The 72,089-nt window shown below is 33.9% G+C and overlaps 2 protein-coding genes across 2 annotated transcripts in view; one reads left to right on the top strand and one right to left on the bottom strand.

The window, feature by feature from the left end:
• LOC128237007 (pyrokinin-1 receptor-like) overlaps positions 1-19,181 on the top strand; it is a 19,331-nt gene extending 150 nt beyond the window's left edge. Inside the window, exons 1-4 of the mRNA XM_052952176.1 lie at positions 1-148; positions 16,747-17,325; positions 17,891-18,016; positions 18,522-19,181. The exon at positions 1-148 is cut by the window's left edge and continues 150 nt beyond it. Of these exons, the coding sequence (XP_052808136.1) occupies positions 1-148; positions 16,747-17,325; positions 17,891-18,016; positions 18,522-19,129 (1,461 nt within the window). The 3' untranslated portion in view covers positions 19,130-19,181. The remainder of the gene's footprint in view (positions 149-16,746; positions 17,326-17,890; positions 18,017-18,521) is intronic.
• Positions 19,182-34,384: 15,203 nt separating this feature from the next.
• LOC128237004 (protein bassoon-like) lies at positions 34,385-69,670 on the bottom strand. Its single transcript, XM_052952175.1, has 2 exons — positions 69,602-69,670; positions 34,385-35,305 (listed from the first exon to the last, which is right to left on the bottom strand). The coding sequence occupies exons 1-2, from the start codon at positions 69,668-69,670 to the stop codon at positions 34,385-34,387; spliced, it is 990 nt and encodes a 329-aa protein (XP_052808135.1).
• Positions 69,671-72,089: the final 2,419 nt, after the last annotated feature.

Genomic DNA, 72,089 nt, shown 5'->3' with positions numbered 1-72,089 from the left:
CTGTCTGTGTACGGTCTTATGTTCATTTCCGGCGTCCTTGGGAACGTTTGCACGTGTGTGGTTATTTTAAGGAACGCTAACCTGCGTACTTCCACGAACTACTACCTTTTGAGCCTTGCAATTTCCGATGTGCTGATTCTTATAACAGGTATGTTTAAAAAACACAATATTCATCAAATAATGCAAATGAGTAAAGTTACATAGCATTATAAATGACAATATTTTGTCAATTCTGTGTCAAGTATTTTTTTATAGGTTTTCCGGTTAGCGGAATATGTCGGATTCGTCCGGTTACTCAGCTTTTTTTAAATATTCTGTAACGCATCATCGTGCTTAGGCCCAAAACAAGTTTAGTAAGGACAAAGTCTTTTTCAAAAACAGGCAGAATAGGTAGGCTTTTAACATTTAGTAAGTTTAGTTTTTATTAGGCTTTATTTGAAAACGTTATTGTCATCATTGCAGAAAAAAAGCGTTCTGTATAAATCTGATTTTAATCGTCGAAACGTCGAATATTATCAATTTAATTGGATCGCACTATCGAAATAAATAATGAAGTCATAACTCCTTGCGTGTTTTTCAATGTGAAAGTCAAGCTCTATCCTTATAAAATATTAGGCAAATGCGAATATGATTATATCAATCTTATCACCAATGTCATCGCAGATTGATACTACGATATGTATGGTGATACTCTATTACTATTTGGTCCTTGAATATGAAGGTGTTAATGGCTCTTAAAAATAAAATAACTATGCTAGAGAGATTTCAAAGTGTTGCACTTTCAATATCTGCCAACGAACATCTTCAAGAAGAGAGGAAATTAAATTGAGACTGCTGTTTTCATGCTTTTCACCCATATTGTGATTCTGGTGAGTATATATTCCAGAATTAACAGGTTGTACGGTTAGCGCAGTGGTTAGAGCACGCGCTTTTCACCAAGGCGACCCGAGTTCGATTCCTTGCCTGTGCGTATGTGAGTTTGGTTGGTGGTCACCAAGCCAGACAAGTGGGTTTTCTCCGGGTTCTACGGTTTCCCCCGAAACTACAAGACCACACTCTCACGCAACATCGTGCCAACGAGCGTGTCTTAGTATAAGCTATCATAGCTTTCTTCACAATCGTTGTAAAATATATAAGGTCTAAACTGATTAACATGTAATAGTACTACATTTTGATCCAGCGTTTTATTCAACTTGAGTATGCCCTACTGTACACTCCAAGGGTCTTTTTTACAAAGAATACGGGTTATCAATACTGCATTTGCATCCGAAAGGCTGCACACGAATCAAGGCTTTTTCTTTGATCTCTACAAGATTTTTATTTCCAGAGTGTACTGGTTATTAGTACTGTATTTTGATAAGGAACGTTGAATTCCCTAATTGCTTCCATTGTTTCTTCTCCAAGGTTTTTGTTCCAGAATATTCCGGTTATATGTACTGTATTTTGATCCGGAAGGATGTATTCAGCTCCAGTGTTTGCTCTCCGAATGTCTCCTTTCGAAAAACGACATTGTTTCGAGAATATACCACTCCAATGAGTTATGTTGCACACACATGAAAAGTACAAACCAATTAAGTTTTTAACGAAAATAAAACAAATAAAAAAAACTCACATGCATTATATTATTAAATTGCACGACAATTCAAGCATATTGTATTAATGCAAAATCGATGAAGTATTATGAATCATTTCGGTTCCTCTCTACGGCATGCCCTGAGTCGTCTTACTAAAGACTAGAAAAGAAAGTTAACGTGTGTAAAAATATCAATAATGATAAATACTCGTTATTATTGAAATATTTCCCATAAACACTATTTTATTTATTTCGTACAAAATAGTCCAAACAATTGATCTTATAATGTACCATAATGTAACACTATGAGTACTGACAGTATATATATATAATACTTAAAACAAATATTTTGCTGCATTTTCGTGTAAAACTCATTTTACATGAATTATTTACCCCCCCCCCCCCCCGAAAAAAAAATAGTATTTAGGTACAAATTAAAAATATCAACTTTATAAATGTGTATTTTAATTAATAGCTACGTAACAACAACTTTAACGGTACAAAAAAGCGCCAAAATAATGCTGATATTTTTATCTGTACCTAAATTGTATGCCTTTTTGCATTATGTATCGACCTTAAAAAATATCAACCGAAATTGTGCGCCTTTATTCAATGAAATCGTTTTTTTTAAAGTTTTTCATATGCGTTTAGTTCCTAACACAAATTAAAGTGCAAATGCACTTCGCCAAATAAAAAAACCTTTGAGATTGAATGAAGGCAGTGTTCGCAAATATGCTTTTATTTGAATTTTATTATAATTATCTTTAAACTGAATGCTATTTTAGCATGTTGTATTGAAATTTTACTTTTTTCGCTTGTAATTATCAATACTTATACGTTTTACAAATGACATCAATACGAATATGTTTTTCAAATGACATTACTCTTATAAAGAAATACTTGTAATGCAATATTTTGGGCTGGAGGTCTTAAACAACAGTTAAAGGAAAAGTTTATTGTATTGTATTTTATATAGCTTTGTTGAAACCAAATTTATTTCTTTATATGACGTTCGATATTCTGGGATTTTATTCTGAAGATATATCAAACATCAAACATAATAAATTGTTGCTCCAAGTTGTTACACAAACAAGACTTAATGAACTCCGGAAATATTGTGCGTCATGGAGGAAGGATGGCACTATCAAATAGCTACAGGCGACCCGGTGTCTAATGACCAGTTCATATGCTCCTCCAGTCCAATCGCTGTCAGAGCCTTTTTCATGTCCATTAATGTGAAATAATTTGTTTACGTTTAGACAGCAGAGAAATGTAAACATGATTTAATTAAGAAAGATCACACGATCCTCATTGGGTTGCAAATGATTTAGCTCTTGGCGCGATTTCCTACAATTGCTGCTGATTTTTTTTGAGATTTTAACGCCATATTGTATTGCAATAAGTCTCTAACTTTAAACATGAAACATTCTTTTGACGATATAGCCTTCAAACAAATGGCAATATGACAATAAAGGTCAATGCAAAATGAATATTTGCAACTATTTCTTCTCAAAAATAGCTTAAATGATGATGGTTTTAATATGATATAATTATCCGTATATAATCGATTAGGAATACCAATACAGCATGTGAATTCATTCTGATGGGCTTTTGTTGATACATGTCTACCTGTATTGAATGTCAATTAATTAACATGGATGCAGTGACACGAAGAATACTTCAGATTGACTGCTGTTATTCAATCCTTCCTCACGATCTTTTGACTCACGAACCGTGCACTGATCAAATGTGTTCATTTAAGAAACGAATTGCGTGATTGCTGTTATTATCGGGGATATGAACACAGATGGGCGTGTTCAAGCACGCATAAGGTCCTAAAATGGTTGATCAGATTTTCAATTGTCGAAGTGAAGTTTAACTTTACTTCATTTGAGGAACTGAAAGCATATGAATAAAGTAATAAAACATATAAATGGAATTTCATATCCCCGATAATGACATCATGCACGTAATGCATTACTTATATTTACATTTGTACTTATAATAGTTCATTAATTCTTTCCAGATTTGTTAAAAATACTTCCGTTTGTTTAAAAATACCTTACTGTAATTCTTTCTAACCCATTCTGTAAATATAAAAACTTAAACGTCACCTCAAACTGTTATTATATGACGTCATTAAATAGCGGGAAAATTAAAACACTTCATATTTGATACTGAACTTCTTAACGTAAAATTGAAACGCTAAGCAATTCATTACAATTAAAAAAATCATACATTTATATTCGCGATCCGAACATATCCGAAGATGATCCGTTAATCGTAAAATATTCTCAATTGCTGAATTGCCGTTTGATTTAGGAGTGGAAATCGAGGTGTTAATATCCAACAGTTAACCGCAATACTGCATCTAATCTCTTAAAAGTATGATGATTTAACTATTTGCAACTGCTGCCTGTCTGTATTTCTCACTTGGTCAAAGGCATACCTCATCAAAGGCTTCAACTGAGTTAATATTTATGCAAAAAGCTACAGAAACAAGCTCAGTAGCACAAAGTTTAAACAAAAACCCGGTTTTATGTCACTGGGTAAACACCAAAGACATAGCACATATAATCACAAACAAGAAACATAGAAGAACAGCACAAAACTCCACCAACAGCACAGTGCATACATACCATATATAAAAAAACTAGGTATGTTTATCAAGAATTGTTAGGTACCACCTTGGAACGGTCAGTAAAATGTAAATTTACTGGGGGTTTAAACCAGTTTGTGTGCACAACTTCACTCTTATCCCAACAATCCCGAATAAAGTAAAACGTAAATGGTAATCTTATAAAAGTATACCTTAGCCAAAGACATATAATACAAAAAACAAACAATCACAAACCAGACACATGGAACAACACAGAACTCCACAAACTCAGTTCACATATACTATTTAAAATAAAACAACAAACTAGGGGTGTTATCAAGGATTGTTAGGTACCGCCTTGGAACGGTCAGTAAAAAGTATATTTACTGGGGACTTAAACCAGTTTATGTGCACAAACCTCAATCTTATCCCAACCATCCTTAATAAAGATAAAACGCAAAAGGTAAATCTTATTAAAGTATGCATTAACTTAAAGAAACTTATCAATAAAACAAATAATAATAAACGTTTAGGTAAACCCCAAGTACTTCTATGATTAGAGATCCCAACTTTATCTGCAGACGGAGGAATACAATTTAGAGCACCTAATGCAAAAACTTTTCAAAGATACGATGCAGTCATTGTTTGAAACTATTAGTCAATTATATTCCTTTTCGGCATGTAGATAAAGTTGATATGGAATATATATATGTAAGTTGAATTTTAAGAAGCCCTACAGAGACATGTCATATGATTCTTATTTGTTTTCAATTATCTATATACAAAATAAACTAAAGTTCAAACACTGAATATATGTGTTATGACACACGTATTCTACCAATTAAAGTGAATATATTTTGTGACACACATACGTGACGAACTGTAAGGTATAGTTAAATTGGATTTTCGAATGTACGAAACGACGTTATTTTTCTGCATAAGTCGATGATCTATTCTACTGCTACTTTAGGAGTGACGTCACCATTACGTCATATGTACTTCCGTTGTGTGGAAAATTCTCAATAAAAAAAAATGTTCTTATGATTGATAGACATGTTTTCACATGCTCAATACACTGTAAATCAAAACTATCATTATTCCTGAAACTTTTATACCTTAAGTATCTAAGTATTAAGTATCTTGCTTGATTTATCATTTAGAGTAGAGATTAAAGCATAAACCGCTGCCCTATAGTTGAAAGGTCATTTTGGAAGATCTGCCATGGCGGACGGTGCAATTTTTAGAGTTTGTTTTTCAAGTGGAGTGATTTTTCTTAGGAATAACTTGACACCCCTTTTTTATTGTCTTAAAAGGTAATTTAAAGCCTGTACTTTAAGAATACATGTGGTTATCATAGCCTGCATTCGCTCGAAATGCCTTTAAATGTTGTCTAAAAATTATAATTTTACATTGAATTATATAGGGAATAACAATGGTGGTGTGTAACCTTTACGTAAGGCTGTCCAAACTAAGTCTGTGCTTCTATAAATAAAGTGGGACGGAGTTAAATCTATCAACTCTTTGCATTCGGTCTAGTGGGGCGGAACAAAATCACACGGGAAACGACTCCGTCTCAACCTATAAACAGCTGTGTCGCAGAAGCTTCTTGAAGGCAAAAGTAAGAAGGATTCCGTAGTTGACTCCCTTGATTGTGTGTAACTGAGGTAAAATTGTTTTATGAATAATTGAGTTTGTATTAATATGTCCTTTTAAAGAAATATAATATGCCTTGATAGCACACTCTGTTATCTGTTAACAAGACGACACAAATGGTAAATCACACATGTTTGAAATGGGACGTTTTCAGCATTTCACATTAATCGTTTTGCATATACCAATTCAATTTTGAATAAGTTAAAACGTATCAAAAGAAATAAAATGATTTTACTATTTTTTTGTACTTTATTCTCGGCGATTCCTGGAGTAAATAAAAAAGTATCTACACCGGTAGATCAGACATAACCAATGGCTAAGAAAATGCCACGATGAATCATATTCACTATGAATTGGGAAAGTCCTTAACGAAAACTTATTTAAACTTAATATATATTAAATAGCACCAAACAGTTAATATATAGTGGACATCATTGCTGACATACCTGTCTGTTTCTGATACGATATGAACAGATCGTGTCTATGGTATTGCTTAATAGGCTTACTAGTGAAGTACTGCCTTTAATGACTGAGTATATATTGGAATACAAACAGCAAAGATTTCCAACTGTTAGACCAAAATCCAATACGTTGACAAAGAAATCATTTGTAACGCAATTGGTAGCAGAGGAGGTCGGGGATGTTAGTGTCATTAGTAGCAACGAAACGATTTCACACTGAGAGGGATGAAATACGAAATAAAATGTTTGCAGTGGAATTACGTTAATAATGTGTTTGAAATACGTTTTTGATATGCTTCAACATTTGTATCCACATCAACATTAGCAACGTAGGAACTTTAAAGTCAGAGGAAATTAATAGGAAATTAAATTATATTCTAAAAGATGGCGCACATATGTGTCAGAAATAGTTCACCAGATAAACATGAACAATACGGTCCTAACGCTTGACTTGTGAAATGTTATGAATACTTCGACTTCAACGTTTTTTCTTTTGCAAGAAGGTGTACACATAAAATATTTCATTGCATAGTAATCACAGGACCGTTTCTTACGCATGTCGGGTGTCGTTACATTAAATATGTCGACCATATTATTGTTAAACGATTCAGTGAGTATTTCCGAGGAGTCGAAAATATTGTTACAAAATCTTGGCCCTCAACAAAGAGATTTACCTGTGGTGGCTGTGCTGCTGTTAATTTATGCAACTATCTTTGTGACCGGAGTGATAGGAAATATAGTGACATGTATTGTTATATCGCGTACAAGCTTTATGAGAACCACAACGAATTACTATCTCCTCAGCCTTGCAATTTCCGATCTGCTGTTATTAGTTATAGGTAAGAACTTTGTTTTGCACAATTTATCACAGTGTTTTAATGTTAGGAATAAAATATATAAACAGCGAACATATCATATGCGTTTTCCCGTACGGAATTATATTTCATAAAGATTAAATAAGCGGTGTACATTATTTATTTAAGTGATTTCATCGCAATGAAAATTAGACATAAACTCTTCTCATTGAACTGCCTATGATATATACAGTTATACTTAAAATATGCATGATCGCATTAAAGAGTTTCAGTTCATGAATCATGGTTAAGCTTTCTAATACTGTGTTTCACTTAATATATATTACAACATTAATTACATATATATATTATTTATGTATACAAAAATAAAAAGGCAATGCAATTATGTTTATACCATGTAAAAATAAAGATAAACCTCCTGTTTCCTAACGTTTCGTGTTAAACACAAATCTATAGTCCACTTAATTTTGTTCCCTTATATTTATATTGGTTGACTAATTTGCACGCGACAAAACACTGATGAAGACACTTAACAATGCCATTAAAAGCATGAAAATGTATCAAGATGGAATACTTCACTACAAAACAAAAATCAGGCCTTACTGAGTCCGCGTGGTGTAGGTCGTGACGGTTCTCCATCTTTAGGTGGATGCGATGCTCCGCATTGAATGTCTTGACGAAGAACATTTTTATGTCGGCCCGAGCAGCAGAGTTTATGTCGGCGTCGTTGTCATTATGGATGGACATGACCTGTCCACAATGTCATTATTGGATACAAACCGATGTTCTCCTTGTATTCAAAGTTGTCCGACAAATAAAGTCTGGCGGTTTTTCTGCGAATATGAGTTGCAACGGCACCAACCTCCTGCTTATAAGCACCGTTGTCAGCATAATTGCATGATTTTTGTGTTTTTAATTTAAAAATTGAAACCTCGAATTTAAGTACTCAATGACATGTTCATTTTCGGAAAAGCGCGAAATTTTATGCCGACAAGTACATACGATTTCTCAATGTGTGCACTAGCTTTGGGTAACATTTTTGTCTAACATTCAAAATGTGATACAATGTATTTGACAGAGATATTTAGTGCTTTAAAAGGTATGTGTTTAATTGTTTTCATTAACTCCACAAAGTGATTCGTGCCGATTACTGTTTTCGTTAAGTTGTAGCAACCATGCTTACTTTTGGTAATCTACAAGAAATAAAACGACTTTTAAAATCCGGAATTTACAATGGTTTGAGGACAGTGTCATGCAAACGTTGCAATGGGTATGACATATTTCATAGTTAAAGTACATGTTTCTGTTGCGTTATTGTGCTAGTAAATTAAATACATCAAGCTCCTTATTTCAAATTTAAACTATTCTCTTAATTAAATTTTAAATGTCCTTTAAAAAGTGAAAATGAACGTTTAATATGTCTTTAATTGTCAGAACCAGTGAATGTTCCTGTAAATAATAATTGTAATTCAAGAATGCAATATCACGCGTCTATCGTCGTTTTACACTTTAGAAAAAGTACATACTCATTCAACGTCCCATATTTGACTACAAACGTTTCATTCCGAAAGGTTCACCAATACGGAAAGTAGTTGATTCTGACATCTTGAATCGTTTGTGTCTCGTTAAATGTGATCATTGAAATGATTGCTATTAAAACAAACTCCTTAAAACTGTGGCATGAATGGTAACATACAAAGCTGAAGCTTGGAATTGAACTTAATTAAGCAATGTCGTCTCTGAAATAACAGTGGCGATGCAACTATTGCATAATTATTCATTAGGATGCATACTCATTGCATTGTTATTTTTCCGATCCATTGTCGCTCCCTTAAGCCAATTACGAACGTGTTAACTGTTCGACATTTCCTGAATGCATACATTGATCAGAAATGCCCGTAATCTTCCGCAAGTTTATCAACGCTAAATGAAAAACAATGTAATGGCTAATTTTGTATTTCCCGCACTTAAAAGACTGAAAATACATACACATTTAGAGGTTTCTACAGTATCAAAGTATTTCAATTGCGTTTAAAAAAGGTAATATTTTGCGATTGTCGCAGGAGTAATTCCAGTTAATGTGGTTAAAAAAATATCGAAGGCCTCGACAGGACCAGTCACTTATTAAATATTGACCTGGTTGGTGCTCTAAACATGTCTGCTAAGATCTACATGAGCATACATATTACATTTAAATGCCTGCTTAAGAGAAGCCTATAATGCAATTTATCGCAACAAGCGGGGTTTTCACTACAATCAGCAGCATTCTATGCAAGTATGCATTTTGCGTAAGCCATGTAAGAATTGTGCGTAGTCAAAGAAGTAAAAATTATCAGCAGAAAGAAGCACTATAAACGCGGAAGCAAATATACTGTTGTAGGCCTGATGAATCCCGTGCCCCCGTAGAACAACATTATTTGCATGAAGTTAAGGAATGATTCTAAAGTTTTGTTGATGCTCCAAGAATTTCTTTTTCCAAAGATGCTTATAATTCAAGATGAATTTTTATGACTTTAGATTAAATTAAAGCTATTAAGTATATTTTCTACAAATAAATCAACTTAAAACATATAATTGACCAACGTTTCACAAAAACCTGGAGCGAAAGTGGTTTAGGGATCTTTTTTATTTAAATTTAGTTGTTTCTGATTCGAACACAAATGAAAGGTATGTTAATATCATAAGTACTCGAAATTGATTTTCACTCACAATATAGCTTAAGGTAATAATATCATAGTACATTAATCATATATAAAGATTGTGTTGAGCTCATTCAAACATTTGGCGTAATTTTGCTTATAAAGTTTAATGGAATTACTACTTATTTCCTTTTAACAAAAATGAGTACGTAAGAAGTGATAAATTACTATAAACATTCCTCTATTTATATGTTATATTGTTCCATTCTACACTTAGGGCCTTTATTAATTGACTGATGTTGAGTTGATAAAAGGTTTTTTTAAAATAAATATCTGAAGATGACTACATTGACCATTTTTTACTTAAAACACATGCTATCATTTATTAACGAAAACAAATTCGGCGTTAAAATGTGGATTGTCACATACACTGTCACCGCTTACTGCTGGAACGATATATAATACTATGTTGGCAAGTGTGCAAAACAGGTATTTTAAGCTTTTTTATTCTGTATTTCTACATTATTTTATTCCAGGAAATGATTTTAATTACATCTATCAAACCCAAAATTGTTCACAACTTTATTGTATCTGAACTATAGAAGCCGGTATATTGAAAAATGTTGTGTTTTTCAATTAACACACATTTATTTCTCTTGTTTTAACTTAAGCATTATTTAAGTGTCTTAATGTTTTCTAATTGTAAATATGATTAGTTTTAAACTTGTATACATGCAAATAAACAGTTTGTATTAATTTGAAAGGTCTCCATCGGTAACAGCTATTTTCCATTTAATTTATTAATGAATTAGTGCATTTGATTTCCAAAATGAAACTGATTTGTCCTGGAAAAGGAACACTAATACAATCAATAGGTTTTTTTACACAGATTAGTAATTTTTCCTGAAATAAAACTTACATTTTATAAATTGATGGTTCTTATGCTTTTCATTTTTGCAGGGAAATTTAATGTCCAGTTATGTCAACATCAAAAAAGAAGAAACTTACAAATAAAACCTTTTATACCTGAACATTGTATAATTTTGCATAATGATACAATTTTTTGTCCATGGATCGTTCACTCATTTTTGATATATTTTAACTATAAGCTGACTGTAATTTTGACATTCTAATAGTGATAAAATGTTGTTTGAACTATTAAATTGTCCTATGCGTATGGAAAATATTTGTAGAAAAATACTGTCAACAACAAATTCAGGGTTAGGAACAATGATGTTACAGAAACATGCAAGTCTTTGCAAGTGTTTCTAAATTAAACTGAAAAACAGTCTTTGGAACTAATGCACACAAGTATACTAGACACACTAATGATTAACTTTCAGGAAAATTTCGGACAATGATATTGCCAAACATTCCCTTCCCGCAATCTATACATACAAGAGTTACAGAGAAATGGTTTTACCAGTTCTTAATCCAGAGCAGACGAACTGAAAAAGAAACTTACCCTGTTTCCAGTGGGAACTCAATCAATGTTACAGTTAGAGATAAACATTGTTGGAGTTTCTATGCCTTCTGTTTATGGCCACCGAGAGTAGGAAATAAGCACAGCGCAAAGTATATTCCATTTGTAAGGAATATCTGTTACCCGTAGTGGTCTTTCATTGCATATTATTATGATTGTGTCTCTTACATCTATTCAAAGAGTGATAAAGTCTTTATTTAGAATGATGGTCTTAACTTAATAGTTTATAACATTTGAATAGAATAGTAATTTTCACACGCCCACGAACACGAACACGCACGCACGCACGCACGCACGCACGCACGCACGCACGCACGCACGCACACACACACACACACACACACACACACACACATATATGTATATATACAAAATTACTGAGTTAGTCTCAACAACGATTCATACGCACCTTCTTCAAGTTAAATAACATTTGCGATAATTCGGTGTTAGCTGTAACGGATAATAACGAATAAAGTTATTTAATACAATCAGTCCTCTCGTTTTCAAGTGCCCTCCGAAACATAAAACAAAAAAATTGGTTTAAATCAAACTTCTGATATTGCGTTTAACAAAACGAGACATCTGCTTGGCAATCAATTCTGCGCTTTTTTCTATTGAATATCATGATAGCCTGTTCAAAGAAATTTCCGCTTCTCATGTCAATACACATGAGAATATAAATTGCCTTATTTGTCAAAAGCTTGTTTTCTGCTCGTCATATATTAAATGTAATGATCAATGTTGTCTTTCTGATGTTTCAAGATTACACTGGTTGATGTTCTTGAAATTATTCTTATACTTACTTAGGATACTGCATATATGTAATATAAACAAACCAAAATATGAATGTCGGCCGAATTTAATGAAACTTTGAACAAACAATCGTCAATGACTCTACTTTAACGTGGTGTATTTATTTATTTTTTAAATTCCGTTGTTTGTTGATTTACAGCGCCACCTAGCGGACACGTGCTATTTGGCGCAAACGTTGCTGAAACCGTAAAAAAATATAATTTTACGGCTTTTTTTACAAAAAAAATAATCGGAATATAACTTATTGTATGCTGAATAAATAATCCTATAATTTTAGTACTAGTATTTAAGTTTTTTTAAATTAATTTTAAGTTTTATGACGAAAAGCCTGTTATAAGGAATCGCCAAAAATAGATAATCATCGGTGAATGTGACGTATTTAATTCGAAAACGAACTCGGGTAGGGTATGTTTTTATTATTTCATAGGAAATGGAATAGAATAATGAATATAATTATGTAAAAACAAAAAAAAATTGACGGTGAGGTAAATTGCTGAAAGATATAAGTATTATAAGAAAATTGAAAGAGTAAGCGTGATTTCTACGCCACCGTCAACATCAATATAAAACACGTCAAGTTAATGACGCCATGGGTTTGTTTGATGCATGAGAATAGTTGTGGAGTGAAACGTTATATTCGTCCATAAATGGTGGAATATGTATCTTTTTTTTGTAAAATCTAATATTTGCCAGTATCAGAACTAAGTAGAATATCGGAAAATAGTAAGAAAAATAGTAAGAAAATCAAATTCTTGCTACCTGAAAAATACCTACAGAATTGAAACAATAATTTACGGCTTGTATGGAATGGTTCATCAAAAGCGATGGAACCCTTTCTTTCTTCTACCAGTTTACAGGAAGTGAAACAAAGGGGTTGAACATGGAACGGTTAACAATGGACGGGGGTGCAACCACTTGTACTCGCGTCAAGCCGTCTTTATTTCCAGATCTAAAAAATCAAATGATAAAAATCATATTGTCAAAAATTTCGGAAATTGTATAAACTGAAATCAAAACACAAATCATTATCAAACAATAACAGTGCCCATATTCAGAAATGCTTTTCATTTGGAATAAGTCAAAATAAGGCAACACACATGGAATAAAGACCAGTTTAAACGCCCTGTCCGCCCACATGCTCAATAAACACTCCTCATGCAGTCCAACCTGGTGAAAGTCTCTAAGTACGAGAATTACCGGCAGGCGCACATACTGCAGGGTACTGAATTGAAAAAAGATTTCCAGAACGTGATGCACGGGTACGCACTATAAATGTCTTACATATTTTACACGTATTGTTCATTTTTGTAGCAGGGGTCATAGTTATAATGATAATCAGTTTCGTAAAACGAAGTTTATTTAAACCTGAAATGTTTTATTTTAATTTTAGCCATCAAGACTCGTGAAAAAAGATTTATATTTTCAATCGACAGTATTTAATCTAATAATTAAAGTGACTCGCTCAAATATCGTCTTTGAAGACCACAGTTTTCATTAGCGTTAATAACGCGATTGAAAAATTATCACGGCTGTGGTGTTGCGTGATTGACACTTTGTCAAGTGATGTTATCAATGTATCCTTAACAGGTCAACATATCCACCATTTGTTAAAGTTCCGGTGGCCGTGTGGACTAAGCGTATGTTTTCTATTTTCTTCTTGACTAATCTGGCGTGGGTTCAAACTCCACTAAACCAAAATACTTTTTTATGCTATAACTATAATTTCTGCAATACCGATATCATAGAGTAAAATAATGTTAACAAAAGTGTTTTCAGATGCTATATCGGGAAAACTATTTTTTGGTAAAAAAAACGAGCTAGTCACTTAAAGTCGCATTGATGACTAAATGTCAAATTACAATATGCCTGCAATGATTAAATTTTTAGGTACACAAATGAGTGTATGCTGGAAAATCTAGCACAATTGCAAAGTACTAACGCAAACGAGAACATGAATCACATGGTTGCAAGGAATGCGCCAAAATATTTCACGTAGTTAGAGTAAGAGAGCCTCGACTTCCGGGTGTCCGTTGCGGTAGCGCAGAAAAAGGTTATAATAACTGTATTGGCACTTCTATTGGATGCATATCCGGTGCCCGCCCCCAAATCCCACCATGTCAACATGTTGTAAAGATGATGCAAATAATTACAACACAACCGCTGATTCAGGTGGCGGGGGGGGGGGGCACCCGTCGACCCCCCCCCCCTTTCCCCAAACTCAAACTTTTATGTCAATATTGGAGAGAACAAGTAATGACATGTTCAAGAGGAAGTACCACAAAACACCGCTGCCACACTTAAAACAAAACAAAGTCGATTATGAGAGAGGGGCGCAATTCAAAAGGTTACACCCCCAGTTACACCTCTTACGTGTAATCCCTGGAGCCGCTCCTGCAACATTTCAAAATAATTTCAGCAAAACTGCATGGATGTTAGAAGCAGTCTGTAATTTATACCGCAATTTTTGTCTTAGCTTGCAAATTAAATATAATTTATCTATTTTAAAGCATGCAAACATGCCTGCTCTTCTAAAACAATGATATATTTGCTGTTTTATTCATAAATTATCAATTTGAAGCAATTTTCAACATTTTTTCAAAAAAGTCGATCAAGCGATTCAGCGGCCTAGCGGCCTAGCTGATTTCACGCCGCTATAGCGCTAACTTCACGCTGCTATGCCGCTAACTTCACGCCGCTAGGCCACTAACCTCACGCCGCTAGGCCGCTAACTTCAGGCCGTTAGGCCACTAACTTCACGCCGCTAGGCCGCTAACTTCAGGCCGTTAGGCCACTTACTTCACGCCGCTAGGCCACTAACTTCAGGCCGCTAGACCCCTAACTTCACGCCGCTAGGCCCCTAACTTCAGGCCGCTAGGCCCCTAACTTCAGGCCGTTAGGCCACTAACTTCAGGCTGCTAGGCCCCTAACTTCAGGCCGTTAGGCCACTAACTTCACGCCGCTAGACCCCTATCTTCAGGCCGTTAGAACACTAACTTCACGCCGCTAGGCCCCTAACTTCACGCCACTAGGCCGCTAACTTCACGCCGCTAGGCCGCTAACTTCACGCCGCTAGGCCGCTAACTTCAGGCCGTTAGGCGGCTAGGGCGCTAACTTCACGCCGCTAGGCCGCTAACTCCACGTACATCATTATAAGCCGTGCTTTCGTTTAATCCGTTTCAATTTCCCCCCGATCGTGTATACAATAAGATAATCTGATATCTTGATGTTTGATATATCTGTTGAATAAAATGTATGTAAACTAATACATTTGATATGAATGTGAGAATAATAGGCTCAAACAATACTGAAATAGTCAATCTCATTTCTACAATAAAATTAATTTCAATTCAGACGCCAGATTTGTTTTGTGACGTTCTCTTTTTTTAGCGAGGATATAATTAATTTAACTAAGAATCGATCATGGCTTATGATTTTATCCAGTTTTAATAGGTTCATACAAGCCGTAAACTAGTGTTTCAATTCTGTAGATATTTTTCAGGTAGCAAGAATTTGATAATCTTACTATTTTCTGATATTCTACTTAGTTCTGATACTGGCAAATATTAGATTAAACAATAAAAATATACTTATTCCATCAATTATGGACGAATATAACGTTTCACTCCACAACTATTCTCATGCATCAAACAAACCCATGGCGTCACTTACTTGACGTGTTTTTTATTGACGTTGACGGTGGCGTAGAAATCACGCTAACTCTATCAATTTTCTTATAATACTTATATCTTTCAGCAATTTACCTCACCGTCAAATTATTTTTTTTTACATAATTATATTCATTATTCTATTCCATTTCCTATGAAATAATAAAAACATACCCTACCCGAGTTCGTTTTCGAAATAAATACGTCACATTCACCGATGGGTATCTATTTTTGGCGATTCCTTATAAAAGACTTTACGTCATAAAACTTAAAATTAAAAATTTTCTTCTTAAATACTAGTACTAAAATTAAAGGATTATTTATTCAGCATACAATTAATTATATTCCGATTTTTTGTTTATAAAAAAAGCCGTAGAATTATATTCTTTACGGTTTCATCAACGTTTGCGCCAAATAGCACATGTCCGCTAGGTGGCGCTGTAAATCAACACACAACGGAATTTAAAAAAATAATTATATACACCTCGTTTAAGTAGAGTCATTGACGATTATTTGTTCCAAGTTTCATTAAAATCGGCCGACATTCATATTTTTCGGAGGAACGTGGTCATGTACCTTAAAATATGGCACAATATCGTTTAGTAAATATCGAAATAATTGTTGAAATTAAGTCATTTAATTCGTGTTCGTGTCTATTTTGTCATTAGCAATGTTGACGTTTGTAATTTTAAAACGTAACTTAGACTTTTCCACAATAATGTTCATGTTTCATCGAATAGGTGACGAAACTATATATTTAATGATAATCTGATTAATTTTTGAAAGTGGTTTTAGTCCCTTACAGTTCTGCTGCAATAAAAGTTTATATCGATCTGGTATGAAAGCTTTCTAAAATTTAGATCGAATTTGATATCTGACTCCAATAGATTCATGTTATTCACATTATTGTGTGCTTCAATTTGCGACGATATTACTCAATATAAGAACGCCTGGATACTCTTTAGGAGTAATATTTCCATTTGAAAGGGCAGTAGGATTTGGCTTGTCTCGTAAGCTTATTTGCATACCATTTATGTATTTTCAGGTCTCCCTCCCGAGGCATATTCAATCTGGGAAAGTTACCCTTGGAGGTTTGGGAAGGCATTTTGTATCATCAAGGCGCTATTTGCAGAAATGACATCCTACGCCTCCGTACTGACGATAACGGCATTCACTATCGAGCGCTATATAGCGATTTGTAAGCCTCTCGAATCCCATAAAATCGTAGCATTTTCCCGTTGTGTTAAAATCATCATTGCCATTTGGATAATATCCCTCTGTTGTGCATTACCGTATCCAATCCACACTGACGTATTTTACTACGTGTCTGACAGCAATGGTACTCCCATTCTTGATTCACTACAATGTAACATTCCGCATCAGTATTCAGAAAGGATGAGACACGTCTTTCAACTGTCCACATTTGTTTTCTTCGTTTTCCCGTTAACTGTAATCATAGTGCTGTACAGTTTAATTGGACTTACACTGCGGAGAGCGGAAATGCGACGAGAGACGACTGAGCAATGCCACCAGAGTGGCAGTCGCAGCAGCAGTAATAGAAATCAAGCACACCGAGAGAGGGGACCCACGTTCATCGCCAGACGTAGCGTTCTCAAAGTACTTGGTACGTTAAAGGAACATTCTCGGCGTATACGAGTTCATTTGCTCATATTAAGCAATCCAAATTGAATGACGGGAAGAATAAGGCCTCTTGGAAGCTCTCATTACCCATTTACCTTTTTTATATTTTTTTTTAAGTATATGCCGACGACCCACAGTAGTTTTAAAATAATAACAATACACATTCAAATATTGATCACTTTCGGTTCAATGTTGTCAGCTTTAAACTTGTGTTTATATCTTTAACAAAACGGGCAGAGTATCTGTGTAATGAAAGGAATATGCCCTCCGACTGCAGACCAAGAATAGCCGGGTACGAATCCTGTTTCAGGAATGTTTTTGTATAATTATATTTGTGAAACTATGTTGATGTCTTACATGTTCTCATTAGTGTACTTTTAAGGTATTTTACCAAACTCAAATATATATTTGGGACTTAATAGTTCAGCTGTTATACGCAGGTAACTGGACCTTTTGCAGTTAAATGCATGCGTTTTCTTCTACAGACACTATGATACATAACTGGGTTATAATGCATGTAAAGTATACAGCATTAAGTAATATTTCAGTTGCTGTCGTGGTGGCATTTTTCGTTTGCTGGGCGCCGTTCCATGCTCAGAGACTTTTAACGGTGTATAATACTGATTGGACACCACGGCTACTAGACTTCCAAAGTTCTCTTTTCTATGTGTCAGGTAAACATGCCGTTTATATAAATACATGGAGATTGTTATGCAACTTGCACACTTTCATAAGAATTTTAAATAGTGTGTAACAGCTACATTGCAGTAAACTTCGTATTTTATCTTTGAGTATCATTTTTTTTATAAATCACATGTTTTATCCATTTACAATAGCGTATATTCTAATGAATTTTACGTCAAAAGATATAGTCATTTATATAATGTTGCACCAGTTCAAAGCTGTGTATACAAATGTCGTACTAAATATGCCGATGTTTTCAATTCAATTCACGTTTCGACTTTTAAGTTAATGTAGTGGTTAAGTTGTCATTTGATTAAAATCCCAGTAATATTACAATGGTATTTGTCATGTATGCTTTAGCCACGGAAGCGAACAACAAAACGCTCTTTATCCGTCACAACATTTATAAATCTAAATGTATCCGACAAGTGAGAGCTAATGAAAGTAAGGTTCAATCTGCCATTCAGATATTGATATCCACTTAATTATTTTCAGGCGTCCTGTATTTCATCGGGTCGACAGTCAATCCAATATTATACAATGTAATGTCCAGGCGATACAGACTGGCATTCCTAGAAACGATTTGCCACAGCAAAACAAGACGCAGTATTGGCTCATATAAGCAGACGAACGGGTATTCTGGAAAACTCAGGAGCACGAAACTTTCACTAAAGGAAAACATAAAAAGCCCTGCTAACTTGGATAACCACGGTGATCATTTCTTTGCTCACAACCAAAATGCCCAAGACCCTTTCGGTCCAACAAACTTAATAGCAGCTGAGAATAACCATCTAAAGCATTGTTTAGAAATCAATGCGGACTCTAACGGAGGTCAGGAGACAAAGTACAAGTCTACCTCTGATATATTTCCTTCAGCCAATCAGAACTTATCATGTGCGTATAGTGCTACGATAAGGAGCAAGCCCAGCAGATCCCATGTCCATTGGCAGTGTAGTGATCAGGCGAATGGGAACACCGCTCCGACGGACTCAAAGAAAAGCACTTACAACATTCAGTACCCTGATGGTAGTAAGGTGTGTATGTCATCCAAATCTGCTGAGTTCTATGACCAAATTTTCAAAGATCAGGGTGATTTTGTGTAACTGTTTGTTTCAATATCTTTCAACAACGAAATGTTGATAACACCTCATCTGTGTATGCTCCAAAAACCGACTCAGCGGACATGTTAAAACGATTAAACTGTGCTTAACATATGTATGGTTTTCTGCCATAATTTAAAACAAAAATGTTGATTTTATGCTGTGTCTAATCAATTGTTTTCTGTTGTATTATGAAAATGTATAATGTATGTATTTGTCTAAAGTCCGTCGTAATACATCTTTATAAATATAAGATATTGTTCTAATATTGTGTGTGGAATTTAAATGAACATGTTCACTTCAATAAAACAAGTTTATTGATAATAACATTATTAAATATATTGTATAAATGTGTTTTGTATTATCGAATGGTCCATATACACATTGAAAGCCAATGAAATGTTCAGAAGTAGTACATGTCTTTGCAGATGATGGCCGTATATTGTTGTCGAGAACCATTCAATGCTTATGAATGGTTTGACCTTCAAAGAGATGCTGATATGTTTAATTGTGCAATTAGTGTTAAATGTTTGGACAAGTGTATGATTGTGTACACATAACTTAGTTTAAACCCTGTTACGACCTAGAGACATACAGAGAAAGAAACACTAGCAACAAACCATGCAATTAATTCACAAACAGTTAACAGAAAAATTTCTAATTATTGAGTGTGACGATTTAAAATTCCTGGATAAAGAAGTACACTCATTTGACAATGACATTTTATTTTCAATAAATTTGAGTTCACAAAATATCTTGATTGATGTTTCATTATCTACAACATTTTATACGTATGTAATTTACGACTACTATTTAACTCCAACAATAGGTTTAGAACTATTCCAACAAAATATTGATATGTTACATTCACAAAAAATGAATAACAGCCAAGTAAGTTAGTTTTCTAATTAATATGCATAATGTCTTATGCTATCTTAAACAAAAACAAATTAACTGTTCGGCTTTCAAGTATTTTGTGTCGGTTTTTAAAACGAAATGTAAAAAAGTATTACCTAATAGAAAAAGGCAAAATTTGTCATTTCATGTGACACTGATAGAACACTCGGATAGTTAGTTTTACCAAGATCGAATGGGATAAATAATAAAGCCCGGGGCTCAAATTCACCAAGAACCTTAGTGAACAGACTCAACTTTTGACATTTGACAACGATTATTTTAAATCCCCATTACTTTTCGTCAAAGGTATTCATATGAATTCATTGTTCAGACCATTGTCTTACATTTCTTATTGTTGTTATAAATATTTTGTGTATTCATTTTCTTGCTTAAAGATTCAAATAAAATATCTCTATGAATACGGCCCCAGTTGCCAACATTTAGTGGTTTACACTGTTGGGATACGCCAGCTTAAAGGTCTAACCTTATAGAATATCATAAACATGAAACTGAAGGAACATGTTATCTTATTATGAGCTCCGGGGTGCTAGGTATTTAAAATATATAAATATACATAAGTAGGAAACGAACTTGGTCAATTACAATGGGTTTGTGATTTTTTTTCAGGCTAACCTAGATGAAACATTTCTATTGTTTTAAATACGTCCATAGTACTTTCAAATGTTTAATAAAAATACATATGACAATTTGTAAATCAACTAAATTAAAAGCCTTGAAAATCAGAGAAATAACAAACTTTAATGTTAAACACACAGAATGCGAAACAAGCTAGGCATTTACGACAGCACATAAACAGTATCAACCAATGCAGTTGTAGGATGGTAAACTAAGACAAAGCATTGCATTCAACTGACAATGAGATTTTATTTTCAATTAAACGTTACATGATATGATTAAGAGCCGTTTGAATCAATTTCTGATATTCCCTCAAAGACAGAAACAAAATACAAAACGCTCTATTATTATAAATAACCATGTCAAATTTGAGAACAATCAGTACATTCTTTGACGGATTGCAGATGTAAATGATTTGTCAAGAATTGAGAATGAACATGCTCATTCATCGGGCAACAATTATAACCATACGAGGGCTGTTCTAAATTCCGTGATAAGTACATAAACAAGATTTTAATGAAATAACACGATTTCAACATATGTTTAAAGCATACATATAATGTACATTATCAGGAAATTTCAGACAGATAAAGTTTTGAATAACAATTTAATATAACAAATATCCCATCTACGTCCATATTTGCGGCGCATGGTCAACGTCGTTCGCGTGAGACCAGTCATGCGATGCTCCACGCATCTGTGATGGCGTTTCACCAAAGCTTCAAAAAATTTAATAAACCTGTCAGGAAGCAAAAACTTATTAAATGCCTATGTCGATGGTATAAGTTCTTCACTGGATACAGGATTCCGACAACTTCGCCAGAAACCCAGACCATCAATCTACAGCTGTGTATGGTTTCCGTATGAGCGGTTGCGCGTTTTTTAACCTTACGATTTACTCTGGATAATCATAAAGAGCGGGAAGCTTCTAAAACAGAGCATATATTACATTGCGGCGAATGAAATGAAAGCACATGAATGTTATAACATTAAAATACTATCACAAGCTATAAATTTGTAATATTGAGAAAATCTAAATAATATTCCACATTTGTTATTAACAGACCATATTAATCTATAACGAAAGTATCTATAAAAAATAATAAATACTTATCTTGCATGATACGCAGCGTTCACGGTCTGGCCCTGTTGAACGACGTGCACTCAGATGACTCCTTGTCGTTCCAGAGACTTTATTAACATCGCTATCCAAGCGATTTCCCTATACATGCCTTTTTCTGAAGGTGGAGTGCCGCGCGTCTTCCAAACGCTTGACTGTCGCTTTCTTTCCGGCTCAATGTACAGTAGCCATGTTTCGTCTGTAGTTATAATTAACATTGTCTAAGTGGGAAAAGAACTTTGACTAGAATAGGAGAAAAATTTGAGGTTGTGCGGTCGGTGACCCGTTTAAACCCCCCTTGGAATTCTTACTCAGTTTTCGCTTATCTTGCTAAGGCATATTCCTCAACATTTACAAAAGACGATTTTTAAAGTATTGCATAGTGCTTCTTGTTTATTTCAAAGAAGTATTCGTCATTATATGTTTTTGAGGATTTACCTGTTGTTGCAGTAGATGTCTGTCATATCATTTTTACAGCAAAACACCTGTGGGATTTTCTGCATTACTGCACAGTAATTTACTTGTATGCGTTACATGTACACACCCGTTTGAAACAAATACTTAATTGGGAGATTGCTTTATATAGACAGACTTAGCTATCATAGTTGCCCTCTTTGACCAAAGCAATGCATAATTTCGTATTTTTTAACACCGTAAAGATTAAACTGCTATCCAAATCGAGATTTGACTACTAATTTGTTTGAATTTAGTTCTTTTGTAATGATTATCTACTGAACAGCAAATGTATTTAGTCACTTAATGTAATGCAAACAATGATTGGAAAATCAATACATGCCTAATTTTCTAATTGTTAAACGTTGACTTTCGGTTTTCCATACATCTAGAAATCACGAAATATTCCGCCTTCCATGCCATAACATATCGGAATAAACTTTGACATATTTGTCCATAAAAGCTATTACATGTCATTCGTGTTCCTGGGGTAGCGCTTCTTCTAAATATAAGATACAAAGCAATAGTAAACCACAGCTATTTCGATCTTAAAGAAAATTTACAAACATATTAACCTGTTAAATGTGTTCATCTCAGTGGAAACATTCTTAGAAACTTGTAAAGTATTATTTTCCTTGCATCAATTATATTGATGTTTTCTTCTGTTAAATATTACTGATGCATCAATTCATGCGTTTGCACATGTTGTTCATGCTATAGACAGGTTAATGTTTCCAATGCAATAAACTGAGTTCGGTTGAGTTGATTTTTTAATTAATTTAATTATTTAATGAGGCGGATTTTCGCAGTGAGATGTACTTCTCGACAATCGAATACTTGTTATTTTTAAGTTGGCAGTTAATTCCGATCTCAGTCAAATTGTTTGTATTTTTTTGTTTGTTAGTATGCGTGAATGCCGACAGTGACATAAACAATATGGTCATGATTTATATGACATATATGATATGTTGCTCTATTTTTGCCCCAGGAAAGCTAACAAATTTGCTGATATAACCTTCAAATCTCTTGACAGCTAATGAAACCAAGTTAATACTGCCTATTCTATTGGATGTGAAGATCCAGTAATTAGTTTCAGATGTCCTTTATTACATCGTCTTGACAATCAAATCAATATTAAACAATATTTTTCCAGGCGATACAGATTGGTATCTCTGGAAACCATCGGTTACAGCAAAGTAAGACGCAACATTTAAGCAAGCGATCAAACTGCGGACCAAGAAATTCTTACATAAATGAATATGGAATAACATCGTATATTTGGAACACCAAGCCCTAAATACATTCGAATGCCATGGCGATCATTCCTTTTCTAACAAACACAATAGCTACAACACGTCTAGCCTATCAAAGAATAAACACCTCAATTGAAATTAATTTGACACCTAATCTGACACTAACACATCTTTAACAAAACACGTAGCATCATGCGCGTACATTGCTTCGGGCATGACCAAATGTATGATATAACATTGTGTGGTATTATTTGAATGTACACTGTTGCGATTTAAATAAAATTAATCATCAGTTGAAAATAAAAAAATAAGCCATCGAAATTATTCTACTCATAGGGCCGTTTTATTATAGCACTGATAGCTATGTGACTCGCACATTCGTACATCTTTGATCCGATTCGTAATAACAACTATGTACAATGGAATACTTGTAGTTTGTCTTATCATGGAAATATAGTATTAAAGCAGTTGGAATTTATTTTTTACTTCCCTCCACACAAGGCTATTTCAAGAAGAGTTTGATTTTCGTAGCATCTTACGAGATCTTTGCTCAGAAGATATTTAAGGATTGATAAGTCTCAACCCGAAAAAAAATGTAGAAAGAGAGAGAGAGAGAGAGAGAGAGAGGAGTTAGACTTCAAGCAGTCAATCTTTTCCAAAGAAAGGCAGTTCCAAATTGACTTTTATTAACTGTTCAGATTGGAATTTGAACGCTAAACAAATCTCCATTTAACCAAAAATCTAACATTGCTTCTTAGGTCCTTTATTTTTAAAGACTCATCTCACAAACTTTAAGAGAAAAATCGGGAATTAGACGTGTTAGCGTTTTCATTTAAAAGCAAGTCTTGTCAAAAGGTTCCAGATGCTTTTAGCAAAGATTACTTGCCGAATAGCGTGTATTGCAAAAGCGTTTGCAGCTAAAAAGGGTACTAGGTGACTGTTCTGGACACTTTCAAGTCTGTTTTTTGTCTTATGATATTTATCTTACCAAAAAAGTATCGCGAATATTAACTCCATAGCTAGATAACACTCCCGAAGATTAAGTGGTTAACACAAAATAATTCGCGAATGCTATCAGGTTATCTTACGGCAGTAGTATGCCACCATAGGCATTAACGATAGTAAGAAAAAGATAAAGCATTGCTTTGCACTTCAAATGACCTTTGACTTTAATTAAACTTATCATTATATGATTAAGAGTCGTCTAAATTAATTCCGTATAGTATTCCAACAAAGGCAGGTAAAAGATGCCAAAGGTCAAAGCTTATAAAATATCGTGACTAATTCGAGAAATATCAGTCCATACCTTTATTGATTGCGGATCCCAGTGCCATGTCACGAATTGAGAAAACACATGCACATATATCGAGCAACGATTACCATTGCCAAATATATCTTCAAGCTATCGAATCATAGAAGTATCATATATTTTGATGGAATAACAAATTAACTTTATAAAACAGACTAAACTACAGGACCATGCCTTGTAGCCTATAGGTTAACTACGATTCTGCTGAAAAGAACATGAATAAGGTCAATAAACCCTTAAAGAGAGACACAGAACACCAAAACACAACATTCCATCTGTATCAAAATATCATGAATAAAATGTATTTTTACGGTATATATATATAAATATATTAACACAATGTATATGAAGTCGATTATCATTTCCTGCATTATTAGTTAAGGAAATTAAGCTAACTTTTGTCTATATTTGTTAAAATTAAATAGGCAGTGTAAAACATGCCGACTGTGGCACTTTATGAATATTGTCCATTTTTTGGGTCGTCATATTCCTTATCTGTTTCTGATTACTTATGTAAAAACAAATATTAAATAAACACAATGATTAGCGGTCATTTTTCGAATGAAAATGAAAATGAATGAAATTATCGCTTATGAGAGTTGATAGCTGTGTAATGATTTGCGGATTTACATGTTTTTGCATCAGAAGTCTGTCATAGCTTTTTTAAATCGAAATGCCTGCCGGAGTATCTGGAAGTGTACAAAGTAATTTACTTGTAAGCGTTAAATATACATTCCCGTTCTAGACAACGACTTAATTCGAAGATAGTACATTGACTACGCTATCATTCTGGCCTTTTATGGCCAAGCAATGAATAATTTCGTATTTGTTAACACCGTAAAGAATGAACTGCCATTCGATTGTGTGTGCAATGTAATTTAATTGTTAGTGTACACAACAGTTGCAGAAAAGGACTAAAATCAACGATGGGTAATAATGATCATTCTGACATGAGGCACATAACTGGACTTATTAAGCCAACTGAGATGCATTGTTTTGGCAAAAAAAAATGATTTGGTATTTGTAAGCAACCTTTGAATTGAACAGTTTTTGTCTAGTAATTTGTTTGAGGTACGTTCAAATAGATTATCGAATGTTTAATCATTATCTAATAATCAGCCGACGCTACCTAGTCCAATAGCATAGCCTATCAATTGTTGAGCTTCAGGGACCTTTGGTGAAAAACTAGGGTAAGTATATGAAACAAAAATACACATATACTGAATATAAGAATATTATAACGTCGATGTCGTCAATAACTAAACTATAAAAACCGTATCACATTGTCCTTTCATTCTCTTTCTTCTCAATTTAAACCTAATTTGCTCTCATCAAATCCATTTTCGAAATGTTAGACGGTTTTATAGTTTGAGCAAATTGGTAAAAAGACTTTAAAAACTTAAACAGTAAGAGCAGATACTTTCAATCTTTGGTATTTAATAAATCGGATTTTCTCAGTTAGATATGCATCTCGACAGCCGGCTTTAAATTCTGAACATTCATATTTGTAAATATTTTGTTTGTATGCGTGAATGCCGGAAGCGACTTAAATAGCATGGTCGTGCTTTGTATGACATATCCGATATGTTGCTCTTATTTTGCCCCGGCAAGCTGACAAATTTACTGATTAAATCTACAAACGTCAGACAGCTAATGAAACCAAGGTAGATACTGTCATTTCTATCAGGTTTTGAGATCCAGTAATTGGCTTCAGGTGTCCTTTATTTCATTGATATAAAATTGTACAATAGTATTTTCAGGCAATACCGTTTGGCTTATGGAAACCATCGGTCACAGCAAAATAAGACGCAATATAGGTTTGTATAAGCAAATGATTAAATTGCACTCTAAGAGATGTAATTTTCATTGTGCTATGCTTTTTCATGATTATGGAGAAAATTGTAATAAGAATGTATTTATACCATAAATCAGTCTGTACTTTGGGCTGACGGCCTTTCATTACAAATAAACATTGATTTTGTATTCGTATGGCTCTAACCTTGTACCCCTAAACGGGGCCTTTTTCAAATTGTTGAATATTGGGCTTGTCCCTGTAGTATTTATTGTTATAAATGAATTAAGTTCAAATTATGTGCTAGTGCATCAGATGTTTGTGAAATAGCGATATATTGGTCAACCAATCCACATTTAATATCCTATGACAGCGTTCTATTCAGTTATTTGAATTTCCGTATTTTAACATTATTGTAACATGTGTCTGTTGTCTTGTTGCTGTCGATTTTTGTTAGGCCTTTAATCAAGATCAACGTTAACTTTTGGCGGCCGTGCTTGTCTCTGTAGTTGCTTTTTTATAACTCAATATTGTCTTAGGATGAGCATTAAATAAGGCATTACAGGTTTTTCATTAAATCATAAAAAATACACTGACTTGTCCCGGAACTTCAACATTCAATGATTCTAGTTTTATGGCACACAGATAGCATGCCCAGAAGACACAATGAATAACACGATTTAATGAAGCAGGAACACAAAAGCATTTCGATTTCCTTAAGATGACCTTTGATTATCTGACTCTTAAATTTTGTCATAAGGCTATATAAAGTTAGCTTCAATATTCGAAAGGTCTCAGTTTATTCTAGATTCCGGATTTCAATGACATATTTATATCTATCGACAATTGAGTAAAGACAATCATTAGCGTATTTGCAATCACATGATAATAGATAATACGGGATTGAAATAAATGAAATAACTAATACTTATTTTACGTCCGAACAGTTATTTTTTAATGCATTTTTATATTGATTTGCTTCGTTTTATAAACATATAGCCGGTTTTGACTGCATGATATGTAACTCGTGTCTGCTTTTGTTTTAAAAAAAACGACAGGACCAAGCCTTTGTTTATATATATTGAAACATATGATTTTAAAATCATCATAGCATTCTGCTTTCTTGTCCAAGAGTCGAGAAATACCCTAGTATTCACCATTATTTCACAGTCCATGTTTCAGCGTTGTCAAGTTCATTCCAAGGGAAGAGCATTTGTCTTCCCCTATTTATTTTTATATTTTATATCCGGAAATGACTTTTAAAAAAAGTATCATTCTAAAAATAGAACTTGGACCTGTTGCATTTAACCAATTATACTGTTCAAATGCCAGATTTTGTCTCGTCTCGTATACTATGTGTTCCTTTATCATTGGCCGTTTCCTCCAGTCCTTTTGCCGTGAATGCAACTGCGCAATGCGAAACACAATTTTGTCAATATTTGAATGGTTATCTTATATGCCCATGTTTATGGCCTTATGCGTAGAAGGAAAAGGATTATATTTCCCATACAAGGAAAAACGGTTGCGAGGAGTTTTCATAGTCTGATGGAAATGTCTAAAATCCGTGCCTATAAGAATCAATCAATGCCAGACAGCAGTTAATATACCGAGAATACGTATTCAAGTATGAGAGAAAGTCTTTGGGTGTGTACATCTCATTAAATAATTTATCTCTAACGTGGCCGAACTTGGCTGAATCATCAAGGAAACGTCATATGAATGAAACATAGGAGTTTGTATTTGGAATATTTATATATGGTTGAGATCCGGTACATCTATTTACCCGACCTCCTCCTCCAGCATTGAGTTTCTTCTTTTATTAGCCCGTCAAAAGCAGAAAGCCTAAAAAATGTTATCTAAATATGTATATAATATCTAGTATGTTGTTTCTCTTTTGTCTTAAACACGCTTATAGCTATAGTTACGGCTGTTGTAGTTTGTGAAGTATTTTAACAAGTATTATTACGACTTTTCCGAGGTTATAGTGTTTTTGAGAAGAAGTCATGCTGTTGCATAATTGTCACGTTTCTGATATACACGCACTTGGGGTTCAATTTGTTATTCTCCAGTAATTCAGGTTAATACTTAGTACCTACATTAAACACTTTCCGACCAATGACAGCTGTTTGAGACACTGTAATGAGAATAATGAATAAACTGGCAGGAGGTACTCTAATACGGCTCACGTGCTGTGGTATTCCAAATATTATTATTTATTTTTTTAAATCGACCTTGACCTATTATCGGTACTAATTCCATACCAACCTAACTGGTAAAACAATAGTTTTAAATACTGTCTTCTATAATATTACTTTATCTATAAAGTGAGTAATAAATTGAAATGACTTTTTATACATTTACACATTACGTTCACATGAATAAATGTGTCTTTTATGGGTTTTGACTTGTTGTGTTTTAGCATTGTGTTCTCTCATTCAGTTTCTACGAGGGAATAAACGCGTGTCTGGTAAAAAATGGAATTCGATTACGTTATTTAAATTCTAAATGTATCCTTGCAGCTTTCATTTGATTATATGGAGTACATATCATTTTATTGTCGTGTTATGTAGTTTGAAATGAAGTTAATTTCCATGGAACAAAATATATTTTTGTTTCTCTTTTCACGGGAATGGAAATCAATATAGCCTTAATGAGCCAGTTCTTATGTAAGCAAAAACATTTAAAATTGAGAGTTGCCAAAACAACAAAGTACCACGTTATCCTTAATCAACAACATTATGAACAACAAGATACCGCTTTATCTTCAATCCAAAATCAATGCAACAATAAACACCCAATTATCACTATAGTCAACCCATAACGATATTCAAAGCCACTTATTCAACAAAATACCATGTTACCACAAATCAAAGACAGAGCGGAAGAGTTATCAGACTTTTGTTACCTACTGTCTTATACTTCCGGTGTTCACTGGCCTGATTCCTGTTCAACACGCTATGCGGAAGTACTGCACGACCAAATATTGTAAGTAAAGAAACGTTAATCTTTATGTTGATTAACCTGTGAGGTTTGTATTCCAAACTATTATAAACATCGAAACATTGCGAACAGAGCCAATTAAATCGGCCATTGATTTCTCTCAGGTTTTCGATAATGATACAATTATTATATTTCACCCGTTTAATATAAGACAATAATATCAAGTACTGCTTAACAGTTTTGTGTTTAAATAAGACATTCAATCTATTAATCAACGGATTTGACTCCGAATTTTGTTCTGCTTCATATTCTTCTTCTTCAATGAATCATTATCGCGTGAAGTCGATCAAAAATGTTTTTATCTGGATATGGTGGGTTTAAAACACCTGATTCACAACGTTTGGAATTACTTTTTAATCCTAGGTTAAATGTTCATCATTTAGGTAGAGCTTTTGTTGAATATAAGTCATTTTTTTAATATGTTAATTCTCATCTCTGATTGGTACAATCAATTCATCACGGTAATAGGGACCCAAAATAAATAAACTAGAGGATTACACTGGGTTGATATAAATTATGTAAACATGTAGGCTAGGCATAAAAATAGTAAATGCTTTTGATATCATACACATTGAATAATGTGTCTTAAACATAAAATGCTTTTCATATATATCTTTTTATTTCATTCTTATAGACGTTGACGTCGTATTGCGTTCACGCTAATTTGATCACCCGGCATATAACGTTTTTTCCTCAACGCTAAGAGTATGAAGAATGTTAATGATTAAAAAACTAAGTAGCGACGCATGTTTAATAGAAACCATACAAGGAAATACGTTTTTGACCGGTTGCATTTCCTTGATTTGGTTTAAACTATAGCTCCATTTATAATTTTAAGATATAGAAAGTTCGGGCTTAATCAAAAAGAAATACTGAGGCGATTTTATATGAATAAACAAGTGATAAACGCACAAAACAGAAGTATACTATACATCGCTTCTGTCATTCTTGTTCGCGTAAAATTTCCTAGAAATAGTAAATATTCTGTATTACATTAGCAAACGTATTATAACTTATTATAAAGCTAGATGCCGGCCACATGCTGTGCGCGGTAATGGGCATGTTGTTTACGATCAAGTTTTAGGGGCAATAGCGCAATATATTTCTTTCTTTATTTTAAAATAAGTTTGTTCATAACGTGAATGTAAACATCGCCTGCGGTTCGTGGTCGAACACCAGACGTAGGCCAAACACAGGAAATAATACATGTGGTCATTCAATACAATTGATAACGTACATCCGTTGATTGTACTTAACATTTATAATTTATTGTCATTATAAGTTTATGCATAACATCATATTCCGGCAAATCACACCGTCATGAGAATGTCTTAAAGAAGTAAGACGCTTGAGATTGCTTATAACTATACCGTTTGCCTTATCCCAACATTGCACTCTTATCTTTCTATTAATTCAGATTGACGTCAGAGATATACTGATGTCTTTTTTACTTCTGGAATTGACGTGTCCCACATGAACGAAGACTAATTATGTTTTTATTTTAAAAGTCTTGATTTGTGCACACAGTTCTTTCCTAGTGGATAAATACACGATGTTGTTAGACAGAGCCATTTAAACCAGACTATAAGACACTAATTTAAAACAAAACAACTGAATATCCCAAAGACACAAATCTCGTGTCTGTAATTGAGAATGTGCGCAGTATCTTTGCCATTTTGTACAGTAAATAAGGTATAATTAATATCATTTTTGTTTTCTTTTTATGTGATATTTAAACTCATTGTTTCATTCGAAATATCGACAAGTGGTCTGTGCGTGTTTTTCTGACACGTAAACACAACACCTTTGGCACTTCATGACATTAACAAAAGTACATTTTTTTCATCTATATTGGACAACATGTTTATGACCAGCCGATCATTACAATTTGTTTTAAAGATGAATATCGAGTAATGTAAAGGGCAAAGCGTATGTACAGCTATTTCATTCAAACACAATGCCAATACCAGAAACAAAGCAACATGTAATATTTTCCAAATGCAATGCCTCAATGCCCGCGTGTCTTTAAGACTAAGCCTCTACGAGAATGTACATTTAATAAATGTACATTCTCGTAGAGGCTTAGTCTTAGGGATGCAAACGAATGGCATTATTGACATTCGAATATTCGGTAATTCTTTCGATCGAATATTCGAATATTCGATTACCAAAATACATCTTTTAGAAGTTGTAGTTAACTATTAGTATTTTTCGCTAAAGTTATAGGCAGGACACTTAAAACCTATTTTATCGTCGCCAGTACTCGCTGCGAACCCTTATTTTCCCCAAATGACTCTGAAATTCCCGCTTTTCAAAAACAAATAATACAGTACCAACAAACAAACTCTAATAATTTCAATTCTGCTGCCTTCATATTTGTAAACAATGTAAAATGACATTGATTCCTGGTCAAATGGCGTCATGCGTCAATAAAAAGTATTTCCGTAGGACGAGCAGCCTCGTTCTGGGATTGACCTCTATGTTATTTAACCATGGAAAAAAACAAACCAACTCGGGAACTACCGTAGTAAAATAATAAAACAAAAAAAATATGTGCATTTTGACTCGTCTATTGTACATCAATAGAGGAAATATATACTTAAACGCTGTACTATACATTTCAAAACATTTAAAACAGTTTAAAGCATATATACATGTAACTACATTATTGTAGCACATATCATTCATTTTTTTTCTCATTTATTTTTCACATAGATATATATATATATATCAGTACATAGTTTTAAGTTCTCAACATATACAACATATCTATGTATTTTGATAGGATATACATATATTAAGAAACTATAATGTTCTCTCACACACACACATACACAAGCACACACACTCGCTCCCACACGCGCAAGCACGCACGCACACATACACATTGCATACACACCCGATCGTATGATGTTTATACGATCGATGTGCCCTTTATTAGATTATATATTCCATTAATGTTTTTTTTTAATATTTTTTAAGTCTAAGAATTCTTTGTATGGCTAACTGTGTTTTATTATTAAGTTATATTATATGTTTAAGTACTTCCCATTTTTTGTTGTGGGTTTCAAGTTTGTCATTGTTCAACGCAATTTGTTCTTCTATTTTAAACCTTAATCTCAAATACGTCAAGTATGCATCAAAGGATAGTGTTCTGTTATTATCCTTGGTTAAAAGTATATGAAATTTCATAAGAATAATAAGAAAGTTGCATATGTTGTTGTATTTGTTTTGTGTCACTGTTCCCAATAAAGCTTCACGTTAACCTATAATTATGTTAATTGTTGTTGAAGCTATGAACATGTTTAATTTATTTCGTAGTTGTTGTGTTTCATAACACTCCAAGTATAAATGTTCAATAGATTCAATACCTGAATTACAGAATGTACATAAGCTACAATCGACAAGTTTCAATTTAAAAGCAGTTTGTTGGTTGGTATTGTTCTTAAAAGAAATTTGTGGTAAAAACTATGTAACGTAGTATCTATTGTAGATGTGTATATATTACAGATGTCATTCATATTAGCACGGGAATTTGCACGGTTGCACTGCTAAATATGCAGCCAAAACAACACATTGGTGTGAAGGCCGAATGCTTAAGTCCTTATTCGGTAAAGGCATTTAAATTTACCGAAACAAATGAAATATTTGATAAAACTTGTCTAATAGCCAGTTATAATATTACGGGGACTTTTTATGGTACCCGACAATATGTCCCTAAATGTCATATGGCGCGTGTATAGTGGAATGCCATCACATTCATACCCCTGTCATTAAGGGCCAATCGTTGTAAAAACAAGACAAACGAACTTAAATCACCATAAAAGAGTTGTATGCATAAGGATTTTTATTCAACAGTTTTTTTTTCGAATATTGGAAACCCGAATTTGACATTCGAATACCAAACGTTTGATCAAATATTCGATTATTCGAATATTCGTTTGCATCGTCATTTATAGACTAACCAATTTAGTGTCGGAATTGAAGAGTAACTAAATCTAAAATAACTCTTGACATTTGACCCGTACAAAACATTTTTCAATGTAAAAACTTACTGTTATTAACAATAGGGTATTAAACAAAACCAAAATATGCTATTGATCTGATCCTGTAAATATTCATTTTGCATGCAACAGTTTTGAGGCTGTATGCCAGAGGCTCACAGGCTTTAGTACCGCAATTCAAAATCAGGTACCGTCAGATCTTCTTTTTGACATGACATGATAAGGGCACCGGGGCAATAAAATGGGACGTATGGTGCTAGGCAGTTTAAAATAGCGCGAATTAATAGACCACTTTGCTTAAATATGTCATAAGATTGCAAAGTTAATGTGAACTTGAAAGCAAGCCGGAGAATCTTAAATACATCTTGGTGAGGAGTTGAGGGTAATAGATTAGTATTGATAATTACACTGAAAGTGGAAATGTGTTCACTAATAGAAGACCCTGCATTACTTTACCTACTACTAATATTCAAAACGTCATCAGCCGATATCGGGTTTCTTTTAATTGATTTTACAGAACTTGCGAGATGAAAAAATGTTTATCTGTTACTGTTTGTGCATTCGATTGCGATTGCCCTTAAAAGAAATGTAAAGCAAGTAATATGAGAGCCTTTAAACAACTTTCAGCGCTTTCATTCATTGTATGGTCTATGGGAAGAGAGTCGAGGAGTTAAAATGTTAATGTTTATGTTAAATGTTAAAATATGGCTTTACATTTCAGATAAAAATATCCGAATTAATTGTTAATAAAACTGAGATCATGTTAAACCTCAAACGGTCGATATACCAAAGGGTCATAGTGATGTACCCGTGTAGACAGGGGCTATGTATGCACGAGCAGCCGTGTAGACAGGGGTTATGTATGCACGAGCACCCGTGTAGACAGGGGCTATGTATGCACGAGCAGCCGTGTAGACAGGGGCTATGTATGCACGAGCACCCGTGTAGACAGGGGCTATGTATGCACTAGCACCCGTGTAGACAGGGGCTATGTATGCACGAGCAGCCGTGTAGACAGGGGTTATGTATGCACTAGCACCCGTGTAGACAGGGGCTATGTATGCACTAGCACCCGTGTAGACAGGGGCTATGTATGCACGAGCAGCCGTGTAGACAGGGGTTATGTATGCACTAGCACCCGTGTAGACAGGAGCTATGTATGCACTAACACCCGTGTAGACAGGGGTTATGTATGCACTAGCACCCGTGTAGACAGGGGCTATGTATGCACTAGCACCCGTGTAGACAGGGGCTATGTATGCACTAGCAGCCGTGTAGACAGGGGTTATGTATGCACTAGCACCCGTGTAGACAGGAGCTATGTATGCACTAACACCCGTGTAGACAGGGGCTTTGTATGCACTAGCACCCGTGTCGACAGGGGTTATGTATGCACGAGCACCCGTGTAGACAGGGGCTATGTATGCACTAGCACCCGTGTAGACAGGGGCTATGTATGCACTAGCACCCGTGTAGACAGGGGCTATGTATGCACTAGCACCCGTGTAGACAGGGGCTATGTATGCACTAGCAGCCGTGTAGACAGGGGCTATGTATGCACGAGCAGCCGTGTAGACAGGAGCTATGTATGCACTAGCACCCGTGTAGACAGGGGCTATGTATGCACTAGCACCCGTGTAGACAGGGGCTATGTATGCACGAGCAGCCGTGTAGACAGGGGCTATATATGCACGAGCAGCCGTGTAGACTTTGGGCTATGTATGTACGAGCAGCCGTGTAGACAGGGGCTATGTATGCACGAGCAGCCGTGTAGACAGGGGCTATGTATGCACAGTGCTTTCACATTGATTTCCATGTCACATCGAATGTGCGTTTCGCCATCATTTTGTGGAATGTTTACTCGTAAATTCATGTTTCACGTATATTTGTTAAATGCAATTGACTATGCAACATTTATCTCCGATGTACTTTCTAGTTCGTTGAAGTTGATTCTTAGAGCAGAGAAATTTACATTTCAAAGGTGAAGAAGAAGAGAGTTTATACAATGAAATATAACTGACACTATATATTTGAAATAGGCCAACATGATCCGTGATCAAATTCATAGAATAAAATGGCTTACGTAAACAAATAGCAAACATGTAAACTATAAACTACAAAGTATATTTGTTTCAAATAAATAGAAACTCACTCTATAGAGTTTGAAAAACATATCATAAATAATAAATAATCGAATTCAGCGATAAACTAGTATATTGGTATCATTATTAACAACCGTATCTATAGAAATTGATAAATAATTCATAAAAGACATTGGACTTATGCACTATATCGATGCACTTGAAAAACTCAACGAAGTTCATATTATAAACTTCTTGCAAAATAACTCCAATAATGCATAATTTCGTAATAATATTTGAATTGAGCTAAACTAATTAGTTCGATATTTTAATTTCTGAAGATGAATAATATTTTTTACATTTTTTTTAGAAAAATAATAAAGCTTCAGGGACAAGCCCAGTAGGCCATAAATATAAGTGCAAATTCTGTAAGGAAGCGCAAGGTAGATGTCCAAAGGCCATAATACCTTTTCTTTACATACAAATTGCGGATTGCAAAATGAATCGGTTGCATTTTAACTATGTCCAAACCTTGGTTTTGGAACAAAATTTGTCTCGTCATATGCCAGCACATTAATCGTAATTCCACTTTGGCATAAAGGCTATTGTATAACGCAAAACACTTTTAAATGATTTGTATCGTTGTTGACGGCAATTCCAATGTGATTACGCAACATAATAGAAGGCTTAATTCTTAGGAGAAAAACAGATTATTGTTTCCTTAAAATGAGTCAAGTTACCACCATCGTTCTCATTAAATAAGAAAGATGTGTGAGACTGATGGCTCTTTACCATTGCGTGCTATGATACTTCCAGCCAAAGTATGATTCACCAGTACCACTGTGGTAAAATGGGCTGAAACATAATTATATTCATATATTCAGTTTATATTTAAAGATGCACTAAAATATTAAAGATGCACTCTTACTCCCAAGTAAGATTTACCACATTCAACATTTGTTTATTATAATATTATATGATGAAAATATCTTCAAAACAATGGTTCTTATGAAGGATACCGAGTTTATTTTGAAGGAAATAAGCATAAAATTCAGTATTTCTACCTTATGAGACTAAAGAAAACCACAGTAAATCTTTTAGCATTCATCAAACATTTAATATTTTGCGCTTTCTGCTATTAAAAACACGGTTTCAAGCTTGTTATAGGTAATTAATAGTTTCCATAAATGCATTTTTTAGTATTTTGTTAAAGGTTTATCTGTCAAAATTGATGTTTGTTATACATGTGTTTGTATTGATTTTGAATAAGAGTGTCACTTTAAGGTAATCCTGATTTCGTAATCTATCTTCTTAAATACGACAATTCGATCGGTTCGAACAGTAATCGTTAAGGAAACAAACACATTCAAAATTATTCCAGAAGAATATCTAGTATACTTATTATGTATACAACCTTTCCTACTGTAAACTATGTTCGTAAGCTATCTGTACAATTATGTACATTCATCTTTTAGATCAAGAACAGATAATTTTATCAAAAAAGCCAGCCACCAAAACGGCAAACAAGATTTGAATGTACAAGTGTTCTGAAGCAAATAAGTATGAAAACAAATATGTTTCGTTAATATTGAAATTTTCATCGGGAGTTATGAACATGGCAAATTTTTAACACTGTCAGTGTCCCGAAAGTGATATTTATATTTTACAATTCATAGAAGCCTATTATATAATCATGAATGCAAACGAGTTGATAAGCGCACTGTGAAAAAAAGGCTAGGAATAAAAAGGATATTAAAGACTACCACAATTGACAGTATACTGTTAGTAGCGAACTAGAATAGTGTTTTAACTCATACTTGCATATGTTTTTGGACGTAATTGCACTATGACTCACTGCACGATATGATCATATTGGATATAGTTTTTTGCAGTGCTACTATACGTTTATTACAAAAATGAATTTGGACCAAGGTTACAATACAAAAGTGTTATAAGCCACATTCAGCCAATTGATTATAATCGTGTTTATTTAAAGGAATACACTCATAAACACTTAAATTTACCATTCGAACCTAATCTCGTCGGTGCGTCCTCCGAAATATTGGCATGGTAGCATAGCAAAGATTATTTACTGTGAATCAAAAGTCAAACGTTGAAAAAAGACGTTGTTCCAAGTGATACAAATAATAGCTAATTTGAGTGTTCATGATCAACGGTACTAAAAACTCAACAATAGTGAACCGAAAGATGAATGAATTCCTCGAAAGTAATGTTTTTGCCAATGGAATATTTTACCTTTCCTTTTATATGCTGGGTTCGTATGTTTGAACTTGATACACATTGTCCAGTGGGTTTATAAATGAAAGTAGGCCAAAAGAATATAAAACGAATTTCATTAAGACGCCGTACAAAGACAAAAAAGTTGATTATAGCCCCGGGACAAAAACACCATTATTTAAAGCCCCAGTATTATTTTATATCTGATAAACCCTTGTCAATAAACACTCAAATGCACTTTGCAATTACATTTGATGACAAAATGCAAAATATTCATTTTCAGAAATCGGCATTCCTTAAGGCGTCTATGGATAGCGATATGAGACAAAGACCATCTAATGAGGACATTTCCTATAGCTGTCACGGACAAAATCATGGAAAATTCTTTCCGCATAAAGTATTTCATTTTGTTTACAACATAACGTTGCAAACCGATATTATTCTTTGACTTCTGTTGAAATCCATGTATTAGATTTAGAAAGGCAGTTTCTTTACAAAGTCGTTTAACTATTGTGCGTAAAAACTTAACAATGAACCAATAGTACTATGAAAATTACAGGGACAAGCCATGAAGTACAAAAGTCACTGAAACATAAGCACTTAGGTTGTGTTTTTTTATTTTAATATGAAAAATATTAATCTATTCTTACTGAAAATAAACATCTTTCGTAAATAAAACTATATTTGATGCAACTTGTCTATTATAAAATAAATTTAATTAGTAAAAGGAAGCGATCGCGAAGATATTTAGTTTTATAATTAAATTAATGAAACTGCTTTGGCACGGAGACTACAATCGCCTTTAAACACGCAAATATAATAACTCTGATGGAATCGTCGAGACAACTGATATAATTCATTGAGCAATTGATTGCTTATTCTAGGGTTTCTAGGGTTTCTGGAATGTTAAGTACGTCCGTAGTCAGACTGCATGGAAGTAAGTCGTGACTTAAAATACAGCAAGTCAAGAGTTTGTTTTAATTAGAAAGAAGGGTTGATTTAATCAGGTATGCCCAATTGGCTTACGACCAATATATACTTTAAAGAATTTAAACATTTCAAAAGTGCTTTACATTAAAGCTGTGTATAATATCAAAAGTTCTCTTGTCCGACAATGCTAGCCTGATTATGATCTTTATGCATCAATATATCATATGTCAAATACGGAGACGAAATTAGTTACTGCATTTTCGGCTGAAATTGCGAAATGTTTGATGACCGTTGCTTCATTTATAAGGAAGATTTTTTGTAAATTCACCTATGGCTAAATGGTGAAAGCGGAGAACTACATTCAATTTGTCCAAAATATATGTGTTCGAGGCCAAACAACATCAGCCGTTTTATTTTCTATTTGTATTGACTGCAATTTTCTTAATACAGACAAATTTAATTTACAACAACTGTAATGTTTTCATTGCTTGGTTTGTTACTAAAGGGGCTACGCCTACAGTCAGATAGATCACGAACAAATATTAAGATCAAACGGTTCATATAACTATTATTAAAATAAACTAAATTTAAAATAAAAAAATATTGTATAAAGAACAAGAGCTGACGTGACTTGAGCATTCTTTGAAATGCCTCACAAAAGTATGGACGTTCAACACGAAATTTTACAGATATTAGATTTGCGAGCGGTAGAAAAGCAGTTGTTTTTATAAACTTGTGAGCTCAAAAGTTCTTTCAAAATAGTTCGGCCGTTTTTCTTCTTAATTTGGTACCAACGATTTTGAATAATTAAGTCCTATAATATCAGTATTGATGTTTGCCTAACATCCTAGATTGCAACGCATTTCTTCTTTATCACTTACTCTTCAAACATATTTAATCTTTTGCTTCTAAGATTCATGCATTTAAACTCGATTATCTGCTATTATTCACGGATCTCTTGGGGGCCAACTGTGAAGTAATAAATTAACCTTAGACATTTGTTCATTCAATATTACTCTCCAATTTCAATTTAAAAAAAGTATTCGGATCAAGTTTTCAAATCCGGATTTTTTCGTGTTTTTTTTTTTTTTTCATTTAAATTATTTAGCACACTTGAGCATAAAGTGAAACAGGAAAATTTATAAAATCTACTTCTGTAAAACCGCAAGCCTTCCTTGACATTCAGTATATCGCCTCATTTTCTAGTCTTATAACCAAGCTTAATTATGCTCCTGTGGTCAAGCTAGCAACGCTCCGGGGATCACAGGTTTTCTGTGAACTTATATAGTAAAATCTCTGATTTTTTTCAAATCGCATCAGAGCAACCAATGACTTCCTTAGCAACCATTTATTTCGTTAGAGACCAAAGACAACATCAGCAATCAGACTTTTCCCTAGCATCCATTTACTTCCTTAGTAACATATGGCGACCTTTAAAGCCATTATTTTCTTGGCAACAACCTACATTCATAGCACCAAATGGCTCCTTTACAACCTATGACTTTCTTAGCAACCAATTACTTTCTTGGTAAACACTTGTTTCCTTAGCAACTAGGTATGTCCTTAGCAAAGAATGACTTCCTAAACAACTACCTTCATTTGTAGCAACCAATGACATTCTCATGAAATAATGACTTCCTTAGCAACACACGACTTTATAAGCAACAAATATAAACTTAGCAACTACCTTCATCCATAGCATCCAATTCATACTTTTCAACCAATGACTTCCTTTGCAGCCATTGACTAACTTATCAACGAATTACATCTTACTTCCTTGACCACCAATGATGTCGTAGAAAACCAATTATTTCTTTAGCAACCAATTATTACGACTTATATATATTCTAAATCGAACATAGACTGCCATTTTCATAATAAATATATTATGTTTGCTTCCGCAGCATCACTTCTTCAGAACTTGTTACTGTGTCGGTGGTTTGAAAAAATAACCAGTCTAGCGTATACTCTTTGTTTAAAATAACGCCTTATCGCTTCTATTACTAAATGTTTCGTCAATATTCAATTGCAGTCCCCACAGAAAAATATCTAAAAAGCGAGACTTTGGCTCGATTGTTCAGAATCTAAGTTCACAACGTGATTAGCAATATCGTTGTTAACTTCAAACGTGAATTGTTTTACGATGTTTTAATACATTTATAAAGAAACAAGAACAACTTTTACAAGGTTAAGCGTGTACAAGGTTGTTAAAAGTAAATTATTCTCAGAAATAGGTTCAAAGAATAACATTGACATGAATGTAAATGACATTCGTGGATCTTTTTAAACAAGCCCTTTCAGAGTTATTGCTGATTTATAGCGAAATAAGCTAGGTCTTTCTAGCTATGTTTAATTCCGTGCAATCAGGAATCACAAATATGTTAAGGAAATCTAGTTGTTTTGATAAGAACCTCTGGCCAATAGGAACTGATCCGAAACTGTAAAATATATAGTCAATCCATGTCCGAAGAAGAGCTCCTGTGTCCAGATGAGAAATCCTAAACTTATTTGCTAAGTGTTTAAAGTTCAAGGTAAGACGAAATGTGTTCAACACAAGAAGGATTTGATCTGTCATTTTTGTTTCCGTGGTTCCTTGTCTGAACTCTAAGGTATGAGAAGTTGAATGGTCCATTAAATACAGCAACACAAAATCTTGAATAAATCGTTCACGTTACTTTCCCTCAATGTTCCTATTGTGAACTATGTTCGTAAGCTATCTGTACAACTCTGTACTATCATCTTTTAGATAAAAAATATTATGTTATCAAAAAAGCCAGTTCCTCTAAAAATAAATCACCAAAATTAAACAGAAGATTTTATGAATATTTTTCGGAAGAAATAAGTATGAAAAAAGAAGTTTCGGTTATATTGAAACTCTCCATAGGAAGTTATGAACATTGCAAATATTGAACACAGCCAGTGTCCCTAAATCGATATTGTATTTTTTCATTTCATAGAAGCCTATTGTACAATCATGAATAAAAAAGAATTATGCGCTGAGGAAAGGCTGGAAATAAAAAAGACTATCACATTTGACAATGTCCTGTTAGTAGCGTACTAGAATGTTGGTTTAACTAATATTTTGCACATGGTATTTTGGACGTAATTGCACTTTGATTCACTGCACGACATGAACATAATTTAATAACTTAATACTATATTGTATTTGGATAATGGTTAAAACGAACGTGTTATAAGCCACATTTAGCAAATTAATAACAGTCGAGTTTATTTAAAGGAATACACTCATTAACTCTTAAATTACCATTCTAACCTAATCTCGTCGTTGCATCCTTATACCGAAATACTGGCATTTTGCAAATTACATTTGATGGCAGAATGCAAAATGTTCATTAAGGCGTCTTACGACAGACATATGAGACAAAGGACATCTGACGAAGACATCTGCAATAACAGTCACGAACAAGAATTATGGAACATTCTTTCCGCATAAATTCTTTAATTTTATGTACATTGCACAACATTGCAAACTGATATTGTTCTTTGACTTCTGTGGAAATCCATATATTAAAATTAGACACACAGTTTCGTGACAAAGTCGTTTATCTCTTGTGCGTTTAAACTTACCAATATACCAATAGTACTATGACAACTACAGGGACAAGCTAAGAAGTCAAACACTCAAAAATCAGACCTGTTTAGAGGCTTTTGTCTTCAAATGTATTGAAGAATAACAATTTTGGAAACTGGTGAAACCTTCTAAAGCAAATATATTACATTTCACATTTAAACTTCTCATTTATGCGTCTGTTTATTTTAATTCACAATATCAATGTCAGCGACAATTACTTTAATGATATACTATGCAGGCACAGAGACGTAAGCACGAAGGTTGTGATTGTTTTTTTTTAATAGGAATATTATTATTATAGATAATCTGTCACTGATAAAAAAAACATCTCCCATAAATGAAACTGTTATTGATGCATCTTCTCTGAATTGTTTTAAAAATCAATTTAATTAGTAAAAGGCACCGATCACAAAGATATTTAGTTTAATTAAATTAATGAAACTGCTTTGGCACGGAGACTACAATCGCTTTTAAAGACGCACATATAATAACTCTGCTGGAATCGTCGAGACAACTGATATAATTCATTAAGCAATTGATTGCTTTTTCTACGGTTTCTGGAATGTTAAGTAGTTCGTAGTCAGAGCACATGGAAGTAAATCGTGACTTAAAATACGACAAGTCAATTAATAGGTTTTAATTAGAAAGAAGAGTTGACTTAATCAAGAATGCCCGATTGGCTTACGACCAATATATTTACTAAAGAATTTATACATTTTAAAAGTGCTTTAGTTTTCTACGTTTTAACATTCCAAATCCACATAATTGTGGATAAAAGTACTCTTGTCCGACAATGCTAACCTGATTATGACCTTCATGCATGAATATATTATAATTATATTTATATGAACAGCTACAGAGACAAGCTCAGTAGACAAAAGTTTGAACATACAGTCAAACCTGGTTGAACGGTCACCTGCTTTAAATGGCCACCTGCCATAACGGGCCACTCCAAATTCCCGCCGCGCGTTTTTAATATATAATGTACGTGCATTAAGCGGCCAACTGTCTAACGCGTCCACGGCCACTAGTTTTTGTCCCCATAAAGCCATACAAACACTAATTAGCGGACACTAATCCCTTGTCACTGACACTTCCGCTTATAAATTTTTCCAATACACAGCTTTAACTCCGTTTAATGGCACAGGGTAAACGCCAAAGACAAAGAACACAAAAACAAAAAATCACAAACAAGAAACTTGGAAAAACAGCAGAAAACTCTGCAAACAACACAGTGCAAATATACATAGAACACACACACAAAACAAATCACAATCAAGAAACACGGAACGACAGCACTAAACTACACAAACAACATAGTGCATATATATATATATATATATTATAAAATAAAACTAGGTGTGTTTATCAAGGATTGTAATGTATCGCCTTGGAACGGTCAGTACAATAAAGTTACTGGTGGTTATAAGTCAATAATGGAGAGGATATTAGTTCGTACATTTTCGGTTGTTTTCGTGAACAGTTTGATGACCGTTGCTTCATTTACAAGCATGCGTTTTTGTAAATTCAACTATGTGTAAATGGCGAAAGCAGAGGACTACATTTAATTTGTCTAGAAATATCTATGTTCGTAGCCAAGCAAAACCAGCCGTTTCATTAATCTATTCATATTCACTGCAGACTTAATTTCCCTAATACAGACACATTTAAATCAAAAAGATTATAATATTTATAATATCATTGCTTGGTTGGTTAATACAGGGGCTATGCTTGCAGTCAGCCAGATCACGAACAAAAATATTAAGATCAAATGGTTCATATAACCATTACAAAAATAAACTAAATTTAAAGAAGTAAAAAAGAATAACAGCTGACGTGAACTAAGCATTCTTTGTCTTGAAATGCCTCACACAATTATGGACGTTCAAAATGAAGTTTTTCATTTGCGAGCGGTAGAGAAGCAATTTATATCATAAAGTTGAGAACTCAAAAGTTCTTTCATAATATTTTTTTTCCATTTGGCATTTTAGCTTCTTATCTGCAACCAACGATTTTGAATAATTGAGTCCAAAACTAATTATCATTATTTCCTATAATATCAAACTGATTAAACTATACATGAAGATGACAATGACTCGCGCACTTGATAATTTCTATTGGCGTTCGCCCAACAGCTTTACATCATAGTTTGCAACGCATTTCTTCTTCATCTCTTACTCTTCCTACTAATTAAATCTTTAGCGTCTAAGATTTATGCATTGTAACTCGATTATCTGTTATTGTTCACGGATCTCTTGAGTTTCAACTTACTTCATTTCTTAACTATTCGCCGCTTATCGTATTAGAGCAGTACCCCTTTAAACAGAGCAAAAATTCTATACTACACAAACAATAATTAGATTGAACGTCAACAGATAGGAAAGTTTCTGTCGAACGATCCAACTGTGCCGAAGTAATAAATTAACCTTAGACCTTTGTCTATACAATATTACTCTAAGTTTTCTAATCCGGATTTTGTACAAAAAAAAGAAATCGTTTTTCTTTTTCAACTCAAGTTTTTAGCTCACCTGAGCATAAAGTAAAATATAATTAAACTAAGAAAATCTACTTCATTCCCTAGCAAGGAACATGTCGCCATGGTTTAAACTGCTGTGACCTTTAAACTGGAGTGTCATGTGACTAACATAGCTGTACAAATATAGAAGCAGTTTAATAACTTCGGGTGGGGGTATTATTAATCAAATGATTGATATATCCATCGATGATTGTCCTTTGAAAAGAAGAGTGTTAGGTTGTGGACAATAGTGCACTAAAACTAATTTAATCCTGGTAAGAGTAACTTTATTTTTGAACATGTCAACACAACCACCGTTATATGGGGCCCACGTATATGATCCCTCAGGGAAGAGAATTGATACTTGTAGTGCGACGGGAGATTAACTTGCGACAGCTGAGTTGACAGCCCTGTCAAGTGTTTTACCGCCAGACAATGTTCCCGGTAAATTCAGTAGAGAGCTGAGGCTATTTCTAAAAGAGCCCCTTGTTTCTCACTCTGGTGTTTTCAAATCTTCTGCTATCTGGTTGTAAGATTTTCAACTTCTGCTATGTATAGGTTTTGAATACAGTACTACATAACAGTTGTATATCATAGTCGTGAAGGCACACTGCAGGTAAAGCCATATTGCAGCCAATGCATTGGTTCTTGCAGACATTTACTAACTCTAAAGATACAAATTTGACTGCACAGTAACCGAGCTTAGCACGGTGTGTGCGGTATGTGCTTACTATTTTGGTGTACTACATCATCCCGGTAGGTTGCAGCAGTCACACTGTTCAGCTAAGTTTAATACTGATGTAGTGATATCGCAAGTAAAGGCGAGAGGTTACTATCTGGGTGGACGAAAGGTTTAATTAGTTTAGTGACTACACTTTAATACCGACAAAACAAATTTCGACAAACTTCAAGAACAAATGGAAATACTGTCACTCTCTTGAGTAAAAAAAACACTACCGGGCATGTTATTATGAAAATGAAGTTCAGTGTCTATGAATTAAACTTTACTGTAATAGTATAACAGATCATACAGCTCACCATAAACATACGACCTCTTCGTTAAAGTATGACGACAATGCTACAATACTGGTGAAAAGATATTGGCAACCAGAACAACATGCTTTGTTTACAACATCACGTTGCTGTTATTCTCACCGTTTGTTAATTTATAACTCACTAGATGTTCATAACAATATTTTAATGGACTGATCTAAAATCGCATCTAATAGGAAGATACAAATTTGAATATATTTTAACAAGGAATTTGTGTCACTTGTTGAGTTAAATATTTAATGTGATTTTGATAACATTTATTGCATTGTAATGAATGAAATCAGGTTTAAATTATATCCTTGATATATCGGCACAATTGGATTTGGATGGATACAAAATATACAATATAACAATGGTTATACAACATAACCAAATATTGTTCAATGAATAAACACTTTAAAATGTTATATGTTATTTATTCAGTAAAATGTTTGATAGAAGCTTTTTCCCAGAAAAAAGTTATCAGGAATATATAGTACTCTATCATAAAAACGGTGATGTCAACAATGTGGTAATTATAGAGGTATTCTATTGTTAAGAAGGCAAATCGCAGTCCACAATACCGTAAACTTATTAACATATTTCCTACCTTTGTTATTATTTAAATTTTTATTTGATACTTAAAGATTGACATACTAATGACTACTCGGGAAAGCGACTGACGTCCCTACTCGGAGACATTGAAAGTGTTGCATGTATCCTACAGAAACTTGAACTCGTCAAGAAATAGTTCCAATAAAAACAGTTTAGTAGTGGAATGTGTGAGATGGCATGTCTTTTCAAAGGAACATATTCATTCTTTGCTTAAAATATATAAATTTTAATAACGTCAAAAGATTGTTGAACATACACAAACTGGTTGTACTTGAAACTTAAAAGTATACAGGCAAAGATCCGAGGCATTGACTACGCAGCTAAGAAAACTTATACAAAGCTGCTGATTTTGTTCCCTGACAGATACACCGATATAAAATGTATGTTTCGGGTCATTGAAAGGAATCAATTTCAATGTAGTTTCAAAATCTTCAAATTGTCGTTTACACAGAGAAAAGTTCTAAATTCTTAAGTAATTGCAGGTTGCCAACATTTAAAATATCTGTGTATTTTTTAATTAAGTAATTGTTTTAAAACAAGAGCTGTCACTGTAAATGACGAATGTCCCAGAAGTGGTACTCCAGTATGATTCAAATGTCATTTAGAAAGGGGGGAAATAGCAAAGAAATGTGTGGATAAAGAAAGGAATGTTAATGAACACATTAACTATATAAAAACAGTAATAACCTCTCATTGATGTTTTAAAACACCATATAAGACCCATGCATGGTCACTGTTATATGCTAGTATTGTTGGTCTTATTCCTACTAAACCAAAGACATATATATGGTCAAGACAAAAACCTAATACATGGGTAAGTGTGTGAGAATACTGGCGAAATTTGAGCAGGACAGTTTCTTGGTGCTCATGTGTATTTTCTTATGTAAGCGAGTTGTTCATACATGAGAAAGTTACAGCCAGGACACGACAACATGCACTCTCAATATGTAGCATTATTGTGAACAATTAGAAAGTGTGACCTTGACCTTAGAGGTAAGGACAATGGTCTTGCACGCGACACATGGTCTTGATATGACGAACACATGTGGTAATTTATTTTAAAATCTGTCCATTCAAATGAAGGTTACAGCGCGGTAGCGACCATCTATACACTATATATCCTTATATGCAACATGCCATAGTGAAGAAACACTAAGTATGACATTGAACTTAAAAGTAGGGATACGGGTCTAGCACGCAACACGTTGTCCTGATATGTCGAATACATGTGGCAAATTATTTTAAAAATCCGCCCATACAAGAGAAGGTAACAGTCGGGACAAGACCACCTATTCTCTATTTCTTATATGCAACATTCAATAGTAAAGAAACACGAAGGTCACACTAATGTAGTGACTTTGACCTTAGAGGTAGGGACACGGGTCTTGCACGCAAGACATTTTTAATTCTGTCCATACAAGAGAAAGTTACAGTCCAGACACGATAAATTGACGGACGGACCGGTGCGGTTTTAATATCCCTACCTTTTGGGGCATCAAAAACAACAGTAGGTAACATTTGAAAACTCAGTTTTCAACGTTTTCTAAAATTGATATTGGCCGATTATATAGATCCACCGGAAGCGATCTCACAGAGGTCATTAAAGAAATAACTCTTGTGCCCTTGGATAAAATCTCAGCCATCAACGCTTTCATGCATTTGGAATAACATGTAATTTACTTGGCAAACCATTCATTATCGTTAGATGATAGCCCTTGAAGCGTTTTATGACAGGAAAAAGATACAAAATGCATCTGGTGCTGGAAATAATCAAAACGTCTTGACCGTGACAACCTGTACACGTGTCTTTCCGACTAAATTCGAACACTTTAAATGTTAACAAGCTTTACTTTATAGCGTTGAATTGCTACATGGGTACCTCATAGATATCTCGAAAATTCCACATTTAGATTAGATCTATAGTTCGGTATGTGGTTTTGTCTCATAGTCCTCCAATCTATTTTTGTAGCAATTCAAAATGTATCAAGTACATAACATGAACATTCTAGCACATACTTCTGTCATCTGACATGCCACCATGTCATAGAAATGTTAGCTTATGTTTGATTTATGTTACCGTTTCTCTGCTATGAGCATCTTCTTTAACGCTATATATGGATAAGGCAGAACATTTACAAGGCTACCTTAAAGCATAATGCGTGTGCTTTATTGCAATACGCAGCAAATTATTAACTTACACCTCCTGAACTTGCCAATAATCTTTGAAACTCTGTATTAAGCCTCTCGTTCTGATCCATTGCATGGCGTTTATAGCCTTATATCAGTGTAGGAAACTCTAGAAAATTCGCACTTGATAACGGTCATAGAGATAATCAATTTAAGCCTATTAACGATTTCCTTAAAATCATTTGACGGAAAGAAAACGTTTTCTCGCACGCTTTTAGACATTCAAAGACGCACATACAATAGTCATGATGGAATCATCGAGAACAATCATATAATTAATTAAAGGCGTATTGCATGACACGATTACTGGCGTTTCTAGTTTCAGATTGACGTATTTAAAGGTGAGCTCGTGCAAAGACGTGTTGGTGTCACGTTCTGATTTAATCTTCTTAAAAGACACTGATTAATACGTCCGCCAAAGTTTCCTTTAGTGGGCTAACTGGTGCATGCGCGTTTACAAATAATAATACATTCGCGACATAATTATTGATTTGCGGCGGATCCGTGGTCTAGTTATACATTATTTTTACTTTAGCTTGCTAGTAAAAATATAAAGTAAGAATTGCTAGGAGGTACTTAATTTATCATGTAATTTAATAACTACTTGATATTGTTGTCATTATCAGAAACAGTAGCGTACAAAGACAATGCTGCTCCTATGATTGGGCTAATCCCTACCTACATTTGCCCTGCCGCCGTCCTGACAATATCAACACCTACCACTGTATAAGAATGTTACCAATTCGTAACACCATAAGAATAAACATAAGCCCTTGTTATTTATTTTTTATAATTAATATACATATTCAAACAACCTTTTCAGTTAAGACAAAGAATAAGAGATATTCAGTTAAACATCTAATAATTCTTCTCCACTTACGAGGGTCAGTCGTAGAGTTCCCGGACTGTGCTTATGATATCCAAACTGTTTACTTTAAAACCAAAATAATACAACAGTACGGTAGACAAATGTTTTTGGAAGTTTTGTTGCAAATTTTACAGGAAACAAACAACATACAATAAAATAGCATCACCCTATTACACATAACCATGATTAAGACGGAGCACTTTGCACAGAAATAACGCGACTTCACGTTTAACGTTACGCCTTTTCCAAATATTTGCCGCACGCATGGACACATTTTCGGTATCTCTCTACCAACTTATCAAAACATCTCTGACCCACACAGGGTCGTATCTCCGGATATGCGTCCGTTCAGCAATCACCAGTTCCTGTAGCAATTCGAACTTCAGGCCGCGGCTGTCCATGAAGAAAATAAGCATCGTCTTGTTCAGTGACTTGGATGCGCATTATGAGTAATAAATAAAGATTTTTTGCACATTGAGCATTTACAACACGGATCTGTCCAGGTGCGGATCAACCTTCAAGGAAGTTTTAAGAGAAGCTTATTTCGTTTTGAAGGCTCTTCCATATCTGACTAGCATCAAAGCGGAAATAGTTACTATGGTTACTATGCTTACTGATGGCACGTATACACAGCTTTCAAATATGAAAATAAAATTACATTTTTTAAATGCTACAAGGTTTTAAAAATATTGAAAGCGTACAGACATTTGATAGTTTCGACGCATATTACCCTGTTAGATGAAATTATGACTATTTAACTCTATGGAGAAGATTTTCATTATTTGAGGATTAATCATTAAATACATTTCCAAAGCTCCGTATTGAATCTTTTCCATTTGCTACAAAATGCCAATCGACATGACATTATTTGAAATTGGATCTGAGAAAATAAATATGACGATAAGCTAAGTATTGATTGTTAAAAAAGTGATAAGTCAGTAAATGATATTCAGTTGCATAGCTGCTTTTTGCACTTTTAAGAAACGCCTACAAGTTTTATTTGCTTTATTTAATATATTTATATCTTTCACAGAACTTGAAGCCAACTGGAATTGCTTGAACATTGTCAGAGTTAACCTGCATTTGATTTTATGTAAACCGGTTTATCAAAACTTTCCTCTACAATAGTGGTCGTAACAATATCAGAAGTTGCTTTTTCAACACGTCGTGAATGGAATTAAACTTTAAAAAAACGCACCTTAATTTCACCACGTAAGAAGAAAAAATGTAAACAACCAAATCTTGTTATCCAATGTATCCATAATAACATATTGATACCTATTTGACCTTTGATATGCTTCGTTATGCGTGGGAATGTCTCACAATTTATTACAAAAATGCATGCTGAGAACAAAAGACGCAAATTGTCGTAATTAACTGTTTTTGTACAAACTTGATACTCGTCAGCCATACGTAAGTTAGACGTGTTTTACAAACGAAGTCGTTGCCATTTTGACGTCTATGAATCTGATGACAAACTCAATTGACAACTTATATGGACAATATGTGTATGAAACCTGTGTTCATCGGTTCGGTTAGGCAGGCAGCATATTAACTTCCGGTATGCCAACTTTGAACGTCCAAAATAGTTACACAAACGTAGCTGAATATTCCCAACAGTTATTCATTTAAAAACTACTAAATATAAAACAATTGTGATAATTCTTGAAGTTAGTTCTACTTTTGAATTAGACTGTAATATTGTCAATGTCAAAAATGGCATTATCAGCCAGATAACATATCTCTTTTATATAAATAACACACAGTATAGGAAGGTCAACAAAGCTTTCCATCCCTTGTATAATACATATGAACTTTTCATGTTACTTAACATAAATTAATTAAATCTGCGTTCAAGATTCTTCCATCTACTTTTGGGGAAACGCTTTTAACATATTAAACTGTTTTCGGCTTATTAAGTTTTCAAACCTATTTCATCATGTTTAATTTAGGAGTTAAACGGATCCAATGATTATGATAATGGTGAGAAGCATGCTATGAAACCCTCCACATTGATGTCTTCTATACGCATTAGATGTATCTGTTAAAGCACAAAAGAGAAAAAGCCTACGTATTTGAGAGTATTCTTACTTAATAATAAACAAGGTTAAACGCGTTTTAAGTGTATGACTACAATATTATAGTGAAAATGTACGTTTCTTTTTTATTTACACACATTAAGATCATATAATTAAGTAAGTCTGTGACTTACAAATGTCTTTACTAATATGGCACGATAGAAGGCATGTAACGATGTCATATAGTCATTGCATCTGCTTAACTCCTTGAACAACTTTAGCACGATCTATTAGGAAAGAAACATGTGCTTTTCAAAATACTTTCATTTTTTAACAATTTTTTACGTAAAGGTGTCCGTGCATACAGGAGCTTTCAGGGAAGAGCAGTTTTGTTCTATATAGTTCGTATACATTCGTTTACTGACAAAGGGGTAAAACGGGTCTTAGGGGTCTTAGTTTGACATCTTTCCATGTGTATAATTAATCATATCCCCAAGTTTGTTTCCACCATATCTGAATATGGTAAATAAAAATTCACAAATGAGATTGATTGATCATTCTTTTTTAAGAAATGTTTATTCTCCCAAAGCTTTTAAAATTGTCAAAATTCCTCTTGCTGGTGTATAAGCTCAAAACTTGCACGCAGTGTGGGCATGGAGATAACAGGAGTAATAAGTAGCTTATAAGTATCTTCCATGGCCGGGAATGTAAGATGGTTTTATTCCGGTCCGAGCGTAGGGTGTTTTGCGGAAACGAGGTTTATCGAGTTACCGCAAAACACCCTGCGCGAGGGTCGGGATGAACATATCTTACACGAGCGGCCATGGTAGATGCTTTTTCTCCCACCTCAGTTAAACAAAATTAAGAAAAAAATGTATTTTTTGCTGGAACTCTTTTGTGCTTAGTGAAAATAATTGCGTATGGATATGCGATAATTCGTGGTTGTCATGGATATGCGCGCAGTGATTCAGATTATGTTAATAGTCAAATCGGTCTTTAAATAGTTCAAAGGAGAGTGCAGCATTATTTCTTGAAAGGTGCGTGAAAACTGTTTTATGGTGACATTTGAAGCGAGAAATAATTAATTAGCGTTCTAAATATTGCCACAAGACAAAGTTTCCATGATGTTACAGACGACAGTCTTCAACAAGGTAGGTTGTTCCATATGGGCATTTTATCTTCGCCCGTGGGCAAGAAAAGAATTTCTAGCATGGTTAAATTATTGGGAGAAAATATATTTTAATTGGATATTTCTTTTAATGTGCTTTACTCATTGTTTATTTTTAACATTTTGTTTAAAGTTTAATTTCTCTGTGATTACAGGGACTTCAATACTCAATTACTATTTACACATGTATGTGGTTAATATGGCACCTATTTCACAAAAACCTCTTCTGTCTAATAAGCTTATCTTACGTCTAACAAGCTTGAGTAGGTTATTTCATTAAGCCAAATCTTTTACTTAATCTGAAGGATTTATAATAAATAATACTATAGAAATGTGTATTATATTACTCAGTCAAATAGTCTAGCAATGTTTTCTTACTTTCATTATATCGTACCAGATATCGTTTATGTCTTCAGTGGCATCTTTTTGAATGCATTCAATTCAGATGCAGAAGATCAATAACTGGTAGATAAAAGAACAATCAAATGTAATTTCACATTCTAGATTAAAATATAATTTTAAACTCGTCTTCGTGTATTTCTCAAAGGCCATTGCTTGTTAGTGGTTTGTTTGCATTCCCTCGTTTAAATGAGTTTCGTCGTGTTCGAAGTCAATCAAGTACGAGCTATTGGTAATTTACTGATGTTTTTATGGCGGTAATAGTGTTATTTTATTAAGGTAAAATGGGCGTTAAACGAACACTTTTCTTTATTATTCTGTCACTTGCACACAAATCGGAAAAATAACAAGGAGCCTTGTAAATTTTAGTTTATTAGGATAGTAGATCACTTGATGTTTATCTACAGTCAGTTGGTCATGTGACAGCGAAAACGGACTTCTTTTCAATTCTAAAATGTCAGAAGAAAAGCACAAATAATGTTTCAGTATCATATCAATAGTCCGCCAACAACCGAACTCAACAATCACTCGCCCATAAAGTCCCACAACTCTGCATAATATTGACACTGGTAAAACAATCGACCAGAAAAATCTACATCTGATGTGAAAATCATACCCCAGCCGCAAATTCTGTAAACTGTGCAGCATTCAACGATAGTAAGTTCCATTTCTGTGGTGAATGACAACACCCCACTTACAACAGCAATGTATTATCTTTTTGCCGGAGCTGTTCTGAATATCCAACACTATCAACACGAATGAAATCCATTTAACATGTGGCGATTGTTTGTAACATTCGTGATCTTGAACCATGACCTGTGTACTGTACTCTGTGACTTGCGGAAAAATTGTTACATTATCAGACTGATTCATGTTTATGCACTTTTAAAAGCTTTATTATGTTTTGAATTGATATTGACGTATTAAAATGCCATGACTTTGACTGCAAGCCTATTGAAAAAAGTTGAACAGCTTTGAGAACTATTTCGGGAACGATTTTAACATGGATACCGAGTGTGATATGACGTCATCAGGGGAAAAACAGTTGTCCCCCTTTTTTTAAAGAAACTTAATAATTTTGAGGTTACTTATAGTGTTTAAATAAACAAAGTTACAGGATAAATACACTACTAGGTTAGTGTCGTGGATGGAGTCAAGTTTATCTGGCTCGGCTGAGGAATTTATCGGGTTCGCCTTCTCTAAATTCTTCCTCCAGGCCAGATTACCCCCCACCCCCCCCCCCCCCCATCCACGGCACTAACCTAGTATTCTCTATTTTTATACTGAAAAAGATTCCTGATTTTCAAGAAGGAAGCAATTTGTGTTTGGAAAGAATTCGAAGTAAATTCATCTTATTTATTTACTGACCAAGTCAATGGAAGTTAATGGGAAAGTAATTTGATACTTGTTCTTCAAAATAACACTCTCAGTTTGAAATGAATTACTTAAATTGGAACCCAAAGGTTATACATACCTGAATAATATAAAACTTTTTGATGTTTGAAAACATTCTCCCAGAGTGATTTTGAACTAATCTGAAACACAGTTTTCGAGCTTATAGTCTGAACAAATTGAGACTTAATGTATTGAATACTCAATACGTAAATTATGTATGCGTATACACCTAAGATTTTGTACATTTTGATTAGTTCTTTTCCCTGCACTGTAAGTGTTGAAAAATATTAAGTAAATACAAGATTGCGTTCTGTTCCGATTAATATGATAACAAGCTTAAGCATTTATCTTCGCTAGGAATTAATTTTATGAACACCCTGCTCACTATATCTCCTTAATTGGTATAGTCTTGTCGCGTTTGACCATTTCTTTATTTATGCATGCATGTATGTATGTATGTATGTATGTATGTATGTATGTATGTATGTATGTATGTATGTATGTATGTATGTATGTATGTATGTATGTATGTATGTATGTATGTATGTATGTATGTATGTATGTATGTATGTATGTATGTATGTATGTATGTATGTATGTATGTATGTATGTATGTATGTATGTATGTATGTATGTATGTATGTATGTATGTATGTATGTATGTATGTATGTATGTATGTATGTATGTATGTATGTATGTATGTATGTATGTATGTATGTATGTACTTCGTGTATTTCTCAAAGGCCATTGCTTGTTAGTGGTTTGTTTGCATTCCCTCGTTTAAATGAGTTTCGTCGTGTTCGAAGTCAATCAAGTACGAGCTATTGGTAATTTACTGATGTTTTTATGGCGGTAATAGTGTTATTTTATTAAGGTAAAATGGGCGTTAAACGAACACTTTTCTTTATTATTCTGTCACTTGCACACAAATCGGAAAAATAACAAGGAGCCTTGTAAATTTTAGTTTATTAGGATAGTAGATCACTTGATGTTTATCTACAGTCAGTTGGTCATGTGACAGCGAAAACGGACTTCTTTTCAATTCTAAAATGTCAGAAGAAAAGCACAAATAATGTTTCAGTATCATATCAATAGTCCGCCAACAACCGAACTCAACAATCACTCGCCCATAAAGTCCCACAACTCTGCATAATATTGACACTGGTAAAACAATCGACCAGAAAAATCTACATCTGATGTGAAAATCATACCCCAGCCGCAAATTCTGTAAACTGTGCAGCATTCAACGATAGTAAGTTCCATTTCTGTGGTGAATGACAACACCCCACTTACAACAGCAATGTATTATCTTTTTGCCGGAGCTGTTCTGAATATCCAACACTATCAACACGAATGAAATCCATTTAACATGTGGCGATTGTTTGTAACATTCGTGATCTTGAACCATGACCTGTGTACTGTACTCTGTGACTTGCGGAAAAATTGTTACATTATCAGACTGATTCATGTTTATGCACTTTTAAAAGCTTTATTATGTTTTGAATTGATATTGACGTATTAAAATGCCATGACTTTGACTGCAAGCCTATTGAAAAAAGTTGAACAGCTTTGAGAACTATTTCGGGAACGATTTAAACATGGATACCGAGTGTGATATGACGTCATCAGGGGAAAAAACAGTTGTCCCCCTTTTTTTAAAGAAACTTAATAATTTTGAGGTTATTTATAGTGTTTAAATAAACAAAGTGACAGGATAAATACACTACTAGGTTAGTGTCGTGGATGGAGTCAAGTTTATCTGGCTCGGCTGAGGAATTTATCGGGTTCGCCTTCTCTAAATTCTTCCTCCAGGCCAGATTACCCCCCACCCCCCCCCCCCCATCCACGGCACTAACCTAAAAGATTCCTGATTTTCAAGAAGGAAGCAATTTGTGTTTGGAAAGAATTCGAAGTAAATTCATCTTATTTATTTACTGACCAAGTCAATGGAAGTTAATGGGAAAGTAATTTGATACTTGTTCTTCAAAATAACACTCTCAGTTTGAAATGAATTACTTAAATTGGAACCCAAAGGTTATACATACCTGAATAATATAAAACTTTTTGATGTTTGAAAACATTCTCCCAGAGTGATTTTGAACTAATCTGAAACACAGTTTTCGAGCTTATAGTCTGAACAAATTGAGACTTAATGTATTGAATACTCAATACGTAAATTATGTATGCGTATACACCTAAGATTTTGTACATTTTGATTAGTTCTTTTCCCTGCACTGTAAGTGTTGAAAAATATTAAGTAAATACAAGATTGCGTTCTGTTCCGATTAATATGATAACAAGCTTAAGCATTTATCTTCGCTAGGAATTAATTTTATGAACACCCTGCTCACTATATCTCCTTAATTGGTATAGTCTTGTCGCGTTTGACCATTTCTTTATGTATGCATGCATGTATGTATGTATGTATGTATGTATGTATGTATGTATGTATGTATGTATGTATGTATGTATGTATGTATGTATGTATGTATGTATGTATGTATGTATGTATGTATGTATGTATGTATGTATGTATGTATGTATGTATGTATGTATGTATGTATGTATGTATGTATGTATGTATGTATGTATGTATGTATGTATGTATGTATGTATGTATGTATGTATGTATGTATGTATGTATGTATGTATGTATGTATGTATGTATGTATGTATGTATGTATGTATGTATGTATGTATGTATGTATGTATGTATGTATGTATGTATGTATGTATGTATGTATGTATGTATGTATGTATGTATGTATGTATGTATGTATGTATGTATGTATGTATGTATGTATGTATGTATGTATGTATGTATGTATGTATGTATGTATGTATGTATGTATGTATGTATGTATGTATGTACTTCGTGTATTTCTCAAAGGCCATTGCTTGTTAGTGGTTTGTTTGCATTCCCTCGTTTAAATGAGTTTCGTCGTGTTCGAAGTCAATCAAGTACGAGCTATTGGTAATTTACTGATGTTTTTATGGCGGTAATAGTGTTATTTTATTAAGGTAAAATGGGCGTTAAACGAACACTTTTCTTTATTATTCTGTCACTTGCACACAAATCGGAAAAATAACAAGGAGCCTTGTAAATTTTAGTTTATTAGGATAGTAGATCACTTGATGTTTATCTACAGTCAGTTGGTCATGTGACAGCGAAAACGGACTTCTTTTCAATTCTAAAATGTCAGAAGAAAAGCACAAATAATGTTTCAGTATCATATCAATAGTCCGCCAACAACCGAACTCAACAATCACTCGCCCATAAAGTCCCACAACTCTGCATAATATTGACACTGGTAAAACAATCGACCAGAAAAATCTACATCTGATGTGAAAATCATACCCCAGCCGCAAATTCTGTAAACTGTGCAGCATTCAACGATAGTAAGTTCCATTTCTGTGGTGAATGACAACACCCCACTTACAACAGCAATGTATTATCTTTTTGCCGGAGCTGTTCTGAATATCCAACACTATCAACACGAATGAAATCCATTTAACATGTGGCGATTGTTTGTAACATTCGTGATCTTGAACCATGACCTGTGTACTGTACTCTGTGACTTGCGGAAAAATTGTTACATTATCAGACTGATTCATGTTTATGCACTTTTAAAAGCTTTATTATGTTTTGAATTGATATTGACGTATTAAAATGCCATGACTTTGACTGCAAGCCTATTGAAAAAAGTTGAACAGCTTTGAGAACTATTTCGGGAACGATTTAAACATGGATACCGAGTGTGATATGACGTCATCAGGGGAAAAAACAGTTGTCCCCCTTTTTTTAAAGAAACTTAATAATTTTGAGGTTATTTATAGTGTTTAAATAAACAAAGTGACAGGATAAATACACTACTAGGTTAGTGTCGTGGATGGAGTCAAGTTTATCTGGCTCGGCTGAGGAATTTATCGGGTTCGCCTTCTCTAAATTCTTCCTCCAGGCCAGATTACCCCCCACCCCCCCCCCCCCCCCCCATCCACGGCACTAACCTAAAAGATTCCTGATTTTCAAGAAGGAAGCAATTTGTGTTTGGAAAGAATTCGAAGTAAATTCATCTTATTTATTTACTGACCAAGTCAATGGAAGTTAATGGGAAAGTAATTTGATACTTGTTCTTCAAAATAACACTCTCAGTTTGAAATGAATTACTTAAATTGGAACCCAAAGGTTATACATACCTGAATAATATAAAACTTTTTGATGTTTGAAAACATTCTCCCAGAGTGATTTTGAACTAATCTGAAACACAGTTTTCGAGCTTATAGTCTGAACAAAATGAGACTTAATGTATTGAATACTCAATACGTAAATTATGTATGCGTATACACCTAAGATTTTGTACATTTTGATTAGTTCTTTTCCCTGCACTGTAAGTGTTGAAAAATATTAAGTAAATACAAGATTGCGTTCTGTTCCGATTAATATGATAACAAGCTTAAGCATTTATCTTCGCTAGGAATTAATTTTATGAACACCCTGCTCACTATATCTCCTTAATTGGTATAGTCTTGTCGCGTTTGACCATTTCTTTATTTAGGCATGCATGTATGTATGTATGTATGTATGTATGTATGTATGTATGTATGTATGTATGTATGTATGTATGTATGTATGTATGTATGTATGTATGTATGTATGTATGTATGTATGTATGTATGTATGTATGTATGTATGTATGTATGTATGTATGTATGTATGTATGTATGTATGTATGTATGTATGTATGTATGTATGTATGTATGCATGCATGCATGCATGCATGCATGCATGCATGTATGTATGTATGTATGTATGTATGTCTTTAGACCTTACGGTCAAGGATAACCCGTGAAAGTGCAAGCACTTATTTCCAACGGGGTCCTTTGTTTTTGCTGAAGGGACAGCACGCTGAAGAGACAGTGGTGGGATACAAGGAAGTCCGGGTGCTATAGCCTAGCTCTTTTTCGAAGAGACCCCTTGGTTCTTTTACGTGCTCGGTGTAAAGCACCGATACACGGGGTACTCCTTTCCTGGGTTAAACCAGTACTGAGTACACCACTTTTCCAAGCACTACCCTTTGAATGCCAAGAGCCAGGCAAGGGAGCTACTTGTACCAACTTTAAACGTCTTTTGGTATGACGCGGCCAGGGATCGAACCGACGACCTCCCGCTCCGTAGGCGGCGCTTAACCACTAGGCCACGGTGAACTAATCACATTCAATAGAACAATGAAAACCACCGGTTTAACCCCTTATTTAAAAACATGTATCATGATAAACATTTTATTTGATGTTGTTTCTGTTTTGCTGAAAACAAATTATTATGTCTTATTTTGTCATGGTCGTAATACACTCACAATAGAAACTCAGGTTGACGTCCGTTGCATGCTGGCTTGTTGTGTCTATTTTTATTGTAAGAGATCATGATTAATTGTTTGTCTTGATAAGGGTACTAAAATACTCACAAGTAACGCGTAAGTTAATTAAGGATTGTCGAAGTCAGTTCTTTACGCATGATTCTTTCTCAGAAAATAATTACACCATGTTGTTAGACAATGCCTTTCGCGGGCATCTGTCTGCGAAGCACTAATTTAATTAGAAACCAAACCAATTACTCCGCCACCGCTCTAAACATTTTGTATTTAAACAAAAAATTATATAGCACCCTGTGACACTAAACTGTGTAAAGAATTGTTTTAAAACTAATTGTCTCATTTGTTTTCACCAAAGTAAAAAATGTGTCCAACATTTACTACAATGTATGTACCAGCATACGGCATTGCTTCCTCAAATATAGGTCATATATGTTTCTTTTGTGATATGCACAATACGGCAAGTAAAAATAAGGCTTTTCAGTGAAAAATACCAGCTATTATTTAAAACAAAAAAATGAAATATAGCCGTTTGCTGATGTTATACTATTGACAATCGCAATGTTCATGTATACTATGCGGGGAATTCAGAATATCGCCAAGTATTTAAATTATTCTCTCTTTCTCCTTATTCCATGCATATTGATTGTATACAAACCTTCTGTGATATGGAGCTAGAGATTCTTATTCTAAATACAAAATTGTCATTAAGGCTTATTTTGATTTAGAGATTCGATTAAGATAACACTATAGAAAAAAGACATTCGGAGGCAAACAAACATCACCTTATGCAAACAATAGTCTTATCTGAATTTGTATTTTTCATTTACAATAATGATGAAGTACAACACTGTCAACGACACAATATAAGCCGCTTAATTTGTATTTTTAATTAGTATACAGAACGAACTCAAAGCAATAACACAGTGGGGTAAGATACGTGGTGTGGACATACTATCATCAGGCTCCAGTACACTTAATCACCCCATCTCTTATTAGCAATTCACTCGATTGACTATGATTGCATGTCACGTACTGTTTATCATTCTTTTTGCCACACTTTATTAGATTCTAAATGAAAGATGTAGCGACTAATGGCACGAAACAGACCATCGTCGGTCTACACTTAATCATGAATTCATTCTTATCATTTCATTAAACGGCTTAGGCTTCACTGACTTCATCGTCATGTTGTACATCATTCGATGACATAAAATGATTACCTCACGAAAGCTGTGTCCTTAATTATTTATTTACTGATTTCGTTACAAGACTCGGAACTCCAAAACATAAAACTTGTAAAATTCATTCCGACAAAGAATCCGGTGGATTTAAAACTGTTATACATATCACCAAAGAAATGTGTAATATTATTCACACAGGTGTTCTAAAGAAAACAATGACGTTATTATGTATATATATATTATAGTTCAATATTGGCGATCTTCAAAAAAGAGCGAGTGAAAATAGAGCCCTTACGCTCACCCGAACCCTGTGGTTGAGGTATACTGCTCTGTTATATGTATATCGTCTGTAAAATTAGACTCTTACTTATTCGGTGTTTGTTTGTGCATTCGTCAGAATCGATCTACAAAATATGAATGAATCAAAAAATTGAAAAAAAACTCGATTGCCATTGACACACAATTTCAAACGCCAAATACATTTCACTACTGACACTGGTTTAACAATAAGTCTTGGTGAAAAAAATAGACTGACTGAAGCTGTTTTTGGCATTCGCCAGAACAGATCTTCGAAAATAAGTTAACATAAATTAAAACCAATCCTCCATTGCTGTTTTCCCACTCAAAAATACAAACACCAAATAAATGTCATATGAATTAATATTAATATAAAAAATGTTGTTAAACTTAAAAATCTAAAAAGTTTCGTAGCATGGGTCTAAGTTTTCTGTTAAATATAGTCTAAATGTTAATACTGTGCAATTAATGGAACGGCATTATCAATTAGTTCACAATCGACTTTTCCGATAAGAATTACGTAGTTATATCATAAAAAATATCATTGACGTATTGTAGTGTAAGTCAGGATCGCTTCAATATCTTGGAACAGCAGTCCTTTTACCAACTGTTAAACTATTTAATATGTATTCAACGCATTTTAAAGGGTTCTCCGGATTTCAAACCTGATCAGTTCAGTGTTGACCCCGTCACTTTAACATTGTGTATTAAAGCGAAATGTTGCTGTGAATAAGAGGAAGTGTGTACCCTCGCAAGGTGGTGCAGTATATGCCAAATTAATTATTATTAATTATTGTGATGTAGGATAAACAAGAGTAGATTTTAAGTAAATGGCTACCAGACACAAAGTAAAAGACAATTTATCAACCTTTTTCTTCGAAGAACAAACACAATTATAAAAGCACTACAATTTTCAAAATAAGATTCTGAATTACCGTTACATTACCACATTAAACACATGTTCAATTTAGTCCAAACAACTTTCTGTGCAATAATAAAATGACAACTACAGGAACCAGCCGAGCAGCCAAAACATTGAACATAAACCCTGTTTAATACACAAGTAAAGGGCGACACTGAACCAAAGACGCATACTTACATACACTACACACACACGTACAAAAAGGTCACATACTCATCAAAATATCTTAACCGATAGATAATGATTCATACACACGTACAAACACAACAAAAAGGTCACACACTCATCAAAATATCTTTACCGATAAATAATAATATTACCACCTTGGAACGGTCAGTAAAGCTCGAGCGTCTTCTGGGGGGGCTTTGACTAGTAAATTGGCCATAACCTAACACTTATTTATTCTTAAATACTAAAAATATAAGCCTCTAAAAGAGCCAACATCAAATGGAACACAATGAAGACTGAAATAAAAGATAACATATAAACTGATAAAGTAGTTTCAAGTTCGCAACGATCGGATACAGTAATTATCTGCAAACGAATGAATCAAGCCGGAGCAAAAGCGCTTATTCTAAAAAAGTTACAGTTATTCAACGCCAGCCATCGCCTTAGCAATGTCAAGTTTTAAAACTATATAACAATCAACATAGATAAAAATGCTGTCGCATATTCTCCAAGATATCAATACATAAATCCCAAGAAAGTTTAAGATACTGTTATGACTACCAAATTCAACAGACAAGTAACCAGGAACACACTTTCAACGATAACAACTTCCTTACAGTTTTATAAAATGTTGTTTGAAATGAGAAATTAAACAGTTAAAAATACATGGAATACTCTAGAAATAGAAAAATGTTCACAAAATACCTTTATTGATCCTGGTATTTTTGAAACTCGACATCATTTCTTCCACATGAAATATTGAACACACCATATGAGCAGTAATTAGATACTACAACACGTTCAGTATTACTCCGAAAAGGTTGAAATTTAATCTTCACAGACAAATATAACTAAACACAAGATTTTAGAAATATTTTAACAATGTTTAGTCTTTTATATAGACATTTTAACTTTATTAAGAACATTGAATTTTCCCAAGAAGCCTGCCGAATAGCAACAATAAGAAAAAGTAACAGTTCATTTCACAAACACACTCAGGATTTTTTTCTCAATTTCTACAATATCTTGTTTATTACTATACGTTTATAAATGAAATAAATAGAAAATTCTAAAGCATTTTTAATAAATTTTAATATATACATGCGAGACATACCATAGGTGAAAACAGATTTGTTTTAAACGAGCCTAGGGCACCATGTAGATAAAACTAGATTTTTAAACCAAAAAGAACTGAATTTAAAATACATGCACATGTAAAAATATAATTTGAAAAGGGATTCATTTGTTTTAAAAACTTCTTTTTACTAATAAGAGTCCCTTAAAAGATTCAAGAGACAATTTTCAAAGTGCTCTTTTCGATCTCTGAAGTAGTGATAGTCCTTAAAGTGCAAACATCTTTGAAAGTTAAATCAAATTGGCTATCCGTCTGAAAAGGACAAATCGAGGGTTATTTGTCACGTGCATGAACATTCTCTAGTTTAAAAATAAATCATGCTTCAGTGTACTTTTGTCACACTTAATCAATCAAATACTTGCTTGTTCTGAATATAAGATTATTTACAGTTTTGCAGCGAAAAACAGTGCCATTTACGGATCAGCCATTGTTGGTGTCTGGACGATTCACAGTGAGTGCCATGAACAAAACTGTAAGTAACGCAGCTATACACTGAACTGTTACAATAATAATAACCTTTACAACAAAATTTACTTGTATACCAAAGTTATTCATAAGATTGTGTGTATGATTTGTGTATTTGGAACCGACAATGGTGCTCAAGTACTCGGGAATAAACCTTAATTAATGTTTCATTTTTAGGATTTAGAAAAAAACAATCATGCTTAACGAAATGTTATGTTGCCTTTGTCTAGAACAAATCGTGCACTCGAAATGTTTAATGAACTGTGCCTTTTCCTTCAATGGCTATTTTATATTCACAGTGATATAATCGACATATCGTCACCTTAGTGCAATAACTCAATAACTGCATATAGAAATAGAAGCAGATATTGAGTTATTGCACTAAGGAGACGATATAAACGATGACTTTCGTTGAATTTATTAGATCGGTTCCAGAATATACGTGTATAATTTGAATCTATTGCATCCTTCAAATGTGAATAAGGAGAGCTCACTCGAGGTGTGAAAAAACGAGGCAAAGTCGGGAATGATATTTTATTATCCAAAACTAAGTGACTGTGAAAGGTTTATTTCCAAACTTATTTCCAATTAAGTTTTAACTATGTCTTCGAAGATTTTATACTCATTCACTATGTGGTACCATGTCAGTTATTGGGCTAGTAGGTGATCCTATTTGAGGTTTACGGAGCAAAGGGAACAATATTGGGTGAGAGCAGATGGGAAAGCAAATGACATCAGGTGACCACTGGAACGAACGGACTTTTGCTAAAAGTGGGTAATATCGAAGGATATACCGGACATTTTCGATGACTTCACCGGACAATTTCAAAGATGACACCAGGGCCAGTGAAAGATAAGTAATGTTAGAAAATGTAATCTTCCAATTAGTGTGATAAATTATACCATATCCTGCCACAAAAGGTTGGCATTTATTAGGCGCGAAATGAGCTAAACGTTATAATGAATAAAAACTTCATGCTGCATATAATGTCATATTCTAAAATACAGACCTCTTTATAAACCTCTTGTATATTCAATTCATCATACAAAAGGATAACAATGAAAATAGTACCTACGTTCCTTGGATATCTGTTGTATGGACATAATTTATATGAAGTTATAGCCAGCACAGCCAAGAAGCGATGAAAATAAGAGAAAACAATTTCAGATACGAGGCGAAATCTAAATGTAAAATGCTTGTTACAAAACGCGGATGCTTTTGAGGTGAAATTCTATGCAAATAATTCAAACTGATGTGCTCCCTTGCAATAGACCTGTGAATTTAGGCGATGAAGATCGCCGCTGTGTAAACAAAAGGCGTGACCCGAAAGTTGCAAAACAGATTCTGCTTACCAAGTGTTACAGACACATTGAAGTTTTTGAAATGGATAGCAGTTTTATCAGAAAATCAGACAAAAATGAATCATGAATCAGTCGTTTTGAAGGCGCTTTGAATGTCCGTTATTGGAATCCGTTATATATACCATTGAAGATACTGAATGGATTTTATCAGAAAATCCGACTCAAATGAATTTTGAATATTGCGTTTTTGTAAGTTTACGTTAATTATTTGAATTAGTATAAGAATAACATGGAAAACAATTAGTCAAATATTGATTAGCAAAAGTGAACACGTATAGAAAAAAGTATGTTGACACCAGCAATCTCGATCGACCCATTATTTATTTGATAGAAATTCAGCAGATTGATTATGATTACATGTCACTATGTGATTGATACCACACGTTATAAATACGGAAGTAAGATGTCATCTCATTCTTTTTAATAATAGACTATCATTGGACCAGCAGCTTTATCAAATCAAATATGAAACTCTACTATAAATCAAACGAGCTACTTGGGCTTTATGATAATACATATACACGCTATTTGTTGTGATAGTATATTGAAATTGTCACAGAAAATAGAAGAATAAGAATGTGATATTTTATAAAACTTAACAAAGTTAACCTCATTTTAAAATACTTACAATGTTATATGATACATACGGAAAACCGAAGACTTAGGTGTTTCCGACGTTGACAAAAACTTTACTTTGGTACATATCTGCGTGATGTTTGGATAGGTTAGATATATTTTCTTTCTTTCTTTTTCAATATCAAACTTGATTAAATGCATATTGATAGTGCACGACCTTGTATTCAGAATTTTTCAATTCATTACTGTTATTTTAATGTCAATGTTCATATGTTATAAAAGAAGTCAACATTCTTCAAGAAAATAAATGAGACAGTCATTAGAGTAATGAATTTTATTCTTTTGCTATTAACATTGTGAAAAAAATCCGGTCGTAAATTTACCTTATTTTATGCAATTAATTTAATTAGATTTTCTTTGTTTTCGAGTGAGGAGTTGTTTTTCTTTAAACATGTTAATAATTGAAATTGTCAAGTGTGATGTTTTGCAGCAATACACAAGTTTTAAACTTAGAGGTGAAACCGTTTCTTAAAAACACGCATTGTGATGCATGTAATATTCATGTGTGTTTGTGCGCATATGACCCTGGTTTAGTAGCTCTAGGCTCTACGCATTGTGCCTCTAGACATCGTCTTACATTTAACCATATCATTCGTGACTTTTCAATACATTATATTTAATCATGATGATTGTATTATTTAGAAACGTTATGATACCGGCCTAGTGGTGGTTTTCAATATTAGTCTTAATAAAAGTAGCTCGTCGGATTCAGTGATATAAATAACGGACAAATACTATCAAGGAATTCAATGATGACTAACAATTGACTTGAGTACTATATAGAATGTGTTTTTCTTATTGCCCATCAAAATGAAACATCAGTACCTTTGACACTTTAGAGTGGTTTATATTTTCGTTTATATGTCTTCATATTACTCGGACTAAACCAGGAAGAATTAAACGATGATCAAATAGAAGCGCCTCAACATTATGTCAATAATTCGCTTTTATTGTTCGAATTCAGGATTTATCCCACATTATTTTATCAGTAAGCATTTTAAAGCATTTTTGCTTTTCGTAATAACAAAATACATATTATTGGAGCCTCATTAGTAGGAATTTACCAACCCTCGGGATATGATATGAATTCCGAAACTACCATGGTACATAAACATAAAAACATGTTTTGGAAGATAATAGTAATTTGCTTTATGCTATAACAAATAATTTTTTATACATTCTGAGCATGTGCCCACGAATTTCGATAGAAATATAAATTTCTCAACATATCGCTCAGGAACCGAGTATAGTGTGCAATGTTTGCCTTAGCCAGCGCTATGTTTAGTTAAAATTGATATGAAAATAACAAACAGCGATTTTCCAAACGAAACGAGGTGTATTTTACAATAACCAATGTGACGTCATAAATCACGTGGTATGTCCACCCTGATATTAAAACAATTTTGTTACGATGGACGAATATTGTCCGGACTGTTTTGAGAATGTTTTTTTTATTGACGGAAAAGTTAATGAAAATTAAAAATTAATACCTTATATTGCTCCTGACTTCTAAAATCTATGTCCCATATTGTAATAAATGTAATTTCGTGATCGTTTAGTCATTACATTCTATCAGCGAGTTCTTCATTTCGAAAATATTTTATCACTTAGAAGATCCCCATTTATAACCTTTATTTTGTTAATGTTGCTTCAATGTTTTATTCCAACGACAGGGAAATGTATAAAAATGTCAAGTAATAAGCTGCGTCATTCTGTAACTATTTTTGGTGTTCTTTAAACTCTATTAAAACGCATAATAACAACGCAACGCTCCGTGCGTGAAGCTGACGTGGAAATTGTTTAGCGTCAGAAGAGGTAGATCAGAGTAAAAGTAGACAAAGCACAGAGTTAACCAGACATCACCTTATAATCAGTGAAAATGTTTAAAACTATTTATTTCAAAATTAATTCGTGAAACCTTACATAGGTTGTCCCCCTCACTACCCATGCTACAGAATGTTTGGTTCATAAACAAAAAAAAAACAAATATAACACTCTATCGACATGTACCTTTTATGCCATGTACAACCAGTGTTGATCGTAATATGCATGAACGCATGCCACGAATCTGTCCAGGAGCTGATTGACTGTTAATATTTATACCACAAATTCAGTGTCTTAAATGAACTGCCTTTTGGCAATTGCGAATATTTTCCAATGAACGCAACATCCTCCGATATGTTCGGATCGCGAATGATCGCATAGTAATATACATGCAATTTGAAAAATATTAACCATTGTATTGTTTGTAGTGTGCCAACGACAAACTTCAATCAACATGTTGGAAAGTGTTTACGTATGGTTTGTTAACATGTATTTTGTCAAATTTACGTTTAAAAGTAATTTACTGTTTCAACTATGAAGCGATTACTTACTTCCCGCGTCGTTATAAAGTATTATGATAAAAGCTGCCATCCATTACAGCCCCTGGATTACAGACGACAGGAGACTTCAGTATGGACAGTACAATACATTGATGCAGGAACTCCGAGATGAAGATATTTTAAGAAAGGAGTTACATGGCATCTGGGGGCACGTACGCCTCTATGGGATATGACTTTCGTGTTTCTGCGGTAAATATGTGTTGTTTTGTCCCAGACGTGTGAATTGTCCTGATTTAAGAGTAAAAGGTTGTATATCTGGCAATTCCCGATACTCAAGAGGCTAGGCCTGAATTGACCGCCGAATTGGAGGAATAGTGAAACATGCCCCATACTCTTGGTGGCCTCGATGGAAAACTCGTGGCAATAAAGAAGCCACTGGCTTCGAAGGTTTTAATCACAATTACAAGGGCTTCTTTGGCATAGTCATTGTGGCGTTAGTCGATGCAAACTATAAGTTTATCTGGTGTGTCATGGGGGCATGTCATTCATTACTTATGTGAAAAGCTATAGAAACAAGCTCAGTAGCCAAAAGTTTAAATATAAACCCCGTTTAATGGCACAGGGTAGACGCCAAAGACGTAGAGCACAAAAACAAATAATCACATACAAGAAACATGGAAGAACAGCACAAAACTCCACAAACAGCACAGTGCATTTATACTATAAAAAATAGGTATATTTATCAAAAAGTTAGGTACCGTCTTGGAACGATCAGTAAAATGTAAATTTACTGGGGGTTTAAAACAGTTCACGTGCACAAATCTCACTCTTATCCCAACAATCCTGAATAAAGAAAAATCGTAAAAGGTAAATCTTATCAAAGTATGCATCATCTTCAGGAAACTTAATAATAAAACAAATAATAATAAACAAATAGGTAAACCCAAAGTACTTCAATGATTTGAGATCCCAACTCTATCTGCAGAAGAAGGAATACAATTCAGAGCACCTAATGCAAAACTTTTCAAAGATACGATGCGGTCATTGTGTGAAACTATGAGCATCACGCTCAGTCTGTTTTATAAAATTAAAGGCTTAAAACTGTAGTACTTGTCCAACTCCGTCCTTCAACTTCCAGAGGGGGTCTGCAATATCGTCAGTGCTTGCATAATCTTTCATAATCTTATCAGGATACAGTATTCTGTACTTGACCGCGTTTATTGCTGAGGACAACAACCCAGACTTAGTGCATGAAACCTGGATGGCAAAACAACACTTACGAGAGGTTGAGCGACCATCTGGAAGAGGAAACATTGAAGCTGTTGCAGGCAAGCACCAGCAGGAAAACCGTGCTATGGTAAGACATAATGTTGGAGAATTCAGTTAGTAGTTAGGACGAGAGCCATGGATCTTTTAATGTCTCAGTGTTTTCAAAATGTACAGCGTTTCAGTTTGATGTCGTAACATTACTTGTGTAAAATATGTTTTAATGTGTTTGATATCATGCATTTACATTGTTGATAATTTGATAAAGTTCATGTTGATTACATTTTTTTGAAAAAAATAAGGTATGATGATCCTTATCTCGTCGTTACGCCATCGGCTATCATTGACACTTTCCTTAACCGGTATTCGAAAGCCAATCGAATCGTCACAAAATGACATCGTAAACGTTCGTGAAGGCTGACTAAAGTATCAAAAAAGCCAATGACGTTATGACGTGAAAGGATCCCATGGCTTTAGTATATTTAAGTTCTAGACAAATGTGTCTTTAAAAACAACACTCAAATCAATTTCATTTAGTACATTGAGAAATGTGTAAACCCATGAGTATGTTTCAGTGCAGGAAACGTATAAGTGCACCTTTATCGGCACATTCGAATGTATAAATGCATAATGACGAGTGTACCTTATCGACATTTATGCTTATGACAACTAACTTAAAATAACATGCGAAAAAGATTACAAAGCCTTGCATACGGCTGAGTTAATGGTTAATGGTGATGGCTTACCAAACCTTCTGAATGGTTGCTGATGGTTTGCGGAAGATCCCGAAGCCGTCTCGTTCGGTGTCTAAATTAAAAAAAAGAGTTTTTTCGACTACGATTTGGCCCGAAGTGCCGAGAAGATTTCTAGAAATGTTACAAAAGAACACTGAAGGGTTCCAGAATATCGCAAAGACAAACCAAAACATGCCGATTTTGCGAATTCCGCTTTCGGGAATCCTTCGGGGCCAAGTGGACACCAGGTCGTAGAATGTTTCCGGTTACGGTCGAGTCGTTCTATTTACAGAATAGTTAAGTAAAAATTCCTTTAAGTTTTTTTTAAATGAAACGAATTTTTTTTTTAACAATTCTGGAACGATTCCTTACATTTTAAGCAATATGCAAAACGCCGAAATGGTATATCCCTGTGACCATACTTTCTAAATGGAATCTATTCAATCTTCAATTCTGATTAAAAACTCAAATCTATAAACTTTTTTTATCAGTTTATCACTAGTGATGACACACAGACGTAATGAAGATGATTTGGCAATAACAAATACGAATTTTATTATGATAATACCTAACTTGACATTGTTGATGACTGGGATACAGTTCAATTACAATCATTTTTTCAAAAACAATGAAACGTCTTATAGAAAGTCCGAAATTAAATTTACCTCCATTCAGTACCATTAGTTGATCCTATGATAACACCTATTTTGTTGTATGGATCTATTTCTCTATTGCTCATCAGTTAGTCAGCTTTATATATTCTGTCAACTATGTCTCATTAGTAGCATATTATGTTAAATAGTTACAGAATAGTTTTGTAGTAGGTCAAATACAATTTGCCGACACAGTTAACAACAATAAAATTGTTCTTCACGGAATAACTGTCATATTAGAAACTGATTAAAATATGGTTGTATCAACATTTTCAAGGCATTTCTACATTTGAAAATGCTTATAAAAATACACTTTATATAAAGAATATATGCAAGAAAAATATATGTTATAGGTGTCATAGAATATAAAATTGCAAGGTTTGTCAAAGTCTATCATTTTGTTCCAAAGCTGACAAAACAAACCCTCTGCAAATAACTTTCACTAAAAACATAAAGCAATATTTAAAATAACGGTCATAAAGATATATTTTTATTAGAAAGAATTATTTTACTATGATTTTAACAAAGCAGCATTGTCGGGGTTAGTTTTTAAACAAATTAAGTCATAAACTCATAACAAAAAATGGGCAAACACTTTTTTGATATCCATGGTAATTTGTAAGAATGTGGCAAAGTAATGTAATGAATAATCACCCATTATTTGTCCGAAAAGAAAACAAAAAATCAAACGTCCAAAATATATTTAAAATAAAATATAACGAAGAGTTATTAACTAACTATAGGTACATTAATGGCTGATAATTTCCTTCATAGATTTTAGATATACTCCGGACTGTTCTGAAAAGGGAAATACATCATATGGTATTTCGATTGTATATTCAAGTTTACTTCTTATCTCTTCCGTTGGTTGAGTTATACTCTGAGAATAACGATTACAGATTAACATTGCTAGTCTCCAAAAAAAACAAATAGGTATAATGCGCT

The sequence above is a fragment of the Mya arenaria genome, chromosome 6, assembly GCF_026914265.1.
Source record: "Mya arenaria isolate MELC-2E11 chromosome 6, ASM2691426v1".
Lineage (NCBI taxonomy): Eukaryota > Metazoa > Mollusca > Bivalvia > Myida > Myidae > Mya > Mya arenaria.
The sequence above is the reverse complement of the archived record's forward strand: the minus strand, read 5'-3'. Positions and strand labels throughout refer to the sequence as shown.

Bases quoted from the DNA above. Each gene is read 5' to 3' on its own strand.
- LOC128237004 (XM_052952175.1), bottom strand. From the start codon at position 69,670: ATGAAAGATTATGCAAGCACTGACGATATTGCAGACCCCCTCTGGAAG. The intron at 35,306-69,601 runs GTACTACAGTTT...GTACATACATAG, and splicing joins TGAAGGACGGAGTTGGACAA to CCCAAAGTCTACACGGCTGC.